Below are 72089 nucleotides of genomic sequence, written 5' to 3' on the forward strand. Positions count from 1 at the left end.
GCTCTTCTTTAACAAACAATGTCTTGTATGTACCTTCTTTTCTGTATCCATTATTGACAAGGAACTTAGTAAGCCTTTCATACCAGGCCATAGGTGCTTGCTTTAATCCAAAGAGAGCTTTCCTTAGTTTGTAAACATGATTTGGAAAGTCAGGATCTATGAATCTCTTGGGTTGTTCAACATAGACTTCTTCATTCAAGTAACCATTTAAGAAGACACTTTTCACATACATTTGAAATAACTTAAATTTAAGTAAAGAAGTCACTCCTAAAAGTAGTCTTATTGACTCAAGGCGAGCAACGGGAGCAAAAGGCTCATCAAAATCAACCCCCTTCAATTTGAGTGTATCCTTGAGCAACAAGTCTAGTCTTGTTTCTGGTCACAATTCCTTTTTCGTCAGATTTGTTCTTGTAGATCCATTTTGTCCCAATAACATTCATTCCTTTAGGCCTAGGAACTAAGTCTCATACTTCATTTCTTATAAACTATCCTAGTTCTTCTTGCATATCATTGATCCAAAATTCTTTATACTTTGTCGGTATTTGTTATTCTATATTCATTGATTAAACATTGTATTTAACCATATTTATTTATTATTCAATAAATTTAAAAAATAATTTTTTTCTTACCAAATGAAATATTATTTTATATCCCTGTACGAATTTGATTTTTTTTAAATAACATAAAGGAATGAAAGAGAACAAATAACATAGTCAATAAAAGTATCAAAAATTGTTAATATCAATAATATTAATGGTTTATATATATATATATATATATATATATATATATATATATATATATATATATATATATATATATATATATATATATATATATATATATATATATATATATATATATATATATATATATATATATATATATATATATATATATATATATATATATATATATATAGATGTATACATATTCAAAATAAATAAATGATATTAGTAACTTTTTTTTCATTTTATATATTTTAATTGTATTTGAAAAAATAAAATTTTACCCAATTATTAAATTACATTTCCCTTATATAAATATTTTTAGATTTATTTTTAAAAATATTTTAAAATTATAATTTTGTTTCCACTTATTGAAAGTTCTAGATACTTAATTTTTAAATTCAAATAAAATTCTACATTAAAACATATTTGATCATATGTATCAAATGTTAATATATATAGAACATTTTAATACATAAACAATTTAATTTTCCTTATTATATATATTAGTGTTATTATATTCTATGTATTTTTTCTATAAGAAAAACCTATTGTAACTCAATAGTAACAAGGGTTAAATATGTCTAGGGTCCTTATAAATATAATATAATATTAATTATTCCAAAAAAATTCATCAAATAATAGTCCTTCCAATATTTTTCATCCACACTTTTGATCCTTCCTGCCATCGTCTATTAACCTAAACTGATGTGGCGTGGCACGTGGAAATATTTTGATGACTGTGCGTACATATAGCAATGCTAGTGTCGCAAAGATGTTGATGTTATATGCTACATGGTTAAGGTCAATATAATACTTGAACCCATAAAAACTTGTAGTTAATATGTAGTTAAAATCGTAGTTAATCTCTAGCAAATTCAATCTCAAAATTCAAACACACCATTCTTGTCCATTTGAGCTCTTTCGTCCAAAATAAGTTTACTTCATGTGTTGTTAAAGTAATACATAAGTTTCTACGGCTAAAGCAACGACTTTTGCTCCATTTCCAACTCGTAGATAAACTTCACCTTTTTCCAATTCTCTATCCTTTTTTTGCCCAAACACATTAGTACAAATGTGATAACCATATCCAGTATCTAATACACATGATACAGAAGTAGATAAATTTATTCATATAACAAAAATACCTGAAGTTAGAGTCTTTACTCAATTCTTCTTATCTTCCACGTGCTTTGGACAATTTCTCTTCTAGTGTCCATTCTTACTGCAGTAAAAGCAAGTTCTCTCCTTAGCTATACCTTTACTAGGCTTCAAAGCACGAGCAACAAGTTTAGGTCTGGAAACTTTCTTGATTCATATTAAAATTAAGGAGAAACCGACTAAAGCTCTCTGGAAACGGTTGGAAGATCAAATTAGTCGTAAGCTCTTATCCTAGGGGAAATCCAACCTTTTAAGGTTTTCCACATACCTAATCATCTTGAGTACATAGGGATCTACAAGGGTTCCCCCATACATCTTGCCTCGAAAAAAGGGATTTGGAAACATCAAACCTCTCATGCCCATCCTTCTCTTAATAGATAATCTTTAGTTGTTCACTCATATCGAACAATGCCATGTTCTCATGTTGTTTTTGCAATTCAGAATTCACGATAGCTAGTGTAAGGTAGGTGGTTTCATTGGTATCATCAACATGCTTCTTATAAGGATCTCTTTTAGCCTTCTGAGCATAACTAAGAAACCATTCTTCAGGAATAAATGTCTCTAAGACATAAACTTTTTCTCATGTTTGAGGAAAATCCTCATGTTTCGGTGTCAATCTAGAAAATTTGTCCCAAACAAATTTTCATTGTCAAGGATTGATCGTAAAATATTGTTAGAGGTGTTTGTTGACATGGTAATTTACATAAAAATGTGTATATATAAATATCATTAAAACATATTCCACCAGACCTTTAATTAAATATGATTCCACTATTTTACTCAAACCAATGACTCTCACCATTTGATTCAGAAAATCATGTTTGAAGATTCTCTAGTGGCTCAAGATCCATATTCCACTATGTTTTAAGTCAGTATTAGAATAATTACACAAGACTCAGTTATTTAGGTAGGAGCTTCTTCCAAATGTATCTAATAAAACTCTCGATATGATTTTAGTTGGGTGAATAACTTCTTATTCTAATCTATCACATGAATTTTTCCCAACTCTTCCTTCTAAACATATATAATCTTATTATAAATAGTTTAGTTAAGTTAGATCTAATGTTTTAGCATTTTAGATATTACATTTATCCCATCGCACCTTACTAATATAGAACATGCACCTCGTATTAGGTGAAATGTGTATAAATGTCAAGGTTACTTTGATTAAGATGGGTTAGATCATCCAAAATATTTGAAATCTTGAATATGTCTCGATGTGAGAATCAATTTTCTAGATTATTGTAAGACCCCGGTTTTGACCCTAAGATCCCTCATGCCATCTCATCATTTGCCTTAGCTTTAAGATTACACCTTGGTATCCTCCTCACCCCTCATTCATTAGGTTTGTATTGGGAGAGATCAGCAAGCACATTTGTGATTGTATCATACTTTTTTTCTTTAGTTACTAACTAAAATACCAAAAATATGTCTAGTGTAGCTTCATTTTTTTTGTAGGTAGTGTGTGCATCCACTTGTGCCTCATCAAGCTCACATCAAGGGTTTGAGACCCTTAGTGAAAAGGATCAAGTTATCAAAGGTTTACATTGGTTCTTAGAATTATATATGGATCCCCATGTTCTTTATTTGACATTTTGATCAAGAATTCATCAAGAGTTTGAAGCTTGTTTGTTTTGGAAGTTAATTCATCTGAGTATCTTGTGTGCCTTCCTTAGCAAGTTTCTTCAACCAATTGGTCAAATACATAAAGGGTTATTCTATTTTAATTAATCATAAGCATATATTATCCTCCATGATCCCCAAAGAGAAAAAGAACTTCAAGTTTGCAAGTCGGTTCAAAGAGGTTGACCAGAGAAGTCAACTAGTCAAATCTAGGGTTCCTTAGACCCTATCTCCTACAATTTTTATCATATGAAAATAATTCCAAGATCAAAGTTACTCTTCATGACATTACAAATAACTTTCATGTTGGCATCAAGAACTAATTTTTCTTCGAAAGTCTACTTTTATGGTTAAAGATTATATGTCATTTTGTTTGTGCCCTAGATAGAAGGTCAACTTCTAAGAACCATAACTTGATCAATTTTTGCGATATGAAGATCATACAAGTTTCATGATCAATTTAAAGATGCCTTATCCAATTTTTCTTCTTTGATAACTGTCAAATTCCACTTGAAAATGCATGTACTAAGAGGAAACATTATAGGTCATTTGAGGTCATCATCATTGAACAAGAAATTTCCTCAACTTCTAAAATCTATAACTCCTTCATGAAAGACTCAAATGGTGTCAAATTTGTTACCAAATTGAAGAGGATTAAAAGAGATACATCTTTTAAGAAGGAACCAAAGTATTTGAAGCTCATAGCAAACTTTATTCAAGATGGAAAAAGGGGTCATTTGACTTCTAACTTAGAAACTTTTCAAGTATGTTTGATTCCTCCAACTTCCACACCAAAATTCATCATGATCTAAGCTCCAAATGGAAAACATTTCAATAGAAAATTGTTCCCCTTCATGCTAGTTTCCAAAGAGTCCAAGATCATGGCATTTGAATCAAAATTGAGGGACTTGCACATGGTTATTTTGAATATCCCTATTTGGAAACTTTTGAACTCAAATTTCAACCAACATTGCATGGCTTCATGAACTGATCTCAGCATCAATTGTGCACGAATTTATACCTGTTGCAATAATTATTTAGGCTTAAATGCATGCCCATGCACCCATGCACATGAGTTGCTATTTTTGGATTCAATTTCAAATGGTGTGAATATCACTTTGCATTGTCTATATAATGAACTCATTGGCCTCAAAATTGAGGAGGAACCTTGCCTAAGCTTTGATCATCAATCCCAAACTGACATTGAAAGAATACCTTGAAGGTTTCAATTGAAATCGAGTTTTAGTTCTCTTTTTGTTTTTGAGCTAAAACTCCAAGGATTCAAAGCCATTTGTGCTCAAATCATCTCTTGCAAGCTAAAGGAAGCAAAGCCAAAGAGAATTGTATTAAGATCAAGCCAAATCACTACAACCCAAAGGTAGAATTTTAGAATCTTTCCTTCTTCGATTCCCTCTTATTTATCCATAATTTTGCTTGATTTGTGGTTGGCTGAAGTCCTACCAATGTAGGCAACAAGATTGAGTTGCTTTGAGGTTAAATTGAAGCAACTCAGTTTGCATACCTCATTTTTCAATTCCACGTATCTTTTTATATAGTGAGAATTGGAAGAAATGGAGGTCAGATTCGTGTTCCTCGTGATTTTCTCTTTAAAACCATGTGTGGATCTTTCATTTTTATGAAGCTTTTGGTTGGACCAGTCTGGTGAGGGTCACCGGAGAAGATGATCAGAGTTAGAGCTTTGATGGTGCCCTAGAATGACCCAGGCCATCTGATCTGGTACATAGCTTCTAATCTTAGCCCTTGGTTTTGATTACCCTGTTTGCCATGCATTGACTTTGGTCCACCATAAGCCTCATGTGTGTGGCCATCAGATCTGCCACCTCAACTAAAGAGGGAGATCTGATGGCCCTCATTTTTTCTGATTAATTGATTTTCCATTTTAATATTTTAAATAGCCTTTTCTTTTTAAATTCATAATAATTTCAATTTTAATCCAAAAATATGAGACTTTCACCAAAAATCTTTAAATAATTTCCTCTTCCATATTTTGAATTAGATTTGATATTTTTTGTGAGTTTAATGTTTTTTGACTTGTTTTTAATTAATTTTAAATACTTCTAACTTTCCAAAAATTCCCAATTTTTTGTATAAGGTCCTTTGACCTTGTTTGACCTAGGATAAATCCCTTGGCCATTTATTTGGTGATTTGAAGGGATTTGGGGTTTTCCCCTTTTAAAATGCATTTTCATTCATTTTTAAATTGTTTTTAATTGGTTAATTATTTAAAAATAATGTGGAGCTATTTGGTTGACCTTATGTTGTTTCATATTTTGTTTGGCCTTAATCATGGTTAATTTGAACTTTCATTTGATCAATACTATTGAATTTAGGGGGTTGATGAAGTGTAAACTTCATCCCTCAAAATGAATAGATAGTATTGATCAGATGAAATTCTTCCCTTGATCAATTTTGGATTTAATTTTCTACTTCACTTAATCTCTTCATCTTTATCCATCTTCTTCCCTAATCCCTCATTGACCAATGACTTCTCAAATATTCAAATGTCAGTTGATTCATCAATGACCTTGTGTCAGATGAATCAACATGAGCTTGATTGAGATAGGTCAATCCCACTTTATTTTTGTGTTTGGTATGCTTTATGAGTTTGGATGTCTCTAGCATACATTAACACCAATATTTTTATTGCCCGACCTCAGATAATTGTGAATTCTACATAAGTCCAATTACGATTGCCTAACATAGAGCTAAATATTGCCCTTCTCATGAATCATGTCTTGGTTCATGTCTTCAGGCTTGTGAGTGGATGGTTGAGTGTTCTCCAAAGAATAAATTAAATAATTGTTTCCTCCACTAACATTTGACTAACATCTCTTTTGTATTGCTTTACTTTCAATATCATTTACTTAATGCAATTTAAATTTTAGTACCTTTATCATTCATTGCCATTTACATTTCGTGCAATTTGTTTATGTTTCAGTCATCTTCACTTTGCTCACTTGAGCCATATCTTGTGCTTGTATATATTGTGTGCTTGTGATTTTGTTTTATTTATGGTCTTAGGACCTTAAAATACCTAATAACAACAAAACCCTAAAAAATATGTTGGTGGGATGTTGGACCTCTTCCCTTGACTTGATCTGAACTTTTGGACCTAGAGTAGGCAACATCCCTATGCTTTGAAGAACTTGGTCAATGCAGGTTGGCTCTCAAACCCATCTGAACTTTCCCATATCTGCATAATATTTGTGTGCACTTCATTTTGCTAAAATCAAAATATCAAATCATTATGCAGGTTGGCTCTCAAACCCATTGAACATAATGATCCTACTCCCCCTCCAAACTTCAATTTCCCTGTGTTTGAAGCTGAGGAAGAGAACGATGATGAATAAGTGCCTGATAAGTTACCCTATTTGCTTGAGCATGAGGAAAGAGTCATTCATCCATTTTAAGAGCAAATTGAATTAGTCAACTTGGGTTCCGAAGATGATGTCAAGGAAGTCAAGATAGGGTCGCAGCTTTGTCCAGAGGTTAAGAAGGGGTTGGTTGATCTTCTCTGAGAATACTCTGATGTGTTTGCTTGGTCTTATCAAGACATGCCAGGTCTTAATACCGATATTGTGGAGCATAGATTTCCTTTGAAGTCTAAATGTCCGCTAGTTAAGCAGAAGTTGAGAAGAACTCATCCTGATATGGCAGTGAAGATTAAGGAGGAAGTGCAGAAGCAAACTGGTGTTGGTTTCCTTGTGACCTCCAAGTATCCGCAATGGATGGACAATATTGTGCTTGTTCCTGAGAAGGATGGAAAAGTCTGTATGTGTGTTAATGTCATACCCCAAAATTTGCCCGTTAATCTTTCAAGACATTCTTCAAGGCACTCCAACTCATTGTTCAAGACATTGATCTTAAAGGAACAAAGACCCAGCTCACAGGTGGCCAAATCCAGGAAATGACTCAAACTGGCATGCTCGCTAGGCGAGCAAATCCTTCGCCTAGCGAACCCCTCGCTACACCACTCGCCTAGCGAAGCTTGCGAACACCAGAAATTCTGGGCTTCATTCTGAGCCCATTAGGTCACAAAAATCATTATAAATACCAAGACCTCATTCAGAAAAAGGGGAAGGAAAAGAGGACGGAAAAACAGACAGAAAGGAGGAACAGCAAGACCTTCCCTTTGTATAATGTACCTCCCGAACCCAAAATCTAATCAAGGTCTTTCCTGTTCTTTTCCACCTTTCCTTATTGGATAAAAGAAAAGTCGGTGGCGACTCTTGCATACCCATGAGCAGAGTCGCCAGTTCTGTCATACGGTGAACTGACTTTGTGTGTTTTTGCTTTGGAAAGCAAATGTCGCGGAAGCAAATGTTCGGGAGGTACATTATACAAAGGGAAGGTGTTAGCACCCTTTGTATCCATGGTTATCCATGGGCTCTTAATTGCTTAATCACTTATGTTTTTCTTGTTTGAAAAAGTGTTTGAGAAATGTTTAGAAAATGTTTTGAAAGGAGAATTTAACTTTGTAATGATTCTTGTATGAATGTATACAAAGTGGTTACCTCGTTTAGTTTTGAAAGTTGTTTAGAAAAATATAACTCGGTAATGATTCTAGTATGAATGTATACCAAGTGGTGATTTTCTAAAAGATGTTTTGAAAGGTGTGAGGTGTGAAAAGTATTTTAAGTTGTGAGTAAGCATTTAAGAGTTATACCTACCCAAGGTCTTTAGGGGCATTTCCTATCCTTAGGAGGGTAAAACTGTCCTTACTATTGAGAAGTAAGTAGTCTTATCCTTTGGATGAAAAGGGACATCGTAGGGTCATCGATTGGGCATTGAAGGCAAGATTTGTAAGGATACCTTAGCATTCGAAGGGACGATCATCATTTAACCGTAGGCTACAACGAAGGGCCATCGAGGGACAAAATCATATATTCGAAGGCAACATCCGAGGGACTATGATTTATCTTGTAGGGACATGATGATTTAACCGAATGGTCTTTGCTAAGTGTATCCCCACATTCGCGGGACATGACCGTAATACCGTAATACCATAAGGCAACAAAGAGAGGGCCAAGATCACATATTCAAAGGCAATATTTTACAATCAGTTAGGTAATTAGGATGAATCTCCAAAAGGGTATCCCACAAATAAAGTGGGATACCTAGCAAGCTACCTTTTCCGGGAGTATGTGAACCCTTACAAAATTCAGCAAACAGGTCAGAATACCAAATCAGGGTGCAATCGAGAATTGCACCACAAAAGAAACACAGCGGTAGGAATGTCAGGCAAAATAACACATGGTTAGAATAAAACAGATCAGATAAGCATAGAACAGAACAGAAAAATCAGCGACTGTCACGTTCGCTCCTACCTCGCCTAGCGAAGGCTTAGCGAATGCTCGCTACATGCTCGCTTAGCGATGTGCTAGCGAGCGGCTGCGGGTTCTGGTTTTGATAACAGTACAATTCCAGAAAGCTCCAAACCCTATGGCATCCATTACAGAAATTACATGGTTAAACATTCACGATATCCATGCATACTTAAATCCACATGCAAAATCTAAGACATATTTATAAATTCAATCATAATATCACATGTAAATTGAGAGCATAAAGCGGTAATGGTAGTGCAAACCTGTTTGCAATTGAATTGCAACGTTGAATTGGCAGATCACTCTTAGGGTTGGTGTCGGATTGAGTTGGGCGGAGGTAACCTTTGTGCAGATGAGTTTCCTTCAGGGTTTCCTTTAGGGTTGCCTTTAGGGTTGCTCTGAATTCTCTTGGTTAGCCTCCAAGGTTTGCTGTTCCTCCTTTCTGTCTGTTTTTCCGTCCTCTTTTCCTTCTCCTTTTTCTGAATGAGGTCTTGGTATTTATAATGATTTTTGTGACCTAATGGGCTCAGAATGAAGCCCAGAATTTCTGGTGTTCGCAAGCTTCGCTAGGCGAGTGGTGTAGCGAGGGGTTCGCTAGGCGAAGGATTTGCTCGCCTAGCGAGCATGCCAGTTTGAGTCATTTCCTGGATTTGGCCACCTGTGAGCTGGGTCTTTGTTCCTTTAAGATCAATGTCTTGAACAATGAGTTGGAGTGCCTTGAAGAATGTCTTGAAAGATTAACGGGTAAATTTTGGGGTATGACAGCGTCATTCGTGGTCTGGAGGTGGAAGATTATTGAACAGTTAATTATAGAGATTTGAATATAGCCAATCTGAAAGATGATTTTCCTCTGCCACACATTGATATGTTGGTAGACAATACAACTAAATTCAAACTCTTCTAATTTTTGGACTAATTTTCCGGTTATAATCAAATCAAAATGGCACCTGAAGATATGGAGAAAAACATATTCATTACGCCCTGGGGAACATTTTATTATCGAGTGATTCCTTTCGATTTAAAGAATGATGGTGCGATGTACCAGAGAGCTATGACCACCTTTTTCCATGATATGATGCATAAAGAGATTGAGGTCTAAGTTAATGATATGATTGATAAATCAAGGACTGAAGAAGAGCATGTTGAGCATTTATTGAAGTTATTCCAGCGTTTGAGGAAATATAAACTCCGCTTGAATCCAAATAAGTGTATATTTGGTGTTCACACTGGTAACTTGTTGGGCTTTATTGTCAGTGAGAAGGGTATTGAGGTTGATTCTGCCAAGGTCAAAGCAATACAAGAGAAGCTTGGGCCTAAAACTAAGAAGCAAGTCAGAGGTTTCTCGGTCGCTTGAACTATATCTCAAGATTTATATTGCATATGAATAGCACATGCGCGCCTATAGTCAAGCTCCTTCGGAAATATCAGTCTTTTTATTGGACCGAGGATTGCCAGAAAGCTTTTGACAGTATCAAAGAATATCTGCTTGAGTCTCTGATTCTGTCTCCACCTGTTGAAGGAAGACCATTGGTCATGTATTTGGTTGTGCTTGAAGAGAGTATGGAATGTGTTATTGGTTAGCAAGAATGAATCTGGTAAGAAAGAGTATGCAATTTACTACCTCAGTAAGAAGTTCACCGATTGTGAGACTCGGTATTCTATGCTTGAGAAGACATGTTATGCATTGGCTTGGGCTGCTAAGCATCTGCGCCAGTATGTGTTGAATCATACTACATGGTTGATATCCAAGATGGATCCAATCAAGTACATTTTTGAGAAGCCTACTTTAATTGGGAGGATTGCCCGTTGGCAGATATTGTTATCTGAGTATGATATTGAATACGGAGCTCAAAAAGCTATTAAAGGTAGTGTCTTGATGTGTGAAGCATTGTTGTATTCCAAGCAGTTGTTGGAGATTTTTATCTCCTCAACAGTTTGTCGTTCATCGCCAGCATGGTTGACAAGTTGCTCCCCAAGCAGTTTATCATTTATTCCCGGTAGAGCTGATGTGTTGTTCTCTTTGTAGTTTATCCTTCCCCAGCTGAGGCTTTCATGATTTTCGCCCTCAGTTTGCATTGGTGAATGAACCTTGGATCTTCAATAAAACCTTTATTAGGTTGTTGCATAGCCGTGACAGTGTTTCCCATGTTTGACTCTGCAGATCCGGTTAATATTTGGTACCTTGGAATTGGTTTATTTCTCAATATCCAAGAAGAGTCTTGTGACTGTTGTTTTCTCCCTTTGAGGAATTTATTGTTGATTTACATCCTCGTGGGGCCTTTGATTTATCTTGGTGGATTTTGAACCCTTAGTGAGATCCCTCACAGAGTTGATTTTTGTTGGAATCCCCGGTAGATTTGTCTAGTTCCCCACTCAGAGTTTTATCTCTTGTTGTGACTTGGATTCCCCGCGGAGTTTCCTATTTTGATGAAAGATCTCCTCATTTTAGATAATGTTTGATTCTGAGTAGTATTTGATGTAGTTGTCCCCTGTAGGGTTGTCTCCCATTTGATATGGTGTTTACCTAAAATTTCCCACATCGTTGACTTGTTGCTTTGAAGTATATATATATATATATATATATATATATATATATATATATATATATATATATATATATATATATATATATATATATATATATATATATATATATATATATATATATATATATATATATATATATATATATATATATATATATATATATATATATATATATATATATCCCTCAGCTTGAAGATATGGATCCTCAGCAAATCACTCTTATCCTCAGCATGTTGATTGATTTCCTCAACAGTACCTTCGTCCCTGACAAAGTTGCCAAGCCGTATTTTCTCCTCTCCTAGAGAGTTTGAGCTTTATGTAAGATCTATGTCAATATTGGCTTATCCCCTAGCAGATGTTCCTCCTCTTTTGAGAATTGAGTTTTGAGTTGGATTTGTTTCAATCCCTTTGATTGTTATGGATATATATATATATATGTATTCTTCTTTTCTTCTGAGCGCTGAGTCTTCAGCAGTTTTTGATCAGACGCATGTTCCCCATGCCCTTCCCTAACCAGAGTTGAGCATTGAATTTGGATTGTGATCTCCCCAATCTTCCTTGAGCACTTGGTTGTGTTCCATCCCTAGGGAATTGAATATATTTGAGTCAGGATTTATATCCTCGATAATTTATTTTCATCCCTAGCAGGTTCTCTAGTTGGTGTTCCCATCCTGTTGGGATTAGCCGAGTATCTAGTTGTGATGATTCAAATCTTCATGTTTGTATTCTCTGTGCTCATTAGTCAGCATAATTATATACATACTCATGCAAATACATGCATAAACATAACATCATATATTTCATTGTGCATTTTACACATTCGACCAATTTTTATGATCCTCTGCTTTGGTAACATCATTTTCCCTTGAAGGTTTGGTGTGTCTGTCCTCCTTCAATGTAGAGTGTGAGCCCCTTAAGCAGAAAGAGTTTATCCTTTCTTCTTCCCCACTGAGTTATTTCCTCATGGATGATTGTTATTTATGTTTCCTCCCTAGTTCATTATCTGGATGGAACCACTCCCATTGAGTTATGTCCTCATTTGGTTGAGTCTTGTTTGACCGTTTCTTCCCATTTCTTACCTAGATAGATATTTTGGTCTCCAAGAGTTTATTATCTAGTAACTGGTAATATCCTTCTTAATGTTGAGTACTTTACCTGTGTTAATTTACCCAGTAATCGGTAAAAGGTAATTTACTTCTCTGCTTTTTTTCAGCGGATTCGTTTTTTCTTTCCCCCAGGCAGTCTATCCTTAATATGTTCATCTTAACCGATGACAGATATTCTTCCTTTTGATTTTATCCTTGATATGTTCACTTTAACGGTGACGAATATTCTCTCTTTGGTCTCCTACCCAGTAATTGGTAGTTGTAAATCCTTCTTTCCCAGTAAGTCTATCCTTGATATGTTCACTTAGCCGGTGACGAATATTCTTCATGTTCAGTATTCTACCTAGTAAATGATAGATATAAATCCTATATGTTTTAAGGATGATCACCTTTGTTAAGCTGCCCTAATCGGTAGTTGGTGACTCTTCCTTTGAGTTTATCCTTGATGTTCACTTTAACTGGTTACAGATATTCTCTCCTTGGTCTTCTACCTAGTAACCGGTAGTTGTAATTCCTATTTTTCCTGGAAATCTATCCTTGATATGTTCACCTTAACCAATGACAGATATTCTTCCCTTTGAGTCTATCCTTGATATGTTCATTTTAACCAATGACAAATATTCTCTCTTTGGTCTTCTATCCAATAACCGGTAGTTGTAAATCCTATTGTTTCTCTTTCCCCAGTAGGTTATTCTTACCCAGTAACTGGTAATGAATATTCCTCATTTTCCTCAGCGAGTCATCCTTGATATGTTTACCCTAACCGGTAACGGATGTCCCTCTGCCCGAGTGTATTATCTTCCTACCCAACAACAGGTGGTAGATAATATATCTCTTTTACTCCTCTGTTGAAGCTTTTTCTTCTTCTCCAGTTGAGTTTGGATTCATATTTCTTTGTGAAATCAAATTTCCTTTTGGTGTGTGGGTATTTCATCTTTGTTCTAATTTACGCATTTCCCCAGCAGTTGTTCCTTGTTGTGTTGGTGTTATCCCGATACATGCAGATTTTCCTCTAGTCCAATTTTTTCCTTTGATTTATTTTCATGCAAATCCCTTTGTGTCTCCAGCAGTTTTAAGTCGTAGCCTGGCATACGCATGGGGTTGACTATGGTGAAGCCTTTTCACCAGTTGCAATGCTTAAATCTGTTTGGATTTTACTTGCTATCGCTGCATATCATGATTATGAAATATGGCAGATGGATATCAAAATTGCTTTCCTTAATGGGAATCTTCTTGAGGATGAGTACATGACACAACCTGAAGGATTTGACATACCAGAAGAAGCCCAAAAGATATATAAGTTACAAAGATCAATCTATGGATTGAAACAAGCTTCCAAAAGCTGGAATCTTCGTTTTGATGAAATAGTAAAACGATATGGATTCATCAAGAATGAATATGAGCCTTGTGTCTACAAGAAGGTTAGTGGGAGCATGATCATTTTCCTGGTATTATATGTAGATGACATATTACTCATTGGAAACGATGTCCTACCCTGCAACAAGTAAAGTCTTGGTTGGGGAAATGCTTTTCTATGAAGGACCTAGGTGAAGCAGACTATATATTAGGAATCAGAATCTATAGAGATAGATCATTAAAACTGCTTGGCCTAAGTCAGAGTACATACATAGACAAAGTGTTGAGACGCTTTAATATGCATGATTCCAAGAAAGGATTCATACCTATGCAACATGGCCTGTGTCTATCAAAAACACAATCCCCTTCAACTAAGGAAAAAAGGGATCACATGAATAAGATTCCATATGCATCTGCAATAGGATCTATCATGTATGCCATGTTATGTACTCGACCAGATGACTCGTATGCTTTAAGTGTAACGAGTAGGTACCAATCTGATCCTGGTGATGCTAATTGGGTAGCTGTCAAGAATATCCTTAAGTATTTGAGAAGGACTAAGGACTCATTCTTGATATATGGAGGTCAGGAAGAGCTTGCTGTAATTGGATACACCAATGCTAGCTTCCATACAGATAAGGATGACTTTAGATCACAATCTGGTTATGTGTTTTGCTTAAACGGTGGCATTGTGAGATGGAAAAGTTCAAAGCAAGATACAGTTGCTGATTCTACAACTGAGGCCGAGTATATTGCTGCCTCAAGTGCAGCAAAGGAAGTTGTTTGGATCAAAAAGTTCATTAGTGAACTTGGAATAACTCCTAGTATTGTGGATCCCATTGATCTCTATTGTGATAACAATGGTGCTATCGCACAAGCTAAGGAGCCTAGATCTCACCAACGATCCAAACACATACTTAGGCGTTATCACCTCATTCGAGAGATAATAGATAGAGGAGATGTGAAAATATGTAGAATGCCTACACTTGACAATATTGTTGACCCATTGACAAAGCCTCTTGCGCAACAGAAGCATGATGGTCATACTAGATCTATGGGCATTAGGGGTATGGCTGATTAGCTCTAGTGCTAGTGGAAGATTGTTGGTGTAAGTCCTAAAGGCCAATAATTTTGGTACTTGTGTCGAATTATTTATTAATAATAAAAGGATTTTTCTTTATTATGTATGTTTAATAAAGTCCCTAGAATAGCTAGTATGTTTAATGTATCAAGTGTGACTTAATCACGAGATTCCATTAAGCATAAGGACATTATTCTTAAAGTATATGTAGCTAAGCTTTGTTGTAAAGTGGGATAACCTTAAAGCATTAAGACTATTATGTATATAGACTGATGATCACATCTCATGGATCATGGATAAGGAGTTGTCAAGTCTTAAACATAGGTATGAATATTAAGAGTAATATTTATACTGGATTGACCTGCTATGAGAATACTATATAGAATGTTATGCAAAGTGTCATAAGTTATTCTCATGGTGGTAGTGATGTATACCACCCTTTGACCTGAAACCACTATGGACCCTAGATGTAGAGTCAAGTGCCTTATTGCTGATCAAACATTGTCCGTAACTGGATGACCATAAAGACAGTTATGGGTACTCCACGAAGCATGCTGAGGGACATGAGTGACCTAGATGGAATTGCCCATCCTGCGTAAAAGGATAAATGTCTAAGGGCCCAATATTAAACTGGACAAGGATCACACGGTCTATGCCTTGTGTTCAATATAGACATAAGGGAAAAAGGGTGATTGTACACATAAGTATTATTACAAAATGATTTGTCATATCATATGACATTTTCGTGTCTTGGGTAGCAGTGATGTATTGCTAGATACCGCTCACTGTTTATTATGTTAAATACGTGATTTAATATAATTACCAATGTCGCGAGAACCTATAGGGTCACACACAAAATGAAGGATTGATGAGAGATAGAGTAAATAAGGAACACCGTAAGGTACGGTGCACTTAAGTGAATTGTAAAACATCATAAGATACGGTGCACTCAAGTAGAATATGAAATATGGTAAGATACCACGTGCTTAAGTGATTTTGGTATATCATAAGATATGAGCCACATACACTTAAGTGGACTTTTTAGCTTAGAGACCACACAAGTGGTTCTATAAATAGAACCCTTGTGCATAAGCATTTATGCAGATGAAATTTCGTTTCTCTCTCTCTCTCACACTCAAATCCTTCATTCGTAGCAGCTAACACTGAGATTGAAGGAATCCATTGGTGTGGACTGAGTAGAGGCGTTGTCATCATTCAACGTTCATGACCACTCCTTAGATCTGCATCAAAGGTTTCAATCGCCACAAGAGGTAACAATTCTATCACCGATCATGCTCATTCGTAAGGATCACTAAAGGAGAAATTTTTAATTTCCGTTGTGTTTTGGATCGCTATTCTCCTTCATGAAGGCCTACCAATGTAGGCAACAAGATTGAGTTGCTTTGAGGTTAAATCGAAGCAACTCAGTTCATACTCCTCAATTTTCAATTCCACATATCATTCAATATAGTGAGAATTGGAGAATTTTGAGGGCATATTTGAACTCCTGACATTTTTCTCTTCAAAATAGTATATGCACTTTTAATTTTGGTGAAGGTTGATGGTGGACTAGTCCAATGAGGTCCACCTAAGAAGATGACCGGAGCCCTAACTCCGGTGGTATGTTGGCACCCTCACATCCCTTTGATCACGCTTCAATGTTATAATTCTGGCCCTTGGTTTGAATGACTCACTTTGCAGCGGGTTGACCAGAGTCCACCATGGACTGCACACGTGTGGCCATCAGATCTTCCACCTCAATTAATGAGGGAAATCTGATGGCCCTTGTTTTTTCTTATTTTTATTTTATTTCTGATTTTATGTTTAATCCATTTATTTTGTTTAATTCATACTAAATTCATTTTTAATCCAAAAAATATGGGACTTCACCAAAAATCTTTAAATATTTTCCTCTTCCATATTTTGAATTAAAATCATTTTTGGATTAATTTTGATATCTTTTGTGAATTAAATGATTTTTGACTTGTTTTTAAATATTTTAAAATACTTATGACTTTCCAAAAATTCTCAAATTTTTTGTCTAAGGTCCTTTGACCTTGTTTGATCTAGGATAAATCCCTTGGCCATTTATTTGGTGATTTGAGGTTTTGTCTATTTAAAAATGAATTTTAGTTCATTTTAAATTTGATTTTTAATTGTTTAAAAAAATTTGTTGAGCCATTTGGTTGACTTTGTGATATTTGACTTTCTATTTGGCCTTAGTAATGGTTGATTTGAACTTTTATTTGATCAATACTATTGGATTTAGAGGGTTGATGAAATGTACATTTCATCCCTCAAAATAAATGAATAATATTGATCAGATGAAATTCCTCCTGTGATCAATTTTGTTTCTATTTCCCTTTCCCTCTTCATCTTCATCCCTATTCTTCCCCAATCCATTCATTGACCAATGACTTCTCACATGTCTAAATGTTAGTTGATTCATCGATGAATCAACATGAGCTTGACTAAGATAGGTCCTTCCATTTTTATTTTTGTGTGTGGTATGTTTTAGGAGCTTGGTTCTTTGTACCATGTCTCTAACATGCATTAACACCCATATTATTATTGCCCGATATCAGATAGTTATGACTTCTACATACGTCAAATTATGATTGCTTAACATGGAGTTAAATATGTCCCAAAAGGCATAACATTCTTGTAAGTCTCCCGTTCTTCATGGCATTGTATGAAGACTTTACCTTTTTTCCATTTGTGAGAGCTAGTGACATACTTGTTGATTTATCCAAGTTGGAGCCATTCTCATAGACGATGTCTTGGTTCATGTCTTCATACTTGTGAATGGATGGTTGAGTGTTCTCCAAAGAATGACTTAAACAGTTAAACTGTTAACTAACATCTGACTAACATTTCATAAATATTGCTTTACTTTCAAGTCATTTACTTAATGCCATTTAAATTCATGTACCTTTATCATTCATTGCCATTTATATTTCATGCAAGATGTTTATGCTTCAGTCATTTTTACTTTGCTCGCTTGAGCCATATCATTAGTGCTTGTATATATTGTGTGTTTGTGATTTTGTTCTGTTTGTGGTCTCAGGACTTTAAAATACTTAGTAACGACAAAAACCCTAAAAAAATATGTTGGTGACTGTTGGACCTCTACCCCGAGCTTGATCTGGACTCTTGGACTTAGAAGTAGGCAAAATTCCCTATGCTTTGAGGACTTGACCAATGCCATTATTTTGAGATTTGAGCTATCTTTGACAATGCTAATTCATCTGAGCCCAGCCTTGAGATTTCCCTTGGTTTATATATCACATTTTTCTATGTGCTTAATTGTTATGATGTTATTCTGATTGATGTCTGATGATTGTTTCTGTGATTTTTCCAAGGAAATATTTCATCTGATACATTTGAAGACATTCAAGACTGCTTGCTATTGGAGTGCTTGCTTGGATATAATGTCTATCTTTATTTGATGCCTTGATCTTCATTATTATTTGTTTGGATGTTTCTTATGCTTATTGCTTGCTCAAAAGTCCAAAGGAAATGGATTTCTATATGACATGCTTGTCTTGTGGATTGCTTCCCATTGGTCAGACCTTTTCAACTCTTAACTTTTAATTTTTGTTTAGTGTAATCCTTTCATCTCCTCCCACTTCTTAAATTTCAAAAATATCTCCCTCTTTTTCAAAACATTCTTTGATTGTGTTTTCAACTTAGACATGTTTAAATGAGTAGAAACTTTGGCCTTGTGCCAATGAATTTTCAAACCTTTTCTTAATCAAACTTGTGAATAAACTTAACCATATTGACTTTAATTTCAAAAGATAAAAAAATTTAACAACTTCATTAAAATCTTTTGTCCATTTTTGTTCCTTTTTTCCTTTTAAACCTTTGTTAAAATCAATCCACCAATTTCTTTGAAATTTTTACCCCGAACTACAGGGTTTTGATCCCTTATTTTTATGTTGGTACATAGACATAAGACCAAAGGTCTTGTCAAACACAAAAGTATAATAAATGAATTCTTTTCTTATCCCCCCCATTCCATTTTTATCAAACATCTTTGCAACTAAAAAACTTGCACACAAAAAAGGGCTCCCTAGGAGTACCTAGGACACTTTGGGTGCTAATACCTTCCCTTTATCTAACTAACCCCCTTACTTGTAATCTCTGGCATTTTATTAGTTTTGATTTGAAAACTTCTTATCTTTGGGTTTTGTTCGTACTTTTCCCTTTTCCTTTGGAAACAAATAAGGCGTGGTGGTGACTCTGATTTTTCAACTGATGTCGGGTTTATCCATAGTTCGATGGTCATGAATGCACCGTTACACCAGTTGATTCATCAATGACCTTTTGTCAGATGAATCAACACGAGCTTGATTGAGATAGGTATATCCCATTTTATTTTTGTGTGTGGTATGTTTTAGGAGTTTGGTTCATTGTACCATGTCTTTAGCATGCATTAACACCAATATTTTTATTGCCCGACCTCAGATAGTTGTGACTTTTACATAAGTCCAATTACGATTGCTTAACGTGGAGCTAAATTTTGTCCCAAAGGCATAACATTTTTGTAAGTTAGATTGTAAGTCTCTCATTCCTCATGGTATTGTGTGAAGACTCACTACGCCAAAAAGGTTTTTTAACAGCGCATCTTAGACAGCGCTTTTAAAAGAAAGCGCTGTCTAAGGTTAAAATAAAAATAAAACACGGAAAATGTTCTAAAAAAATAATGAAAACGCTGTCTAAGGGGGGTCTTAGACAGCGCTTTTAGAAAGCGCTGTCTAAGACCCCCCCTTAGACAACGCTTTTAGAAAGCGCTTTTAAATATAGACCTTAGTCAGCGCTTTTGAGAAAGCGTTGTTTAAAGTCTTTCAATTAAAAAACAAATTAAAACCAAAAGCGCTGTCTAAGGTGGGGGTTTAGACAGCGCTTTTGGAAAGCGCTGTCTAAGGCTTATCTTAGAAAGCGCTTTCCACAAAAGCGTTGTCTAAGGTCTAATTAAAATTAAATTTCAGACTTCTATTTTCGTTCTCAATTCTTTTTGTTTTCCCTCCTGCGATTAAACCCCTCCAGCGAACCCTAACAGCGAACGATTTGTCCTTACCGATTGTATATCCTATGTAAGCTTTTTACCGATTCTTCCAACCCTAACTGAATGAGAAATAAAAATTCACACTGAAATTTTACCGATTCTCTCTAGTTTGTACGATTTGTCCTTACCGATTGTATATCCTATGTAAGCTTTTTCACACTGGTCACTCGAGAACGAAGGTTAACAAAGAACATGACGGTCACTCATGAACGGGGGTTATTGAAGCTCGCACTGGTAACTTACTCTTGGCTCCTCTGTTGTACCCTTTTCTCATCTCTCTTGACTGCTTTCTTGCTAGGGTTTAATTTTTTATTGTATTTTTCTCACTAATGATTGTTGGAATCACATCATAAATTGAAACTATGTTACTTTGAATTTTTTATTTTTTAGGGTTTAAGATTTCTAGTAGTTGGTGTTGTGGGAGTCACAGTTGGGCTTGTTGACTCAACTTTAGGGTTTATTGTTTAACATATAGAGATGCATGAAATCTGAATCACAACTACTTTATTGTTTGTGTAAATCATGAAGGAAATATATTTTTTCTATTACGTTATGTGAACTTGGGATAACAGGGGAGCAATACTTAGGCTTTTGAATAACCAATAAGCTCAACTAATGATTTGGATAATAATCTCTTCAAGTCTGCAATGTTGTATTTTAGTTAATGTTGCTAAGTTGTAGTCAAATGCTTCCCCTATGGTTTCAGCTGTTACGATGATGTCAGGCTGTTGTCTTTTGATTGATTATGTCATTCTGGTTTGTATTTCTGGGTCTGTGTGTTCTGCAGAAAGTTTAGTTTTGGAGGTGTATAACCGACTTGTATTAGGGTCCTGTTGGCTTTTGCTGTCATTAGTGTAGCTCTAACCTGTCAGTGCAGCGAGGCGTGATATTCGACCGTTTATGAGTTGACAACTTGTAGAGGGTTTGCAGGGTTGTTATGTTGGCGCTCCGGTTTTGGGACCGTGTTTTTGAGTCTAGCTCTGAGGCACATTTTATTATTGGCTTGGCACTTGGTTCATTGAAAAATTGTTGGTTGGTCTAAGGCGTTTAGAGTGTATCTTTTCTCATCTTTGCTGCGTCGGCAGAGGTGAATGAATACTGAATGCTGGCTTATTTTCCTCAAGTTTGTAATAGGAGGTGGTAGATGAGTTATATTTATGGTAGTGTGTTATTTTGTTAATTTGGTTGTATCTGGTATAGAAGCATATTTGTTGGTTCTTGTACTAGTTTCTTTGTGATGTCTGTGGTGTCCTGGTTGCACATCTTGTGCCTTAATTAATAAATTGCTTTTTGGATTTTTCAATAAATAAAAAGTTAATTTGAAAGATGTAAGAATGATTGATAGATTGCATGTTTCGGTTGGTGTTGGAAGAGACCAGGTGTAAGTTTGTTTGTTAAGTATGTTTATTGTGTTGGCATTTAACGTGCTATGGCACTTTAAGATATTGATTCATAATTTGTATACATTCCCCAAATAATATTATAATGAAATGAATGAGATAACTTCTTATTTGAATGAGATCAACATGACTTTCACCTATTAATATATAATTTATTGAAAAGATTGAGTTGTCTAAATTTCTCCAAGTGCAATGTAACAACTTAATTCTAACAGTTATCTTACTTATCTAGCTTGAAGAGTTAAGTAGAATTAATAGAAAGATATTTTGCTTTTAGGTGCAGTTTGATATATTAGATACTTTGGGATGTCTATTATACAGTTAGTATGTATTCAATTAAAATATGTGTATGTGTTTTTTAAGGAGTATACAACTTTTTTGCTATATGATTTTAGTATATAATGTTGCAAGATAACTTGTGTGTATAAATGAAGTGGTGACTTGTCTTGGTTAGAGAACTTGTTGAACAAGTTATAGGAGTAGATGAGTTTTTTTATCTAGTAACTGTTGTCACATATCATCTGAATTGGAATAGTTAGCTAGGCTACTTAATTACTACAAATTAACAATTTTAATCTTGTAACTGTTTTGCGTGTGCATTTGACACCTATCATTTCTTTAACACTAGTTTTCATTTTCAGCGCATACTCTCTCACCTCCGTTCATCTTTCTCTCCGGCTCCTGTCTTGCCGCCATTAGACATTCATATTGTAAGTTTAATCTTTTCGTTCCTTCCTCATTCTACAAATGTTTCACACTTATCATTTCTTTAACACTAGTTTTCATTTTCAGTCCATACTCTCTCATTGCCGTTCATCTTTGTCTCGTGCTCCTATCTCGCCATCATTATACATTCATATTGTAAGTTTAATCTATGTTATTTCCTCATATATGAGTAGATGCGTTTTGCAGTCCTCTCTAAATTGTCTAATTTATTCATATTTGTTATGTTTTGCCTTGTAAGTGAGTCACATTAGATTGAATAAATTGATATGAAATGAGTTCCTTGGAACTAAGTCCTTTCTCTTGACAAAAAATTGTAATTGTTATTACTGATGTATAATGTGAGGATTACTTTATGATAGCAGTATATTTTCCATGAATGAATTAGCTGGGAGAAACACAAAAGTTTTTGTTGTGCATGTAGTCTTAAATAGTATATAGGCACAAAGTTTAGACCACTAATTTCACAGGATATGTTATTATGATTGAGTGCGTTTTTGTCTAACAGTTCTGAAAATGTGTGCTATAATCAAACATGATATATAGTTTTCTGTATCGGACAGGTTTATGGTGTCAGATATGTGTTAGACACCGATACTTTGACTATTTTGGAGTATCGGGGTTTCCTAGAGTTCAAGAGATTTGGTAGATTGCTGATTATATCCTTAAGCTAACATTTCTCTAAAGCCTAAATATACAAATCAAATTGATTTTGTGTGGAATCCATTTATTTTGTGTGAAATGAAAAACACCAACATATAGCTAGTAGGTAGTCTGTTATATGAAAATTGTGAATTTGGTAATCAAGTCAGAGAGCTTTCTAGGAATTATTTTAGAAGTGAAATAGATGAGCTTTTGTTTTGGTTCTAACTTTTAATATATGGATTCTTGGTGAATGTTGATGAATACATATTTATGCCTTTTATGTTTTTAGGGATTATGACATAAATGAAACTTTGTTCAATATTTTCAGTAGCTGACACAATATTGAGCTAATTATATCCATATCTATGATAGACTCTATACACTTTATCTAATTTAATAATCTATTTTTCTATTCAACAACTGTCTACAATTATTTCCTATCATGTGTTACATTTTCTATTTTTTTAAAGCCGCATAATACTCTCTAACTATGTACAAAAACAAATTTCTCCATGGAATACAGACAAGCTATATGGAGCATTACCTTCTGCTAAGGTTCCTATTCTGTTGTGAATGATGCACATATTTTTTAGAAAGCGCTTTTTAGAAAAGCTTACATAGGATAAACTTTAATCTAAGGGGGGGGGGGGGGGGGGGGGGGGGGGGGCTTAGACAGCGCTTTTTGAAAAGCGCTGTCTAAGGTATACCTAAAAAAATTAAAATAGGAGGGTCTTAGAAAGCGCTTTTGGCCAAAGCGCTGTCTAAGGGGGTGGGGCTTAGACAGCGCTTTTCAAAAGCGTTGTCTAAGGTATACCTAAAAAATTTAAAATAAGAGGGTCTTATAAAGCGCTTTTGGCCAAAGCGCTGTCTAAGGGGGGGGGGCTTAGACAGCGCTTTGAAGATTTAAAAAAGCGCTGTCTAAACCTTTAGCAGCGGAGGTTTAGACAGCGCTTTAAAGCGCTGTCTAAGGCTAAAAAAAGCGTTGTCTAAGGTCTTGTTTGTTGTAGTGACTTAGCCTTTTTTCCATTTGTGAGAGCTAGTGGAATACTTGTTGATTTATCCAAGTTGAAGCCATTCTCATGGATGGTGTCTTCGTTCATGTCTTCATGCTTATGAGTGGATTGTTGAGTATTCTCCAAAGAATGACTTAAACAATTGTTTCCTCCACTAACATTTGACTAACATCTCTTTTGTATTTCTTTACTTTCAATACCATTTACTTAATGCAATTTAAATTTTAGTACCTTTATCATTCATTGCCATTTACATTTCATGCAACTTGTTTATGTTTCAGTCATCTTCACTTTGCCCACTTAAGCCATATCTTGTGCTTGTATATATTGTGTGCTTGTGATTTTGTTTTGTTTGTGGTCTTAGGACCTTAAAATATCTAATAACAAGAAAAACCCTAAAAAAATATGTTAGTAGACTGTTGGACCTCTGTCCTTCACTTGATCTGAAATTCTGGACCAAGAGTAGGCAACATCCCTATGCTTAGAAGGACTTGGCCAATGCCATTATTTAGGACTCAGTTATCTTGGCCAATGTCATTCATCTGATACAAGCTTTGAGAGTTCAATTGGTTTATCTGTTACTTTGTCTTTGTGCTTAAGTTGTTATCTTGATCCTATTGTTTATATCTGATGATTGTTTCTATGAGTTTTCCACAAGGAATATTTCATTTGATACATTAGAAGACACTGAACACTGCTTGCTTTTGGAGTGCTTGCTTGGATTCTGGCTATCTTGATTTGATGCCTTTGGTCCTCATATTAATTGCTTGATGCTTATGCTTATTGCTTGCTCAATAGTCCGAAGGAAATGGGTTTCTATCTGACATTGTTGTCTTGTGGATTGCATCCCATTGATTAGATCTTTTCAACCCTAAACTTTTAAATCTTGTTTAGGATAGTCCCTTCATCTCCTCCTTTCTTTCTTAAATTTCAAAATCTCTCCCTCATTTTAAAACTTTCTTTGTTTGTGTTTTCAACTAAGACTTGTTTTAATGAGTAGAAACTTTGGCCTTATGCCATTGATTTTCAAAATATTTTCTTAATCAAACTTGTGAATAAACTTAATCATATTCTCCCATTGATAATAAAATATTTTTTAAATTTTGTTAAAATAAATCCACCAACCTTTGAAATTTTTACCACGAACTACGAGATTTTGATCCCTCATTTTTATGTTAGTATGTAGGCATAAGACCGAAGGTCTTGTCAAATACAAAAATATAATAAATGAATTCTTTTTCTCATCCCCCATTCTAAATTTTAACAAACATCATTTTTAACTAAAACACTTGCACACAAAAAGGACTCCCTATGAGTACCTAGGATGTTTTAGGTGTTAATACATTCCCTCTGTGTAACCAACCCCTTATCTGTAATCTCTGAAATTTTATTAGTTTTGATTTGAAAACTTTTTATCTTTGGGTTTTGTTCGTACTTTTTTCTTTTCCTTTGGAAATAATAAAAGCGCGGCGACGACTCTGGTTTTATTGACGTTGAGTTAACCAATAGCTCAATGATCATGAATTTACCGCCACAATTATCCAAACATATATTGAAAAATGGTTATAAAAATAGAACATTGTGGCAAATAAAGTATCATGTTGTTGCATCGGATCCAAAGATCACATAAAGAATACGTCGGATATTGTTGAGGGAAGGTTTAATCGATGAAGTAGAGTTTATTATTCGATATGAGTGTGACTTTCATGACCCTTAACTAAGGAATAGGAATGTAGTTATGATTTTCAAGGAGTGGAATAACAAGGATAATAGGGGGTTTCATTAGGATCAACATAGGGATTTGAGAGATTGATAGAAAAATTAGTGTAGGTGTTTTCCGCTATTGATGAGTAGGAGAAAGAAAGAAGTTTGTTGAAAGGATTAGGAAGAATTTTATAGGAAGTCGTATGGAGAAGGAAGTTTTGAGATTAGAGTTGTGATGAAGAAGGAAAGAAAAGAAAGAAAGAAAGAAAAAGGGTAAAGAAGAAAATGTTAATTATGATAACATATTAAATATTAAAAACTAGAAGACATAAAGGAATAAATTGAATAATTTCTTACAAATATTCATTGAAAGTATATATTTAATCAAACACAATGTACATGTGTAATATTTATACACAATAAAAATTCAATGATAATTAAATAACAAACTGACAAACGACATAACTACCTAATTAACAAAACACAGATAGATTAACTATAAATAGAGTTTAATACATAGTAAGTATTCATAAGATTTTTTCTAACACGTCATTTTTGCAATTAGGTTTTAGATATAATTTAAATTGCAGTTTAATTTTAATATTTTTAATAAAATAATATATTTTGCTTTGATAAAATAAATTTATTTTACACGTTTATGAAATTAATTAATACAATACATATGTATAATGCTAATTCTTAAAACCCTGTCATCGATATTTAAATGATGAGAAGTAATAAAATGTAATTTGTAAAAAAAAATATTTTTATGAAACTAAAATTCTTTTCATTATGCATGTATATTGGTCGATAACAATTGAAAACTTTATTTTTTATTTTATTTTAAAAATTTGTTTGGTTCGTTTAATAACAATATTGGAATTTTCTACCCACTTTTTCAAGAAAATTCCTAAAATATCCCTGGTTTCAAAAGAATTCTCAAACTACCCCACTTTTAGGAGGAGTCACCAATTCAGCCAATTGAATTGGCGACTCCTCTTAAAAATTGAATGCAGACGCCAATTGGATTGGCTAGGACAGGTGTCCTAGTCAATTGGATTGGCGCCTCAGTGTAAAATACAATTTTTGTGTTATAAATAGATGCGTTGTGTGAGTCATTGTTCCGCATCTCAATTAATCATTTGGAAATCATGTTTGGTGTTCGTCGCCGATACGGAAAGGTGATTTATGCGAGAGACAAATCTCAGATGCTGATGTTGTTCTGAAACATCACTACGTTCGATCAACTGAAGAGGGAGTTGGTTCGTTGGTTAGATGGGAAAATACCAGAAGGGAACAAAATTAAAAGTATTGAGAGACTCGACAATATCTTTGGTTGGGTGCGAATGAAGACTGATAAGGATGCTAGGGAAATGATGTTCGGTCGAGATGACATCAATTTGATTGTTGTAATCAGTTAGAAATATTTCTGTTTTCAGATAGCTTATTTTGTACTGATGTTTGTTGTGAAACTCGTTGTAACAAAAACTTAATGATATATAATGATTGAAGGTTACATAAATACAATGTTACAAAAAGCTTAAGACCCAGATGATGCTCCTCGATTGGGACAGTTGTTCTTGTTGTGTCCTGGTTGACAACATATACTACATAATCTTATCATTTTATCCATGGAATCCATCTTTGTCCTGATACGTGTGCTGTTTGGCCTTCCTTTTTTCTTTCTACGCATCTCGTCGTTGTGCCAAACTATATAACCTTCATATGGAGGTCAGTATTCCTCCATTGGTAGTACCGAGAAGCTTTGAGTATATACATTCATGACGGTGATGGTCTTGTACACATCAGATAAATGGTTGTAAGCGTCTTGACGAGTATAAGTGCATGCTGCAATGACATGGGAGAAAGGAATGCGGAAGGCCTGGAATTTTCCACAATCGCACCAACTTCTGTTTAGTCTAACAACATAGGCTAAATTTGGTCTCCCCTCGTTGTGATCCATTGTTTTCTGGACGCTGAAATTTTGCCTATGACGGTCAAAGACTGTTACAGCGTGTGTGCTAGCTTTGATGCTCTCCTCTTTCATGACCTTCATGCAACACTCACTGAATACTTGCCCAAACATTAACACCGCACTCCATCTTTCACCTCTGGTTGCGAACGTAGAAGTCAACCTATAATAGGTCAATCTTACCAAGGCGGTTATCGGCAGATTTCGAATTCCTTTGAATACCCCATTTATGCATTCCACAAGGTTTGTTGTCATGTGGCCCCATTGACAACCTCCGTCAAATGCCCTTGTCCACTGCTCTACTGGTATGTTATTTAGCCACCTCCATGCGTCTTCATTAGAGAGTCTAATTTCATCATGATAATATTGAAAAGACGACTGAGTTAGAGCATACCCAACATTCACCACCTTCTTGCGAAGATTCTTATCTTTTATAGCACGCATGAAGTTTTGTGCAATGTGTCTGATGCAATAGACATGGGTAGAAGGAGGATCATGCCATCCATTGTCATGGTTGTTGTAGGCACTCTCAATGGCAGCATGTCTATCAGAAATCAAACAGAGATTGGCTTGTGGTGCCACATGCGTTCTGAGATGTCGAAGAAAGAAACCTCATCCACCAGCCGTTTCACCTTTAACAAGAGCAAAGGCAATGGGAAATACATTGTTGTTGTCGTCTTGTGCAACCGCCATGAGCAAAGTACCCTTGTATTTGTCGTATAACCAAGTGCCATCAATTTGAATAATAGGTTTGCAGAATGCGAAACCTTTGATGCATGGATCAAATGCCCAAAAGAGACAGTGAAAGATTATATTTCCTGTAGCACAGGGTCCGTCTGGCATCATCGCTGGCAATGTCTCCATAATTGCCACAATTCTTGGGACATATGTTTTTAGTGCCCATAAAAACCGTGGCAATTCCTTGTATGAATCCTCCCAGTTGCCGAAAACTTGTTCAACAGCCTTTGTCCTTGCAATCCAGGCTTTCTTGTAAGATGGAGTATAATTATATGTTGTTCTGATATGGGATATAATTATACTCACCTTCACGGATGGGTCTTTATTAACCAACGGCAGAATGTCTTGACATATCAACAATGCGCTTAGTTTGTGGTGATCTTGTTCAACGTTAGTTGCAATGCAACTGTGAGGTGGGTCTATTGAAGCGATCTCCCAAGAGTCGTTTTTCTTTTTGTAAGACGCAGCCAAACGAAACTCACAAAGCATGTTACGACATTCGATAACATACCTTCTAGAATCAGTGTGTTTCACTGTAAAATCAGCAGAGTTGTTCATGTGGAATTTTTTCATAGCCATAACACATTCTTCTTTGGTACGAAACATGTCTCCCACCTTTAATTCGCCTTCTGATCTCGGATAAGGATTATAGAAAACATTGTTGGATGTTTCATCGTCGTGCAGGTCCATATTTGTCATATGTTAAGGCGGATTGTAGACATGAGTAGGAGGTATTAGTGGTGGTTGATCATCATCTTCAATGTCGTTGTTCAGCATGTGATCAACCTGTATCTCAGTCTCCTCTTCTTCTTCATCAACGACTTCCACTTATGCTTCTGCTTTTGGGATGACGTCATCTGACCATTGTGGATCAAATTCACCAGATTCATCCTGACTGGTTATTTGAGACTGTTGAGATGATATACATGGTTGAAGAGTAATGTAAACTCAATATAGTTGCAGCCTGGATGTTCATGACTAACAAACATGTATTCAACATCTTCATCGTCTCGTACCTTAAGGGGGAAAAACTTGCATTGACTATTCTAAAAAAAATATTGGATTTTGATACGTGATCTTTGACACAATACCATTTCCTATACATGATTGTATTCTTTTTTTCAAATGCAAGAAGGTTGCATTTCTATTGATCGTGAGTCTAATGGTATCAGTGTTTCGAAAACAAAAACCATATAGCTCAGACTCGTATGTTTCACCGTTACAGTGAACGTTGACACTGTATAATGATGAAGATGACATTGTGCAGATGAAAACTATTTTCTTACTGCAGATGAATATGAGTGAAGTGTCTTGGATGTTGATAGTAAGACACTTAAATAGAGGAGTGAAGTGTCTCACATGCTAGCTAGTTCGAAGTGACGTGTCGCATATGCAAGCTACTCCGAAGTGACGTGTCGCACATGCGAGCTACTCCGAAATGATGTATCAACCATGCAAGCTACTAAGAAGTGACATGTTAATCATGCAAGAGAGAGGACAACCACGTGTCAGACATGCAGACACACACTCCAAATGAATTGGCGCCCCCACTCATTCCTTGCACATGGGCGCCAATTCAAGTGAAGACACCTTGTCAAAGCATGCATTCAGACCTCAAAATCAAGCAATCAGACCTAGGTCTTGCATGCATGTCCCTATGAAGGCGCCAATTGTAATGGAGACCCCTCTTAAAGGTTGTACATGGTCTCCAATTCAATTGGAGACACCATGCAAGCACAACTTTTCATACTCCCATCCATTTGCCTATAAGTACACCCACTCCATCAACACTTCTTCCATACCATCACTCTCACTACTTCTTCTACAATACTTCTTCTACAATTTCATCTGCAACAACTTCTTGTAGTTTCATCTACACCAACCCCCCGACAAAATGTCTATCCTCACAATGGGCGAATCACATAGTGGAACGGTTGCAAACATCGCAACATATGTAAGTTTTTTCTTTTGTTAACTTTTTATCTTTCATCTTCACCAACCCCCTTTTATTTTAACATACCAACTTAGTCAAGTTTTTTGTTATTTGTTTTATAGGATGTATCAAGGTTCCGGACTCGGGTCCACAAATATGTCCATATGGACCCGATGATTCAACCTTATGTTGAACTCCCCCAGCTAGCCTAGGAAAATGGCATCTGCGCAAAGTTAACGACAAATGGAACTTCAATCCATGGAAAAGCTTCGCAAGATCGGAGTGTCGTAAATGGAAGCACCGTCATGACCATGTGTTAACTGATGCAGTCATGCCAACTGAAGAAAAACCAAGTCGTACTTATATGGCTTGGTACAGATCGATTGGTTTTCAGTTCATCTCCGAGGATATGTACTTGTACGACCCACGCCATATGACTTACACACCTGACACCTCAACATCAAACCCCCAACAACAGTGTCAGACTAGATACATACAACCCCCTGTCCGTCAAACATTCCGTTCAACTAACATACAAACATACAACCAAAACATATCATACACCCAACCCCAATACCAAGAGAATACCCCATACCACCACCAACAAATTGAACATCAATCTGAGACTCAACATTATTTCGCACCTACCCCATCACCCTACCAAAGTCGGCTAATCCAGAGCACCCAACGATCATTCAACACCAACCGCCCCTCCTCCTACCATAGCCAAGAAGCCCAAACCTCACAAAACCAAAACATCCAACAACCCTATCTTTACCAAACACCCCAACAACCTTTCCAACATTTCCTCGACGCATCGTTCACACTCATGTCTCCCTTCAACCGTCCCGGTCGCCCATCAATGAGTCAACCACAACACAACTTCTCTAGCATGGGTCATGAGCTCAACTACGGCGATACACCATCGATGCATACTGAAGACTATGCTGACTTGTCTGACTACCTCAACAGGCATTCTCCTGTAGTTGGAAGTGACGCTCTTGGCCCCTCAGATGCTCAACCACTAGTACCGAATCATCAGCGTGGGTTAGGGCCACGGGTTAGGGTAGCTAGAGAATGTGGGACCGGAGGTCGGTTAGGTGATCCCGATCATCACCATTAGGTTTCTTTGTGTAAACGACAAATTTTATTAATATCAATTGGTCCTATATCAAATATATCTATCACGTATACCATTTACCAAAAAAATATCATTTTACACTGAGGCTCCAATTGAATTGGCGCCTCCTCTTAAGTACTACACAAAGGCGTCAATCCCAATTGGTTAGGGCACCTGCCCTAGCCAATCCAATTGGCGCCTCCATTCAAGTATTTAAGAGGAGGCGCCAATTGAATTGGTGACTCCTCCTAAAAGTGGGGTAGTTTGAGATTTTTTTTGAAATCAGGGGTATTTTAGAAATTTCCTTAAAAAAGTGGATTATTTTTGTAAAAAATACACAATATTGTATAAATACTTTACTCTTTGTCAAAATTTATTATTCTATATTCATTGGTTAAACATTGTATTTAATCATATTTATTGATTATTTAATAAATTTAAAAAGTAATTTTTTTCTTATTAAATGAAATATTATTTTATATCCCTGTACAAGATTTAATTTTAGTTATAAAAGATGGACACACAAACTTTAAGCTACATATAACATTTTATACCTGTTTAATATAAAATTTGAATTTTATACCTGTTTAATATAAAATTTGAATTTTTTAAATAATATAAAGGAATGAAAGAGAACAAATAACATAGTCAATAAAAGTATCAAAAATACTAAAAAATTGTTAATATCAATAATATTAACTGTTTTTATTTATCTATCTCTCTCTCTCTCTCTATATATATATATATATATATATATATATATATATATATTCAAAATAAATTAATATTAGTAAAATTCTTAATATATTTAATTATATTTGAAAATATAAAATTTTACTCAATATTCAAATTACATTTCCCTTATATAAATATTTTTACATTTATTTTTAAAAATATAATGAAATTATAATTTTGTTTCCACTTATTGAAAGTTCTAGATACTTAATTTTTAAATTCAAATAATATTCTACAGTAAAACATATTTGATCATATGTTCAAATGTTAACCTTATTATATATATCTTAGTGCTATTGTATTCTCTGTATTTTTTCCAATAAGAAAAAACTATTGTAACTCAATTGTATTAAGGGTTAAATATGTCTAGGATTCTTAAAAATATATTTTAATATAATATTAATTCTTTAAAAAAATTCATCTAATAATGGTCCTTCCAATGTTTTTCGCCCACATTTTTGGTCATTACTGTCCGCGTCTATTAACCTAAACTAATGTGGTGTGGTATTGGAAACATTTTGATGATTGTGTGTACACATAACAATGTCAGTGTGGAAAAGATGTTGATATGAGATGCTACATGATTAAGATCAATATCATACTTGAACTCATAAAAATCCGTAGTTAATATGTAGTTAAAATCGTAGTTAAACTTTAGCAAATTCAATCTCAAAATTCAAACACTTCATTCTTGTCCATCTGAGCTCTTTCGTCCAGAATAAGTTTACTTCATGTGTTGTTAAAGTAATACATAAGTTCCTACGGCTAAAGCAACGATCTTTGCTCCATTTCCTACTCGTAGATAAACTTCACCTTTTTCCAATTCTCTACCCCTTTTTTGCCCAAGCAAATTAGTACAAATGTGATAACCATGTTCGGTATCCAATATCCATGATGCAAAAGTAAATAAATTTATTTCTATAACAAAAATACATGAAGTGAGAGTCTCTACTCAGTTCTTCTTATCTTCAACGTACTTTGGGCAGTTTCTCTTCTTGTTTCCATTTTTACCGCAGTAAAAGCAAGTTCTCTCCATAGTTATACCTCTACTAGACTTCAAAGCATGAGCAACAAGTTTGGGTCTGGAAACTTCCTTGTCGTCCCCTTTACTACCATGCTTTTTAGGACTTTTATTTTGATTCTTTCCATTTTACCATGAGAGTGACCTTACCTTTTGATTTTAGATTTTCTGTCACCAGTTCTCTACATGCCTAGCAACTCTAGAAGAGTTTTGTCCATATTATTCATATTGAAACTAAGGAGTACCCGACTAAAACTCTCCTACAACGATTGCAAGATCAAATCAGTCGCAAGCTCTTTTCCCAGGGGAAAATCCAACATTTTAAGGTTTTCCACATACCTAATCATCTTGAGTACATAGGGATCTACAAGGGTTTTCCCATCCATCCAGCCTCAAAAAAGGGATTTAAAAACATCAAACCTCTCATGCTCATCCTTATCTTGATAGATAATCTTTAGGTATTCGCTCATATCAAACGATGCAATGTTCTTATGTTGTTTTTGCAATTCATAATTCACGATAGCTAGTGTCAGACAAACAATTTCATTGGCATCATCGTCGTGCTTCTTATAAGCATCTCTTTCAGCCTTCTGAGAGGAATTAAGAGACTATTTTTCAGGAACAGGTGTCTCTAAGACATGTAATTTTTTCTCATGTTTGAGGATAATCCTCAAGTTTCAGTGTCAATCTAGAAAATTTGTCCCAGACAAATTTTCCTTGTCAAGGATCGATCGAAAAATGTTGTTAGATGTGTTTGTTGACATGGTAATCTGCATAAAAATATGAAGATATAAATATCATTAAAATATATTCAACTAGACCTTTAATTAAATATGATCCCACTATTTTACTCAAACCAACTACTCTCACCATTTGATTTAGAAAATCCTATTTGAAGATTCTCTAATGGATCAAGATCTATATTTCGCTCTGCTTTAAGTCAGTATTAGAACAATTATACAAAACTCAGTGATTTAGGTAGGGATTTCTTCTAATTGTATCTAATGAAACTCTTGATATATTTTTAGTTGGGTGAATAATTTCTTATTCTAATCTTTCACATGAATGGTTCCCTCTTACTTCTAAACATATATAATCTTATTATAAATAGTTTAGTTAAGTAAGATCCAATGTTTTAGAATTTTGGATATTACATTTATCTCACCACACCTTACTAATATAGAACATGCATCTCACATTAGGTGAAATATACATTATTCGATACTAGTTTCGATGAGTGCTAAATTTTGGAAAGCATAAATTTATAATTTATTTTGAGGAAATTTGTAATTAATTTGATCTCACCGGCTTATTTGTCATATAAATCATCTCTTACATGCATCAACATACATTCACATGCATTAACATACATATAAAATTATACATTTATGAACTCTAACGTAATTGTTCCCTCAAGTCAACGAGAGAACATAAGCTAAACATAATACCGATCTATGTTTCTCCAATCTAGAACTCCATGGTTGTCCTCCTTTGATCTTGTCTTTTCCTCTTCATTACATTATATTACATCAAAGAATACTCGTTTTATATACAAGTGAGTGAGATGAGAAAAAAAGTTACATAAAGAGAGTATAGATAAACGCATGACACACATATCGTATTTAAAAATTCCAAAACAAAATAAAGGAAAACCAAGTCATAACCGCTCACCACAAAAAAACAATAATAAACATATTTTATTATTATCATTATTAAATTTTATTATTTAAATAAATCAAATTAAAATTCGGCGATTGACCATACTATGCTGCCAAAATTTAATTTCTTATTATTATTTAATATATTATGTATTTTAATCGAATTAAGACAGAAAGTACTAAAAAAAATAATTATCTGATATATGGTTCCGTAAGTTGCTCTAATATATTTGAAGGGAAATTGTAATATAAACACAGTGTAAAATAGAAATTTCCCTTAAGTTGATCCTTACGAATGATCATGATTAGTGATAGAAACAATTACCTCTTTTGCGATTAACATTATTTATGAAGAACCGGATGAACAACCACAAGCTCTAAATAAAGAACAACGCTTCTACTCAGTCCATACGAACGAAGTGCATTCAATATCAGTGCTAGATGATACAAATGAAGAGAGAGAGAGAGAGAGAGAGAGAGAGAGAGAGAGAGAGAGAGAGAGAGAGAGAGAGAGAGAGAGAGAGAGAGAGAGAGAGAGAGAGAGAGAGAGAGAGAGAGAGAGTATGGCTAGGATTAAAAAATGAATTTTTTCAAGTGTGTAAACTTTTTCATAGGGGTTATTGTAACATCCCGAAATTATATCCAATATATTATTAATATTTAGATTATAATTAAATATTACGGCTATTTTTTTTTGAATATTTATAAAAATAACTAGAGAAAGTGAACTTAATTAAAATTAAGAAGTCGTTCGAATATTCCTAGCAGAAAGATCCATGTCCGCATTTCTAAACGAGTTTAAAAGTGTCAAGACTTATTGAAACAAAATAGTTCACCGTCACATTTTATTTATTACATAAGGTACTTAAATTTCGGAAAACCTTGTTTTCCCCCGTGCACGATTCATACAACACATTCAATCATTCATTTTTCCTTGAGTACCTAACATGATAATTGTAAATGGTCAATTTCCTTATCCACATTGAATCATACCCACCATAAGAAAATATCATAAAATAATAATAAAATTTCACCAATTCAAAATATAAGTATTAGTCCTTTTATCTAGAAGATGATTTTTGTTTATATCATATGAAATGCAATATGACCCTAGCAACCACATGACACACACAAATGATTCGGATAAGTAAAGTCCATTCCAATGGGAAACTGTCACACAAGCTCCTGCCACAAAGGCCGAAAAACGTCAAACTTGTCACAAAGTCCGAAATCGTCAACTTGCCACAAAGACTACTTCCATAAAGGGCGAAAGCGTCAATTTTCCACAAAGGCATAAAACAATGACACATCTATACATCCTATATGATGCATGTCTCAATAATATAAGAAATCATTCTCTAAAAATGCATGTGATCGAGACTACCAAAAAATAATCCCTATCATTATCTATTTTTATTTTCCTTTGATTTTTATAAACTAGACATCCATAAAAAAATATAATCTTCACAAATTTTAGAACAACATGATTATATTTAATATCTATACATTTTGTGACAGTATAGTTATATTTATAATATCTATAAATTTTGTGATAATATTATTATATAAATATCAACTTAATAATATACCACATAACTTTTATAAAAAAATATATGGTGGACAAAATAAAGAATAAAGCATAATCTAAATTATTAATGCTTAAATACACAGTAATCAAACCAATTCAACTAAGGTCGAAATGGACTTTTGTATGTAAATAATTAGCTAAAATTTTAAAGGTAAATAATTAATAAAACTATCATCGGCCAACTAGTATGATTTTTTTTTTATTCATTTTAGTAGAAACTGAAAAATGAAATTTCTACTACCACCAATAATAATTTGAAACTTACCTTATCATAATCGAAAAGTAACAAAAATCTAATTGATAAAAGTTGACACGTAACCTATTTTTTTATGTTTATCTATCCTCTACTGTCTGTCTTAAATCAAAGATAGCCATCAACTTCTTCATAAGGAAAGGCACTCTTTAGTGTGGATTTGTATTATTAGGTGGAAATTGGCACAATTAAATGTCACACAAGTGATAGTGAAATTTTCTCTAACTTTACAGTAACATAAAAAATGTTGCATTTTACCTAGACTGGAAAAAGAAAAAATCCATCAACGAAGCATAATCTAAATTATTAATATTTCTTTTTAATATGAGTTAAGATTTTACATTACAAAGCACACACCAATTATACAAAGCTACTACTATTTCAAAAAATAATTCTAGTGTCACACTAATAAAATAATAGGAGTGTATTGGAACCGAAAACTCATGTCCCCCGATATGATTTGTGGATTACTCATCAATCATCTTTATGTTTATCTTATTACATATAATGTTTGATATTGGTAAAAAGTAATTGATTCCACATATAAGATACACAGTGGTTTCAGGTTGAAGGATGTTATACGCAACTATCACCTTAAGAATAAATTATGACACTTTCATAATATTTTATGTAGTATTCTCATGATGGATCAATACAGTATATATATATATTACTCATAATATTCATACCTATGTGAATAATTGTAACTCTTTATCCATTTTTCATGAGATGCGATCATCACCCTATCCACATAATAGTCTTAATGCTTTAATGTTATTCCACTTCACAATAAAGATTGATTATTGATACTTTAATAATATTATTCTTATGTGTAATGAGATCTCATGATTAAGTCACACTTAATGTTTCATTAAATGAACTAGTTATTCTATGAACTTTATTATTTTGGAAAAACAAACATAACGAATAAATTCCTTTTATTATTAATAAATAATTTGATACGTGTATCAAAAGTATTAGCCTCTAGGGCTTACACCAACATAAACAAGTGTTTTAACATTTTTCATTAATAAATTAGGAGATTTTGTATTGATTGCTTGTAAAATAAATCAACACGCGCATACGTATTTTAAATAATTTAGGAACATATCATTAAATAAAGCCTCATCCATAGAAGATTTAAGTTCAAGATGAAGTTCCAAGTTAATGATGAATAAAGCGGAGGAATTTGATGCTTCAAGGTTGTGAAAGAGAGGAAGTGTGAAAGTTCGTCTGACCATGTATCTCAGTGATCAGTGTATAGTAAAAGTATAAGAGTAATTCATAAGATACTAGAGAAACTCACACGCACATACTCAAATATTTTTGAAGCCTCTCTCATTTTATAAAATCACCTAAAAATGTTTTAGGCATGACATCTAGTTTGTTTAAATCTTTATCAATGATTTTTATACTAGATAATCAATTGACATATTAGGGTTAATCGATTAACTCTTTTGTAATGTCTCTAAATCGTTTAAATAAGCTTATAATCAATTAACATATTAGGGTTAATTGTTTGGTTTTCTTTTTGAGACATATTTTCTTTTAAAAATATAGGTCTTTTCTCATTTCAAAATACACCAGAATTCATCTTGGGGAGAGGAGTAGGCCAAGTGGTTAGGTCAAACATGTATAAATAATGGTACAATCTCTATATCCCTATATTTTTCCTTTTGTTATTTAATTTTCTTTCATCTCTACTTCTTTCTTTTCCTTTTTTCTTCTTGTTTATCTTTGTTTAACCGTTGAACTAACATACATCGTTTTAAAAAAAATCTTTTTAAATTAACATCGATTTCAAAAAATCATAATTCACCCCTTTCCTCTCTTGTGTTGGTGTCACTCGTTCAACAGTAAATTCTATGAATATTAGAGGAACGACGTGTGTTGAAGTTGTTGAGACCTCTACCAAGGATATTTGAGAAATTATTATCTTTACTTCTCTTTAAATTGTTGGAAAGGTTGAACTTGCAAAGCTAAATTTTTATTTTTAGTAGAATCATTAGAAGATTTTTGAGTGGTCAATAGTCGTTCTTGACCTAAAACCATAAAGGAGGTTTTGCCCATAGAAGGAAAGGATTAGATGAGCAAGATTTGTGAGCAGATGGTGGAAAATTTATTAATGGGCCTCTTGAGAAGCTTGATAGTAAGTTTATAATCTTTTGTAAACTTTTTTTAGTTTTTGTATAAATTTGTAGAAATTGATGATTAGGTATTAAAATACACACTTTATACATGTTTGATAGTTGATACATTATGAGAAATATGTTTGATAGTTAAAAGTAACGATTAATGTATTATTTTTGGGGGTTTGATGGTCTGCATTAGCGCCATTAACGAAAATGAAAGTTGCGGGAAATTTTGGAAATGCATCTCCATAATTTTTCAATGTATGGATTCCCAGAAATCGGAGATGCATCTCCATAATTTATTTGTCTGTTGTTTTTTGTTTTTCTTGTTCCTAAAGTTTCTTTGTAGTAATTGTTTGACACTTGTCTGGTTTACTTACAGACATTATGGTTGATTAAGACGACAAATTGAGGCACTGGAGGATTGCACAACATGCGGCTTTTGGGAGGGAAAAGAGTCGGGTTTTGGAGGCTCCTGTTCCCTCTAGCCTAGTTGATGCAGAGGTGTCAACTTCTAGGGCTTATATATCTCTACCTTTTTCTTCCCATATGAGACAAGTGTCACCTAAAGACGAATCTATGTCTCCATCTTCCGGTAGGCGACATGTTTCACCTATTCATGAGCTAGAGGTACCCGAGTCACCGAAGCTACCTGAGGCACCCCCAATGCTACCCCAGGCACCAGAGGGATCTCAAGTTGATGAACCAGTGCCACCTCAGGCTGATGAGGCTGATGAGCCAGTGTTACCTCAGGTGCTTGGAGGAGGCCCATTAGAGTTGTCATTGTTGCCTTTTTACCCATACCATACTGCTAGACATATTTGGGACGAAGAGGTAAAATTAGTTTGATTCATTATTTTTAGATTACGTTTATTATTATATTACAAGTTTCTAATGATCATTTATTTTTCTACAGGACCATGATCCGCTAAAATTCATTAACCATGGGCGAAAGTTTATTAGTTTGCTTCAGCCTAGTGACGAGTGGTTTCAGGCTACTTTGTCCCTATCTGGGATGCAGGACTTATGCAAGACTGCTATGTCGATCACCGTGAGACGCATCCATTTGATGAGATGGTGTTATACTCAGGATGGTTGGCTTATAGTTCACGCCTGACATTTCCTCATCTGTGTGAGCGCATCATGTGGCAGTTCGGCTACACCCAAACTATTCCCAGACACCCTATTGTGTATGCTCCTCCTGCTATAATGTGTTTCCTATATTTCGTTACATTATGGAGATTATGCAGGCATATGTTGACATAGGTATCTTTCCTGATGGTTCGGAGGCGAGGGAGATCCTAGGTTCCATTATGACGGAGGCACGATAGTCATTGATGCACCAAAAACAGTGTCGGAGGACAGGGGCAGAGGAGGTCGAGGAGCCCAAGGAGCTCTAGTCCAGCATACACAATATTTTATGGTATTTGTACTTTGAATTTATTATCGATTGTATTTTATTTTGACTTATTTCGACTTTTTGTGTATTTCAACTTTATTGTGTATTGGTTGATGACTTATTTTGACCATCTGGATTTATATGTCCTTTTTTTCATATCAATTGTATGGTTTAATGTTCATCACATAACAAGGGCCTTAACATTTATAAATCATCATTTTCATATGCGTAACTGTTAGGCCTGATAAGTTGTGATTGGCTGAACTTCGGAATAACAAGTATTATTGTCAGTTGTTGAACAAGATGTCCTGACATGTTGGTTCAACATTGGAGTGTGATCTATTTTAGTATCTTGTGAGATTTGGTTCCGTCTATGGTTTATCTGAAGATACTATGAAGATTTAGTTAACGAATTACGCAGAGTGTTCTCTAAAATAAAAAGACTATTTTGCCTTGACTTGTTTACGAAGTAAAAATGTCAAAACATTTTAGGAAACATCTGATCTGATTGAAATCAAATATGCAGAAGATTGTGCAGATTCATTGGATCTGTTGTGAATCAATCCCGAAGCCCATGTCTTTCCACTGCTATTTTTAGATCGTTTCTAAACCTAAGAAGGCATCGAGGCAATGTAGAATATTGTTTAAAATTAGGGTTTCGTGTCTTTGTATTTTGTGAGCCACTCTTATATCCCGTTGATATTAGAGTTGGATTGTGTTTTGAGTTGTAATTGTTAAATCATTCATAAGCTTTTAAGCAAGAGTGGATTATATGTTTTAGAAGAGTGTCTTCTATTATTTGATTAAAGTCATTATCATTGTGTGTGATTGAATGGGGGGTGGGATGGGTCTCATATCTAGGAGAGTCTTAGATAGAAATGTCCATGGGTAGAGATTAGGTGAGAAGTTTGTAAAACTTGAGATTGTTCAGAACTTCGAACTAATTCTGTGATATTGGACTTCCTTCCTGGCTTGGTATCCCCCAGATGTAGGCGATGTTGCACCGAACTGGGTTAACAACTACTTGCGTTATTTTCTTTCGTGCTTTTATTTAAATCATAATATTTTTTATGGTGTGGCAATGTGCTGACCTTGGTGTCGTGACATCATGTACGACATCCAGGATTTGCTTACCAGAATTTCAATTGGTATCAGAGCAGGCATCCTGCTCTATTTCTGGGTGAGACTCAGAGAAGATACTTTCTGGCTCCATGGACAAGGAAGGAGGACTTATCAATAGACTCCCCCATCTTTGATGAATCCAACTGTGACTATTAGAAGGCAAGGATGGTGGAATTCCTAAAATCTATGGATAGTAAGACCTAGAAAGTTGTCATCAAGGGATTGGAACATCATGTCGTAAATGACAAAGATGTGAAGGTTATTGCTGATCTAAAGCCTAAAGAGGACTGGTCGAAGGAAGAAGATGAATTGACTCTTGGAAACTCCAAAGATTTGAATGCTCTATTCAATGGTGTTTACAAAAACATATTCAGGTTGATAAACACATGTACTGTAGCTAAAGATGCATGGGAGATCCTAAGAACTACTCATGAAGGCACATCTAAAGTGAAGATGTCTAGACTTCAGCTCTTCACTACTAGATTTGAGGATCTAAAGATGAAAAGATATAGAGAATATTCATGAGTTTCACATGAGTATTCTTGAAATAGATAATTCATCTAGTGCCTTGGGATAAAAGATGTCATAAGAAAAACTAGTTAGAAAAATTCTCAGGTCCCTACCTAAGAAATTTGATATGAAGGTCACAACTATTGAAGAAGCTCAAAAAATCAGCACTATGAGAGTATATGAACTTATTGGGTCTCTCAAAACTTTTGAATTAGGTATCAGTGATAGATCTGAAAAGAAAAACAAGAGCATAACTTTTTATCCAACACTGAAGATGAAGAAGACCAATGTGACTTGGATACTGATGAAGGAATAACTAATGCTATTGTTCTACTTGGAAGACAGTTCAACAAGGTACTTAAGAAAATCGATAGTAAGTCAAGACCAAATGTCAAGAACATTCCATCTGACATCAGGAATAACAATGACTTTCAGAAAAGAACAAGAACTGAAGAGAGATTCAATCAAGATAAACACATTCAGTGTCATGGGTGTGAAGGATTTGGACACATTAGAGCAGAATGTCCTACATATCTCAAGAAACAAAAAAAGGGTTGTCTGTCTCTTGGTCTAATGATGATAACTCTAAAAGTGAACCTGAGGATGAAGCTTCTAAACATGTAATTGCTTTAACTAGAAGATATGAATATGATGAAGATTCATGTGATGAACAAGTTTCCTATGAGGAATTGGCTACCTCCTATAGAGAACCGTGCATCAGAAGTGAAGAAGTGTGTCAGTTGGGAGAAAAACATAAGAAAATTATATCTCAGTTGCAGGATGAAAAAGAAAGACATCAATCTCCCATCTCTGATCTTCAAGATGAGGTGATACCGTTGACTTCCAAACTTGATAATATGACAAAGGATGTAAGAATGCTGAACAAGGGATCTAATATGTTAGATGAAGTCTTGCAAGTTGGAAAAGTGGTTGGAGATCTGAGGGGGATTGGCTTTAATTATCAATCTCTAGATAAATAAGGAGAAATCTCTATGACCAACTTTGTTCTTTATAAAAGGGAGTATGAGCCTATAATATCTAAACATCTGACTCAACATCGTGTCAGACATCAGAATACTCAACCTGGAGGCAAGTTATTACGCTGGAGATGTCATTACTGTGGAAAATATGGTCATATAAAGGCTTTTTGCTTCAAACTGTATGGCTACCCCTGGTATCCATCACAACCCATGGCTAATCAAATGGTAACTAACACGATAAGGGAGTGGATACCTAATCCTATCAACACTAGTGTTATATCTCACACCTCTCTTATAGCTTCAACTCGAGAAGACTGGTATTTTGACAGTGGATGTTCTAGATACATGACATGTGTCAAGAAGTTCTTGGAGAACATCAAGTCCTACTCAACCAGTTATGTCACTTTTGAAGATGGGGCTAAAGATGAAATTAAAAGAGTTAGAAGACTATCATGTACAGGACTTCTGAGTCTTGATATTGTCATGTTGGTAAAAGGTCTGGCTGCTAATTTGATTAGTATCAGTCAACTATGTGATGAGGGTCTTAAAGTTAATTTCACAAAATCAAAGTGTTTGGTCACTAATGAGAAAAATGAAGTTCTGATGAGGGGAGTCAGGTCTAAGGACAACTGTTATTTATGGACATCTCAAGAAATTAACTGCTCTTCCACATGCTTGATATCCAAAGAAGATGAAGTCAACCCGTGGCAACAAAAACTTGGAGATCTACATCTGAATGGCATGAAAAATACTACTTCAAAAGAAGCCATCATAGGTATTCCTAAGCTCAAGATGGAAGGGGGTAAAGTCCGTGGTGAGTGTTAAATTGGGAAGCAAACCAAGATGTCATATCCTAAGCTACAACATCAGACCACTTTAAAAGTTCTGGAACTTCTTCATATGGACTTAATGGGGACTATGCAGGTCAAGAGCCTTGGTGGGAAAAGGTATGTTTATGTAGTTGTTGATGATTTTTCAAGATTCACTTGGGTGAACTTCATCAAGGAAAAATCAGATTTCTTTAAGGTTTTCAAAGATTTATGTCAAAGGGTTCAAAGAGTTGGAATATGGAATTATCAGGATTAGAAGCGACCATGGGAAAGAATTTGAAAATAGAACACTTATTGAATTATGCTCCTCTAAAGGTATTATTCATGAGTTCTCTTCTCCCATCACCCCTCAGCAAAACGGAGTTCTTGAATGCAAGAACATGACTCTACAAGAATCAACTAGAGTCATGTTTCATGCCAAGCAACTTCCTTACCATTTTTGGGCTGAAGCAATGAATACTGCTAGTTATATTCATAATAGAGTCACTCTAAGAACTGGTACTTCAACTACTCTTTATGAACTATGGAAAGGAAGGAAGCCTATTTTCAAATACTTTCATGTATTTGGAAACAAATGCTACATTTTGGTTGATCGTGGGCAAAAAAGAAAGATGGATCCCAAGAGTGATGAGAGAATATTTCTAGGGTACTCTACAAACAACATAGACTATAGAGTTTTTAATTCCAGAACCAAACTCATGATGGAATCCATCAATGTTGTAGTGGATGATAATATCACCGAAAAAGGGGCTGATGTTGATGAAGATATTGGGACATCATTTCAGCAGATTGACACTTCTGAAAATGATCGAGTTATTGAGTCAGATAGTGAACCAGGAGGCACTGAACCAGACAACCGTCAAGTCAACAAAGGTCACTCTATCAGAATTCAAAAAGATCATCCAACAAAACTCATTATTGGAAATATTAATGAATGGGTCACCACTAGATCTAGAGATGTGATATCAAATGATTTCTTTGTCTCAAAGTTTGAACCTAAAAATGTGAAGGAAGCCTTGACTGATGACTCTCAAAATGAAAAGGGATTTCTACGATCTAAAACAAGCTCCCAGAGCTTATTTTGATACTTTAAACAATTTTCTACTTGAAAACAAGTGTCTAAGTAGGAAGAATGATATAACATTTTTCAAACCAAACATTTCTTTCTTGTGCATGTTCTTTTAGTTGATCTAGTGCTACTAACCAATCCTTATGCAAGGATCTTTCTGATATGATACAAATTAAAAATCAAAAGATGGGAGAGCTTTTTGTACTATCTTAAGGGTTACCTGATGGGGTTTGTCAATGATAATGTTTTTTATCGGGACACTAATGGTGTTTTTCAACAGACGTGATCAAGGTGTTGGCGTTTATGGTATCAGTTAAAGATTGTGATCATGGAACGTCTTAGAAGGTTAAGGTGATAAACTTGTAATAGATTTATCAACCCTTTATTTGGACCAACTCTCGTATAAAATGATTCGCATAGAAGTAACATTAATTGTTGTTTGTCGTTCCCTCAAAATGGGAGGTTTTCTCAAGTTATCTTGAGGTTTTGAGATAGTACACTTAATAGAGAATGAAAAATAAGATAACTCTGATAGATTCTCTAGTAAGCGATTTATTAATTGCTTAGTCAATTAAATTGATTTCTACTAACCTTTGATTAAGTTTTAAGTGTTTGTGGAGCAAAGGGGTGCCAAATGCAGCACGCCTAAAGCCAAATATCAACCTAAGGCCTAAGGAGGTTGAAAAAAAGATATCCAATGATTTCCTAAGGGAAAATGATTGGAATCTAAGCAATAAAGAAGTAGACACCAAAATTTCCTCTTGGTTTAGAAAATTCAAAGACTTTTGAGTTTCGTTCGAGAAAGAATCAAGGGGGAGAAATTCTCTAAAGCTTACCTACCAATTGATCTTAAAGTTGTATGCTACCATTTGTGATGAGAAGTAAGATCTTAGATCTTGGTTTTTATGCCTTACTTTGGACTACTCATGTCTATCTCTTTATAAGGTAACTTAATCCTTTTACACAAGATATATGTGATTTATTTGTTTTCATGTCTTTTTAATTATGCCAAAGCAAGAGAAGTATACTCTCAGAGGGAGTATATTATACTCTCTACTCATTTGAGGGGAAGTTTAACCACTACAATTATATATCTACATGTTTTAATTACTTAAGTCAATCGATTGCAAAAAGCCTAACTGATTGCTTAATTTATTACGACATTATCTTAATTACTGGTAACATCTCTCTATACAATCTTTCCATATTGGGCCAAGGTAGTTGACTAAATTTGGTCATCCAATCGATTGGAACACGAAGCCAATCTGTTTGGACATTAAAATATCCCATAGATTTTTTCCTTTTCTGTTGTTTTCATCTCTTATATAAAGGACAATCATCCCTTATTTATTACACACCATTTTCCAAAGCTCTTTATTTTCTTTGGAATTTATCTCTCTCTTTCTCTCTTGAAAACTATTTTTCTCACTTATATTGACTTAGTGCTTTTATAGTGAAAAGCTACTTATGAGGAATTTTATATGTGTTGTAGTATTGCTATAACTCTCAAGGGTGCAATAATCTTGAGGAATCATGTTTGGTTATTGAGATAAACCAGACATAAAATCTATGTTTTGGTTCTTGAGCTTTGTTGGAAAAAGTTTAATATGGTTCTTGATATAAGCTTGGAAAATATCTAATTGGTTCATTACCTTATCCTGGGTAAAAGTTTCCATTGTTGGTTGGGGATAAGCCTTTGTAAAATCTCAAGATCAGATTGTATCAAGGTTTGTGGACATATCATGTAAACGCTCAAGTTCATAGTCAAAATCTCAAGAAGATCTCTTGGGTACAGGATTAGGACAACATTCGGACAAACCTAGATAAATCATTGTTACCATCTCGCTAAACCCTTATCTTTTAATTTTTGTATTTTACTTAACTGCTTTTATTTTCCGTTGTTCAATTTACTCACATCTTAAAGAATACAGACACAATTAGTTTCTTAAGTAACAATAACTTTAAATTAGTCACGGATTTTGAATACCATAATCCACCCCCTTTTGTGTTTGAAGTCACGTGTCCTACATAGTTATTATTTTAGACACAATCTGTGAGCCAAAGACTTAGTCATATATAAAGATTCAAGTTTTGCCCACATCGAAGTCACATGCTTCTCCTCGGCGACTTTCATTAGAAATTTATCCCCGAGGCACATGATAATGACACTTCTGGCCTTATCCACCATCTTGATCTTCTCTTCTTGTGTTAGGCGTACTTGCATTGTTATCTCACCCTTCAATTCTCCAATACACTTCTCTTGATTTAAAATTTCTTGCATTTTCACTTTCCACAACCCCAAATTTTGTCTCTAGAAAATTTCTTGATCTTCCTTTTAGAACGCATTTGTGCTCACATGCAAACAAAACCCCTTTATCCCATGGTGGACACAATTTGTTGTAAAATTAGTAGAATAATTAAAAGTACTTCAGAATAATTATTCAGAGTTCCACCAAACCAAAAAATTTAGTGTGTGAGTACAAAGAATAATGAAAACTAAAATAAATGGTCTTCAGCAATAATAACTTTGTAAGCAATAAAACATCAATTTAAGGTGGTAGAAAAAGATAAAGTAAAAATAATAAATACAATAATTCATTTACCCAATTCGATCAAAAAATATACTATATAGGAGAGAACATCTCTCAGGCTCATTATACTTCCAAGAGTTGTTATAAAATATTACAGACGAGTTACAAGAAAATAGTCACCCAAGTTTCCAAGAACAAATCCTATTTTCTACCTAGGTGTTTCTCAATCTCTCCAATTCTCAATATATGATCACGCAAGTCCAAAGTGTTTAGAAGTGTTTCCTAATCTTCTTGAGATATCACTCTTAGAAACTTACCCTTGTCTCTCTAATATTACCAATATGATTTCCAAATCATTGTCTCTGTCTTTAGCTATAAACTTCTTAAGGTTGTGATAACAAGTATTCAAGATATACATATTTATAACTACTAAAACCCAACAGATCTATAACAATCCCAAAACATAACCCATAAATGAACAAATCCACAAACTAAAAAATGGAGCCTAATAGATGTAAAACGAGAAAACTTAACCCTAGCTCCGACAAACTGAACCGTCTGTTGGACCCGAACCCACTGTCTAACTGCCGCCAACATCTCACCATGTTGGACCCACTGCAAGCCTCACTCTGTGTTATGGCATCTTCGTCGAATTCGAAAATGAATTCTGATTTCTACAATCTCAAAATATATTTTATTCATCTTCATCACTTAATGTTATAAGGCATACTTCAACTAGGGCTGGAAATGAGTCGAGTCAAGTCGAACTCACTCAACTCGAATCGACTTGATAAGAATTGGTTCAGGTTAAAACTCAACTCGAGTTGAATCCAAACTTTTTTTAAGCTCAAGCTCGACTCATTCTAAGTTCACGAATAATTTGGTTCAACTCGTTAGATTCATATTGTTTGCTTCACAAACTTAAAATCCATTTTTAAAGTCTCTCTCTCTCTCTCTCTCTCTCTCTCTCTCTCTCTCTCTCTCTCTCTCTCTCTCTCTCTCTCTCTCTCCTCTCTCTCTCTCTCTCTCTCTCTCTCTCTCTCTCTCTCTCTCTCTCTCTCTCTCTCTCTCTCTCTCTCTCTCTCTCTCTCTCTCTCTCTCTCTCTCTCTCTCTCTCTCTCTCTCTCTCTCTCTCTCTCTCTATATATATATATATATATATATATATATATATATATATATATATATATATATATATATATATATATATATGTTTGACATTTTAAAAGAAAAACATTTAAATAAAATAAAAGTTTTAAAATTGAAATTTAATTTTTTTCAAAAATCCTTGATATTTTTATTTGATATAAGAACTTTATTAAATAAAAAAGTTTAATCTTTAATCACTTTATATTTTTTTTATATGACATAGATTTTTTTTATAATTATTTTAAAATATATTATACTTATTTGAGAGTATAAAATGATCAATTAAATCCGTTAGATTAAATAATAAAAAATAAAAAATTGAAGTAAATTAGGCCTAAGTTTGCTAAGATCTATTCAAAATGATCTCATAAAGAATAGTATCATTCATCTAACTTTTATGTATTTACTTTAATAATGTAAAATGTTAATAATATTTATCAGAAATTTATAATTTCAAAAACAAGTTTTCTTTAATAAAAAATTTAAACAAATATCAACTTGTTTGAACTAAACCAAACCATTTCATTTCTCATGGATTTTGTTTAGTTCAAATTTCATATAAAAGCATTGTAAAAATCAAATAAAAACAAATTGGTTGATTTTTTTTAATTGAACTTTTGTAAAAAAAATCTAAATTGAATTAATTTAACGTGTTATTCTCCTAAATTAAAAACAAAGTTTCTTAGTGAGAGAAAGGAAAGATTAGTAAAAAACACTTTTACTTAAAGAACGGATTTTAAAGTTGGATGTTGTCATTCTTGGGAGAAGTATGGTTTTATGTTCTATTAATTGTGCTTATCTCTGTGTATACTTTCCACCTCTTTATAAACTAAACTCATTCTTTTTTAATTTTGTCTATATGCTTGTATTATTTATTTATTTATTCCCACCTTTTTGATATAGCAAAAGAAGGAGAAGTATATTCCGAGAAGGATATGGGGTCATACTCACGATATTTCATCTGTGAAGAAGAAGTAATGATCAAAGATTTTTTATCAGGACTAATACGTTTTTGTGAGATCAAAACATTAAGTTAAGGACAAAACTTAAGATCAAATGACATTTAAGGAAGTCTTTGATGGTCTCTTCTCCAACAACTTCTAATGATAGTATATATCAAATAAATTATCTCAAACCTCTAACGATGATTAAGTCTTTTGCTAAACCATCTTTACTACCTTGGAAGATAAGAAATATGTAACAATATTGTCTCTTTGGTCTTAACTCTATCTATTTTTTTGGCTATCCATATTTATAAGGAGGATAATCATTGTGCATACATCTTAGCAGATTTCAATAAAAACTTGCAAGGTATTCTTTAACTTTAGAATTTGCTAATCCTTGAGATTTTACACCTACTTTCCATTTATATATCCATGACACTTTGCCCATTTTATTTAAAAAAATAATCCTAAAACACTAACAAGTATCACAAGAGTCCATTTTATTGATAAAAATCGAAACAACAAAACATTATTCTTAAACAAGAAATGTCAAAACTTTAATAGCAGCTCCATTGAATTGTTACATCATCATGAGTGCATCTCTCACTTTGAGAAGGGTAGTAGTCAAAAGGTTGTTGACGTTTGATACAGTTTGTGCACTCAACATCATAGCTCCATCTGAACTAGAAGCCAGAATTTGATAAGATAGAGTCAACAAAGAACCAACTTTGGAGTTTCCATCTTCTTTTTCGCTTGAGCACACAACAAATCCAGAAGAGAGAATTTGCATTCCTCTTGTGTCTTCACCCTTAATGGCAGCTTGTAAAGATGCAACATCAGTAGGAGTAAATATAACATATGAACCCACTGATGATTTGAAGTTTTCTTGAAGAATCATTGTCTCGTTCTCAATACCCGGAATCGAAGGCTGGTCCATAAAATAAAAAATAACTCAAGTTCTAACCCTAATTTATAATCAATTCTAGAGACAAAATAAATCATACTTGAAAATACAATATAGTAATAATTTCTATAAAATTATTTCGAGACTTTAACAAAAAAAAATATATTTTTTGCTATTTAAAAATATAAATATAAATTTTAAATAAGTGATAAGTACCTTGATAATTGAAATGAAATTTCTCGGATGTCCATTAGAGATATGCGCAATTTCTTGCACTTGATTTTCATATGCAAGTACATCCCACTATAAAAGTAAATATAATTAAACATGTTATCTAACAATTATTTGATTAAAAGTTAAAATCTTATCTACCAAATGAAAGATTCATAGTGTAATATAAAACAATAATTATGATAAAAACAAAAGAATGGTAAATTAGATATCAAACCTTAAATCTTTGTGTATGATCAATGAGGAACTCAAAAACTTTTTCAGCTGGTAGAGGAATGAGAAGTGTTGAAGTAGCACAAATAATTGTGCCATTTGGTTTTCCTTTTCTAGGAGATGTATCAACAGATATGTTAATTCCTCCAACACTTTCTTCGATTAAACTTTGAAAGTTCAGTTTATTTTTTAGGGCTAAACTTTCACAAAACATCTTAACCATTCGGTGTGAAAGCTTCATCACACTCTTTCTCCCTTCAATTGTTTGAATCACTGAGTAATAAGCAACGTATAGATTAATTTATTGGTATTAGTGTCCAACCTAACAATATCGATTTTTTTCAGTTGAACTAGTATTTGTAGACATTTATAATATTTTACATTAAATATATATCAAAATTAAACATGGATTAAAATTTGGGTTTAGTTGTAGAGTAAAGTTGAGAAAGTGTAACCTCCTTCAGATTCTCGATCAGGTATTTTTTGAACATGGAAACTGGTTGATTTGTCACACATTCTTTGAAACTCTTTAATCCAACTTTTTGCTCCATATAAATTATTGATATCAATAAGATATTTGTATAGGTCATGTGTATGTGTATGGATCTTATCATCCAATTCCACATGTTCAACCCAAGTAACCTAAAACATAAAATATGTAATTAATGATAAGATATTTGAATATTAGTCATTCATGTAGTTTGTGAATTAATTTTTTTTTATAATCAAACAACTTGATTTGTCCGGCCAAGATCAAACAGTTCGTATTTGAAATCTGTATTTTGACTAATTATACAATGTCGAAATATGAGTTGTGTGGTCTAGATTAGAAAATCTAGGTCATTTGAATTTATCAAATTTTTTGTTATACTATATTTCACAAATATGTAATCATACTAACCGAACAAAAATCGAGAGACATTTCTTGAATCAAGCATCCAGACGGATGTTTCCAAGAGCGAGCAAGAGGACTAATTTCTCGTAGAGAGGAATCATATGACACATTTGTTATCACCCATACTCCAACATCAATTTGTTTACAATAGCGAATGATGAAAAATTCACGAGGTCGTACAAGAGGTGATAGAATATGCATTTGTTCATACATCTGCAAAAAAAAACCACATTAAAAGAAATTCATGAGTGTTATAGTCAACACACTTTTAACATAAACTAACATTCACATAAAAATTAAGTTACCAATTGCAATGCTCCATCTCGATTTCCCATCGATCCATTTTCAAACACTTTAATTATTTCGGACTTTGAAACAATTGTTGGGAACAACTTCGCCCATTTGACCTATCTCAATTAAAAAATATTATAAAGATGATCTATATCTATAAGAATTAACTTTTAATTTAACATGAATTTCATAAAACATTTATTCAAAAAAATATTGAACTAGATAACATACAAATGAGTCAAAAGTGCATTCTTACCGGATCCAAGAACATGTCAATCAATTCCATGCTACTGATGTTGACAACAGAAGTATACTTTGATGATTCTTTAACTACATTTTCACTTTTTAAGTGATTTGGTTTTGGGAAAGCTTGCTCATAAATTCCATAAGAAAGAGTTAATATCTCATCTTTCACACTAGAAGAGTCCGTCCAAAAAGGTTCATTGACACGCACAAGTGTCACTAATTCGTTCATTGCAATAGCTACAATTTGAGATACTATTGATTTTTCTACATCACCAATTGATTTTGGTTCATTCGCTAGTATACCATGATTGTGATTATGACTTGAACTTCCACCAATTTCTTGTTTTAGTGGAATTTCAACTTCCAAGTTTCTAGCAAATTCTTTTGTTTGAGCAAGAGATTGCTTAAACTCATGTAGTGATATCTCTTTCTTTGAATACCTTGCTAAGAGAGTAGAAGCTTTGTCAACCTAAAAACGTAAAATTTGATTCATCAATAAACGTAATATTTAATTTAAATAATTTATATTATATTCCATCCGTTTTAAAATGACTGTCGTTTTAACAAATAAAATTTATTTCAAAATGATTGTTATTCCCACTTTTCAATGTAAAAATATAAATAAAAACGGTGGGTCAGATCCCAATTTTCTATCTCTACGACAAACTGCAATATAATTGGGATCAAATCAACCGATAGTTGGTTAGTTTCTAGCCAAGACGTTTGATTTATTCAAAATTTAAAACATGTTTTATTTTAAATAAATAAAAAATGTGTTAACAATATTCAGTTTAAATTAAAATATAATCAATGAAAAAATTCACTAGCCTCTTCTTTAAGTCTGGTGTTTTGCTCTGCCATCTTTTGCATTGAAAGTTCATTCTCTTTAGAAGGAACTGGAGGACCCCCACAGGTAGTGCAAAGTTTGGCCTTCAATGTCTCTTTCATATGAATATTTTGATGAAGAAGATCCTCATTCTCAGCACGAAGAGCACTATTATTTTCTCTACTATTTTGTTTCTAAATGTACCAAATATAAAAAATGATTAGTACTAAATATATGAGAAGCATGTGAAATAAATTTGAAATGAAATTAAGAAATTAGTGAAAATAAAATACCTTTAATAGAGTTCTTCTATTTTGAAACCAATATTTTACTTGTATGGGCTCAAGCCCAATCTCTTCAGCTAATTGACTTCTTTGCTCCTTACTTGGATGACAATCTTGTTCTATGAATCTTCATTAAAAAAAGTATTCTAAATTAATTGAGGTGGTGTTGAGAAATGAGTTAAATAATTAAATAATTAAAAAAATAATGTTTAGTCAAAGAAAAATATACTATTTTATGACCAAGAATAAAAAAATATAAATATAATCATAAAACTCATATTTGCTCATTATCCCTTTAAAGTCCCAATTTTCTATATATAAAATGTATACAAAAATTATTTATCATTCACATTAATTTATTATAAACACTAAAATAAAATATAAAATTTCTAACAAAATTTCACATCGGTGTAATATTTTAATCGAGGTGAAAATAAAATACGGTGGCATTTTTGAAATTTTGGTCGATGGGTATTATCTATTTTCTCAGTTAGAAGTTGAATCAATAGAAAAAATTATAAACAATTCGTTCAATCATAAATCTAATCAATAGGAAAATCCTGCGGTGAGGAGTCAACTCATGAATTAGTTTTATATTGGATCAAAATTTAAACCATGAGAAGGTCTTAAGACTCTATTAAAAATCAAAAACCTGTGCACATATAAACCATATATGACAGTAATATTTACTTATATATTTTTAATAATTTATTAATATAAATAAATTATTGAAAGTGGTGTATACCCCAATACAATCAATAAATTAATAATATATATAAATAAATTAATAATGAAATAATATTAATAGAAATCATCTTACTTTTTAAGTACGGATATCTGATAGGGTGTAAAACGCATGTTGGATGATCTATTTGAATTATCAATGTCATCTTCATCAAATTCACCAGCAACTCTCATTGAGTAATCCATTTGTAACTTATTTAGATAATAAAATATACTCACAAAAAATTGAAATTCGTTTTTATCGATATTTATGTCCGAGATATGTAAATTGCAGGGTATTTATATACACGGAATAGACGTTCTCGAAACTTCAAAATAATTTTTGAATAAAAAAAAGGGGCAAAAATTATTTAATGAAAAAGAAAAAGGCAATAATAAGTCATAGATTTTCCTCTAGATTTGTAAATATTGACAAATGGAAGGTTTATAGATTATTTTATAAATAATTTTTTTATTAAATTTAAAAAAGGAAAAGAGAATATGAATATTGTATCATATCATGTCACAATTTTATGTTTGGTAATACAATAAAAAAACACAAATTTAACATATGTATTAAGTGTATATCAAATTATATTTATATTTTAATATAAAAAAATTATTGATATTTATAAATAATAACTTATATATAAAAGAATTTATGCATACTGCTAGAACCTTAGATTTATTCAAATTTCAATGTACATAGTTAAAAAGAATTTAAAAAATGGTTGTAAAATTTCATGTTAATTAATAAAATTTCCTCTATCCCCAATTAAAAAAGATAATGATCATTTTTTATTGTAGAGATTTGAATATGTTTGACATAAAATTCTACTAAAAAAAGTAAAATAATCTGTTTAAACATGTATCCTAGAATAATTGTGAGTTTTTTCTAGCCAATACAAATTGTAAATTATAATTTCTGTTAAAGAACCCATTTAAAATACTAATTTTACTATATTATAATGCATTGTATTAGGAGTGAATTCAAATAATATATATGGTAGATCAATAATGCTTAATGTTATTAAGAATTAATATTCTAAATAATTATATAATAAATAATAACCTATATTTTGAAAGGATAATTTATTTGTGAAAAATAATACTGTTCATTGGGAGCTGCAGAAACATTTGATTATATAGTGTAAGTTTGAACTTTTACATCATATTTTGCGTTTGTCTGTTTGATAAGATTCAAAGAGTTTTTAATTTTTATTAATAAAAAATATTTGTTTGATAATTATGTTTTACCTTTTTGTTTGTAGCGTTTTTATTAATTTTTATTTTTTTTCTAAAAGTTATTTGAAATAGTTTTTGAGTTTTTAGATTTTAACTTGTGACTTTTTCTTTTATTTATATTCTTATTATTCTAACAAAAATCTATTCTTATACTTCAATATACTACCTTATATAATAAGATAATAAACCACTATTTTTTTATTAAAAATATCATTTTATGTCATTTTGTATCTAGCAGCTAATGTAATAACTAATTTATTAAACACTCAAATTAATTAAATTATCGGTTATCATTCATTAGCTATAAACTATCAACCATCAGCTATTAACTACTAACTATTAGTCATCAACTACCAACTATCAAATATATGCTAGTTTTACCAAACAGAACATTATTTCTTTTTAAGTATGGGTATTCGCGAATTGGTTTGATTTGATTTCGAGAGAATCCCATGTCTAAATCGATAAAAAAAATATACATATTGGTTTGTATTTTATTTGTATATTTTTGCAACCGAACAAACCAAACAATAACGAATTTGTTTAGGTTGGATTGATCGAATACATTAAAAACAAATGTGCAAAAATATTTTCAAAAAAATATTAATTTTAGTCAATTAATTTTCTATAATAATATAAAATTTCTTATTTTTTTGTTTCTCCATATGTCACAAATGACATTTTATTTGTTTTAAAAGTTGAATATCTAAAATTAATTTCAACGATAACAATGATATAAATTATATAAATTAATATGGATGTTTTAGATAGATAAATTTGCAACTAAAATTTTAGAAATTTGATACTCAAACCAATTAACAACAAATTTCATTAGTTTAATTTGATTTTTTACGAACTAAAAAAAGTCCAACTCAAAAAGAATCTCAAGTAGAAACCTAAATCACCATATTTTTATTTTTTACCAATATTTATTTGAGCATGTGTTGGTTATTAATCTAATAGGGAAATAACAGAAATAGTAAAAATAGTAGAAGAATGATATCATAATACGATGTACTTAAATATTCAAAGAATTTATACATATTATTTGAACGGGTGTACAATTTTATTAAAATTTCAATAAAAAATAAAATATATAAAATAATTTTCATTATTTATTTCAAATATTTAATTTTATTATAAATTTTGTTATAATATAATATGAGAATTCATGTATTTTTATGGATACATGTATATAGTTGAAGAAGTGAAAAGTTTATTAGTGATGGTAAGTGTTTCATCCTGAAATCATAAATAGTTGAAGTATGTGGTGAAAAATCCTGAATTGTTGGTACTGATCTTCGATACGGTGGCACAGGGGTGGACATATAAGGTTATTACTCAAACGCTCAAGTCAGAGTAAGATCCAAGATGAGTGTAGTGAAAACTGAAGATCAGAAAGTGTACCTTACATTCCGTGTCAGATGACTTTTAAACCTTGGGTCAAGTTGACTCGACTTACATTGATTTAGCCATAAGCCAGTTATGCCTTTGTGTAGCACCTCAAATTTGCACCTATCATTGTACATACATTTTCATATTAGGTCATAGCATATCATGGTCCATTGCATAGCATTGCATTGCCTCTTTTGCCTCAAGTGCAAGCCAATCAAGGAATTAGGTCAAACTGATCAGGAGATCAGTCAACCAAGCAAGCAAGTGCATTTCTCAAGGAGCCAAGGCCCTAGGGTTTGTCCAAAAAGTTCACATGACTTGGAGGTCTATTTGAAGTGTTCAAGTCAAGGGTTGAAGGCTTGGAGATCATCAGTTCATACACAGACAGTCAATAGTCAGTCAAAGCAGTGGATGGTGGCCATTCTTGTGGAATTTGGGCACCATGATCAATAATCAAGAGTTCATACAACTTGGGACATCATTTGAAGTCAAGTTCTCAAGGAATTAGGGTTTGGAATTCATCAGAAGAGGCTCAGTCAGGCAGAAACCCTAAAAGTCAACTGTTGGTCAACTGTCCATTTAATCAGTGATTTGATGATTGGATTTGGTTTGAAAGAGCTCATTCATGTCCAAATAGGCCTCATATATCATGTCAAACACCATCATGGAAGAATTTGAAGCCAGAGCAAAAATTTCCAAAAATGGAAACTGGACCTGTAACTGAAACTTACCAAAAATGGAAAGTCTTGATCCTCAAACTTACATCATGATACAAGCTTCAAATGAATTTTTGCCCAACATGAAAGTTGAAGATATTGTTCTCCCATTTCCAAAAAGTCCAAGAACTCTCAATTCCCATGTGTGGTTGGCAAGTTATGATCGAATCGATTTCAGAAATTCTTGAACTTCAAGAGGCCATATCTCTCAAACCGTTTGGCCAATTTTGGTGGGGTTTTTTCCTACAAGTCACATTTGATCCCCTCTTTCCAAAAATATAAATTTCATGAGCCAAAACTTCACCAATCAAAATGGCATTTTTTGACTTATCTCATTTAAATGCAAGTTTGACCAATGTTTGACTTTTTGATATAAACATTTTTCTACCATTTGGCCAATTGGAATAGCTCAGAAATATCATTTAAAGTTTGTTTGCAAGCTCAAATTATGCAGTACTTGCACCCATCATGAATCCATGCTTAGTTGCTTGAATTGGAAGAAAAGTACAAATTCAACCATGCTACTCCATGCTTCCACCATACCTTGCTTAGTACTCTCAAATAGCAGACCTTATGCATCATTTCTCTGTCAATTAGAACCTCATTTAGCAGCCAAAAAACCAGCAAAACAAAGGCCATACTAACTTGCTTGGAATTGGGAAGAAAGTACATGTTTGCAACAACTCCATCCCACAAAACCATGGACCATGCTTGGCACTCAAGGACAGCAGAGTATTATTTCATTTTTTCTGTCAATTGAGGACTGATAGCAGCAGCAGCCCATACTGCATACAACTCTCACTCATTGGGCATTTTTTCTCAAAATTGCAAATGCTGTCAAAAAGGACCAGCAACACAAGACAGCAGGGGTGATGGTTATTTCCTGTCATGTTACACACTACTAGCAGCCAAGCCTTGAGATTGCAAACAGAACTGATTCATTCTCTCACACTTCACTCTTGCATTTTTAGAAAAAGCTGTCAAAAACTTCAAAAGAACTTGAGCTTGGCCATGCCTTGTACCACAGAAACAGCAGACATATACCCTCATTTTCTGTCAAATGAAACTGCTAACTAGCATCCATCAAACAGATTTTCAAGACAGAACTTCACATTCACTAAAAACTCCATTTTTGCATTTTTCAAACCTGTCCAAGAACTTCCAAAAGAACCTAGCCTTGCATTGTATTTTCACCATCCATTCATCATTTGGAGAACCCTAGTAGCAGCATCAGCCATCATTTTGCACAAGAATTCACTCTCTCTAAAAGATTCATCTTGCTTTGCATTTTCCATTTTTCTGTCAAAAACTCAAAGAACTCGAGCTGGTTTATGTTTTTCCATCATCTACCATCACTCCTGAGCAGCTGTCCAGCTTAATAACACAACTGTGAAGCAATTTCACCAACTGCTATTGCTTAATTTCTCCCATGGCAGTTCGTGGTCTGAGCCTTGCCAAGCTTTGATGAGCAAAAATCTCTTAACCATTCATCATTTGGGGATACGTGGAGCATCTGTTTCATCCATTTGAAACCAAACATTTCCAAATCAACTCAGTTCTTCAATTTTGGTAAGAAACTCGACTCTCTCCATTTCCAAAGTTATGAGATGTTTCTTGTAGACTTCGTTATGCTGAGAACAATGAAATTTGAATCGTGTGAAATGGCCTTGTATTGAGTGAGAGCTTTGATTCTTAAGTTTCATGTTCAAGTATGTTCTTGGTCATTTCTTGTTGTGTAGCTCAAATTAATGAAAACTAAGCCTGGATTTGGATCATATGTTGTTTGCTGGTTTGATTGCTATACTCATTTCCCATTTCTGGGAATTTTGTTCTTCATGATGAAGAACACGTACTGTTCATTCAAACCCTAGATGCATGAAATCCAGAATTTTTCACGTTTGGCTGTTGTCGTTTGCTTCTGCGCACGGATTCACTGTTCCAGCCTTCATGAGCCAATCACGTTATTTCCTCCCTTGCCCCAAAACGCAGCGCTTAAGTTAGTGGCAAGGGTATTTACAAAAATGCCACCCCCGGGCCCCATGTCACATTGAATCATGTTATTTCTTTCACAATTATTTCCTTTAATCACTCAAACTCCCAAAAATCATAACTTGTCCAATTGTGATCCAAATTTAATGGGATTTTTTGTGTTGTGTTCATCATGGTCTCTAGTTTTTTATCATCATTTTTCCAGATTTTTATGATCAATGAATTTTAAATGGCAATAGGGTTTTGTTCATGTATGCAAATATTGTACACTTAGCCAAAACATTTGTGAAATGATGAGAATGCATCCAATGGCTCCCAAATTTTTTGTGCTTAAACTAGACACACTCATGGTGATTTTGGTGTAGAGTTTGTGAATTTATCATTTGTGGTTTGTGAGTTATGATTTTTTGAATTAGGGTGTGACAATTTGTGTCACACCATTGATGTCCAACTTCATGATTTTCATTACCATGCTTCTTGACCTCCAATTGATCCAATTTTTTGCATGAACCTACTCTTGTATGTCTAGTTTACATGTGAATTTTCTTGGAATTATTTGTGGCATTTCCTAATTGTTTGGGATTTTCTCCCCTGCTTGGTCATATGTTGACTTTGTGTGACACATGTTCCCATTTCATTTGTGAAATTCTCATACTTTATTAGATGGACATGAAATTTTACATGAGATAACTAGACACCCTCATCTTTGCCATGGTTTTAGTCCCATTCATTTATCATACACCATCTCTGACTTATGATTTTTCTAAGTTGATGCATGTTTGGTTGACTTCTTTGAGCATGTTCAAAATGGCTTTGACTTTCTGATTTTCATTGACTGCCTTCCACTTGTCCAAATGAGATGAAATTTGACATGCTTACCATGCTATGGATTGTGATTGACCATGATTTATTTGGTGATTTTTGGAAATGTTTGAGATTGCTTTTGATGCAAGTCTTGCTGTTGACTTCTATGAGCTTCTAAATGCCATGTTTTGACCTAATTTGTTCATGAAATGGTGATGATGATTGATATGAATGTGAACCCAATTGGTCTTGTTTCTTAATTGTTTGAACATGATTTTGATTGGGCATTGCTTGCTGTTTTGACTTTCTCATTCATGTTTGACCCTAGGCTTGCCCTAGTGGTCCTGGTACTCACTTTTGAGCTTATGTTTTCAGGTTAAGCTACAAATGCTTCAAAGAGATCATTACAATTTGATTGAGCTTTCTTGAATATCATTGTCTAACTTGTTTGTTTTGTAGGTGGCTTGGCTCACATGCCTTAAGCCTTGTGCCTTGCACATTCACTTGCTTGTGTTGACTGGTTGATGTCTGTTTCATTTTGATTTAACTCTGACTTGCATACTAACATCTGTTTGACTGTTTCAGGTGCTTTTAGTAGCTTAGTTCCTTGTGAACTTTTTGCTTTGCTTTGTTTGTATAAGCAATTTGCATCGAGGTATGTCTCTTTTACTTCATGTAGTCTGGAAGACCTGGCCTGTTACTTGGCCAGGCAACTGTCTGAAGTCCTCCTTAAGAGGCAATGTTTGTGATTGTTTAATTTTGTCCTTGCATAGAGTCAAAGTCCTCCTAAGTGAAGAGGCGATTGGTGGAAGGTAGGGATATGCAATCTATCCCCCACTATTCAGTGTGTCATCTGCTTTGCTCACACCACTGTGTTGATGCATTACAGATAAAAACCCAAGATCTTGTGCAATTGCACAGTTGAGTCAGTCTTAAATGTGTAGAAGGGTTCCCACTTTCTGAACCCACACATTCTTGTCTTGAGCTCTCCCAGGCCAGGGATAAGAGCTGTGAAGTCTCATCTTCACTCACCTTTCATCTGCTTCACCTTAGCCCCTCAATGGCAAGGTTAAGAGCACATTCACCCAGTTCCAGAGGTTTGTTTGTTGAGGTTGATATGACCCCTCGACTAAAACCTAACCCTTGTTTGAGCCACTTGCTTGTGTATAGTGTGTGCTATCTGTGCTTGTAGGATTGTTTGACTTGCTTCCTGTGCAAGTTAGGATTGCTTGACTTGCTTCCTGTGCAAGTTAGGATTGTTTGACTTGCTTCCTGTGCAAGTTAGGATTGTTTGACTTGCTTCCTGTGCAAGTTAGGATTGTTTGACTTGCTTCCTGTGCAAGTTAGGATTAGTTTAGACTTGCTTCCTGTGCAAGTAGGTTTTGCTTGGCTTGCTTCCTGTGCAAGTTAAGTGTGTGTGTGGCTTGCTTCCTGTGCAAGTCATGACTAGGATAGTTTGGCTCCCTGTGCCAGTTAGCTAGAAACCTTAACTTAGGGATGATTTTGCATGATAACATCTAGGCTCGAGTTGTAGTCTCCCTAGTTGTGTCTCCCTCTGTTATCTGGTTAGGCTAGTCCTTTATCCCTCTGTAGGGGAACTACATCGCCCTGATCTTCATACCAGATGAAGTATGTAGGCAGGAGATTGAGCTGATCTCTCCGGGCGCCCTTTTTTCTTTTTGAGTGTGTGCTTGACAGTTATAGGCTCGAGTCCCCGACTCCCTATTAACTTGTTATGTTGTCGTGTGCTTGGAAGCTGATGTAAGTCCATCGAGTGGCATTTGGGTTCCAGTGTGCGTGTGTTTGGTTCGGATGCTGATGTAAGCCCAGTGATTGGCATTCAGGCTCCATGTTTGCCTTCTTGTGTGTGTTTTGGTTCGGATGCTGACATAAGTCCAGTGATTGGCAGTCGGGCTCCACGTTTTCCTTTGTCTGTTTGTGTGTGTGTCAGCCGAGCTACGAATGCTCTGATTCTTCTCTCGTCCGAGAAGATACGTATGCATAAGATGCGATATCTTAGCGAGCATGTGTCGTTTCCCCAGTCCGAACTACTTGGACTCTGATGTCTATGCCTGATAGACTAAGTAGGCCCAGGATGCGACATCCTGCCGAGTTCAGTTTCAGTCAGTCTCTTTTGTCCCTTTCAGCCAGTATGTGTGAGTATTTGAGCAGTGCTTAGCAACCAATTTTCTTTCCTTTTGTGCGTGGATCCCGTAGAGTACTACGGATGCGTAGGGGTGCTAATACCTTCCCTTCGCATAACCGACTCCCGAACCCATCCTCTTTGGTCGCGAGACCACGTCTTTTCCAGGTTTACTCTGAGCGTTTCCTTTCCCTCTTCTGGGATAAATAACGCACGGTGGCGGCTCTGTTGTTCTTGTTTTCCCGCCGGTTTTTCGCGCGATGCGACACTTTGGTCGACCCAAGACAGGCGCCTCCAAGGCTTGTTACGGGGAAGTCTTTAGCAGTCGTGGTCGGCCTCAAAGGATGTCGTCTGATGTGAACTAGAATCGAAACATGAGGAACAAGCTCATTAAATGCATCCCCATCATTAAAATGTTTCGCTGCTTCCTTGTGCACGTGGGCTGAAGTGACTAGTTAGGGCACGACACTCTTTATAGTTCACTTGAGTGCGCTTGAGTTGTTTGTTTTTCCTAGGAGAAAATCCAACTGTTGATTTTGTATTTTCTATTTACTACTAAGCCTATATATAGATGTGGTTGAGCATCGAAGAAACCTTTCACAATCCTTGAAGTTTAGTTTTCAATTTACAAGTCTTTCTCATTAACTAATTCCTTCTTCTCATCCTTTGTGAAAGCACTTATTATAGCAGTTGGAGTTCTTAGCTCAAATATTCTTCCTTTCTTCATTCCTTTGCTTCCTAAATCTCGCCTCTCTAGGTACCCTTCTCCCTCACGCTTTTACCTTCAACATTTTATGTTTTCTCTAAGTCAAGATGAATGATATCCTTATTCGCCTAGATAATGATCATGAGAGTGACATTTCTTTTACTACAAAAATGGGGGTATCTCCTGATTCACAATCTCCTCCCCTTTCTCATGATCACATAGGCCATAAATTTGTATCACTAACCAATGATTTTGTTCCAGAAAGGGTATCTGGGAACTCATTCAATGAAATAGCTTTTTCCTTGAACTCTTTTGAGGACCACTTGTAAGATGATGGTGTTAAGGAGGATCACATGAGGTCCATATACCCTCTCCCGTTTTGTCTGATGTGGAAATACAAGCTACCAAGTTGATGAGAGAACACGCTGATGATTTCTTCCAGACTTATTGGAGAGCCCATAATCGTGAACCCAATGATGCTAAAATAATGATTCACATGGAGTATCTGGGTAGGTCGGACGTAGTTTCATGGATTAAGCTCGATGAGCATTTTAAAGTGGATGAGCTATCCTAGAGGAGCGTGACTTTGGTGGAGCGGGTAGATACGAGCAAGTTCGGATATATGGTTTCATAAGTGGTGGAATCCCCTTCTATTATGAATACCAAAGTGGATATATATGTTGTTGACATTACACTCAGTGACCTTTTGGATTGGCCAGCGTCTCCTATAGGCCGAGAAAAAAGGATATGTAGTTCTTTTGATGAATACTTGGTCCTATAGTTGTATGTCCCTAGTTCATTCAGGGGGAACACCTATATTTGGTTATTTTGTTGTTTGTCTCATCACTATCATCTTTAATTTAATTTTGATTTGTCGAGTCTCCTTCATAATTGCATCAGAATCAAGTTTGAAAAGATTCGTCTTTAGCATGCATAAACCATTGGTTAGGTTTGATCTTGATCATGATTTTTTTTTATCAATTGCACGAGTAAGTGGAATGAAAAACTTTTATATTTTGTATTTGATTTTGATTTAAAGTAAAATCTCAAAGTGCTTTTAAAACTATGAAAAATTGAGATTTTATGTATTTGATTCTATTCATGGAAATCAAACACACTTTCTGATTCAAATCAATTTGGACAGAGGAAAACTGGAAATTTCAAACCATTTGGTTCGAATCATTTTTTACACATGATTCGAATCAATTTCCTTGTGTTCACCTCTGGATGATTTGATTTGAATCAAATTTCTAACATGATTAGAATCACACACTCTTTCATCATTTTCCAGTCAGACATGTTTTCAAAATTCTGTTTTCTTTTATTCCACTTCACTTGGTCATTTGATTCAAATCATGAATTATTCTTTATTCGAATCTAACTGACTTTTTCAACCATTTTCTGTGCTTAACCTCAAGCACATATAAAACCATTTTGCATCATTTCTCACATAACATATTATCATCATGTTCATAATTTTCAATGTGATTTAATGGAAAAAAAAATCAATTTCCTATATTTTGAAAGTTTAAAGTCTTGCAATAAAATTCTTGCATCTTCAACTTGAATTTAGTTTAAATCTTGATAATGAGAGATTTTTAATTGATTGAAGGAGGCGCATCCTTGAAAATTATCATTCTTGGAGATCAGGATGAGTTTTTCATGTTGTTAGCAAGATTAAGGTGATTGTCAATGGTGGTGACAAATTCCATTAAAAAGAAGTAGGTTCTTCTCTCCAGAATTTCCTTAGTAGTGATTGTTTGGAAGGCTATGGATAAGGCAGAGTTCTTCTCAGATCTTCGGATAAATCATTCTTAGTTGTATTATTGATTAATGATTGTATGAACTCTTGCTAATACTTTTCAAATAATAAGGAACTATGCAAGTTCCATTGGAAAACCATTGAAGAGTGCACGTAGAAAAAGATAAGACGAATGCCGAAGCATTATAAATCCCGGTGCTATCTCTGTCTATTACTCTTGCATTTAATTCCATAGTATTTTCATGCTTAGGCATTTCAATTCCATCGTAGTATATCGTTCACTCATTGATAGCGATTTATTACATAAGCATTAGGTTTTGTTGGGATTTTATAACTTGTTAAGCTAGATTGGTGATTGATATTCTGTGAAACAAATTGAAATTAGAATTTCATTCATTGAATCATTGTGTAAACACTTCTTGTGATACATAATAGAATCAATCAATGCCTAGTGTTTCATCATATTCATATTTGGTGTTTGTGAAACAATTCTGTGTTAACTTGATCAATATTTGAATAGTATAATGTTCACATTTTTGCATCAAACCTTCTGCTCGCAACTATTTTTTAAAACACTCTTATTTTATAAATGGAGGTTGAATTTTAAATTGGGTCTTTTCACCCCCCTCTAGACCGTTGTTCTACTTCTATATTCACACCCAACATGTCCTATTTTATGAGTGCTTATTCAGCAAGATAGAACTGTGGTTACCCTTTTTGGATTTTGAGACAATCACCCTAAAACACTTGAAGGCTACCCCTTCCCAACTTCATATCGGGGCATGTGCTTACACGAGGGTATTCTAGTTTTGGAATGAGCACAATTCTTGTAAACCTTCCCTCCGACAATCCATCTGAAGGTTGAGAAAAACAAGAAAGGGGGGGTTTGAATTATTTTGGAAATAAAAGCTTTTTCAGAAATAAGAACACATAGAATTTTATACTGGTTCACTTGAAAATCAAAGCTACTCCAGTCCACCCTACCAAGGTGATTTCGCCTTCAAAAAGGACTTAATCCACTAATCTTGAAAGATTACATAACCAATCGTCTAAGAGAATAATCTCTTAGCCCTCTCAAGTATACAGACTACACAGAGTCACTTGAGGAAATAGTTTAAGCAAAAATAAGTTGTAATGTAAAGTGCTTCTAACAACAAGCAAGTATTACAGAAAAGTATTGGAGCAAAAGATTTTCACGTAAGAGCAGCAGCTCGTGAAAAATAAGAGAGAATGTGAATGATGTTTCTGTGTGTCTCAGATGTATCTCTCTAGAGAAGTAATCCGTCCTTTATATAGTAGTTGTGAAGGACCGTTGGAGTGATGACAGAATCATGGTCATTGAAGAATCATTAATGTCATTACTTCTGTTGTTTGTTTCTAAAACCATTTTGTCCTCCTCTTTAATTCTTTCTTAAAATACTTCCTTTCCATAGTGAGATTTCTTTCCGTTACGCGTTCTGGACTTGTGAATCTTCATCAGAGTCTTGATGTACCAGAGTCAGTCTTCAGAGGATGATTACGTCTGACTTCATCAGAGCTTCTCAGAGTTCTAGTCTTCTTAAGTATCAGAGTCTAAAACCAGTAGTCTGTTGGAGCTTATGATTTTTTGTTGTCTCTCTTTGATCAGAATCAGAACGTTCTGGACGTATTCCTTTCTGAGTGGCGTCTGATCATCTAATACTTTATATCTGACATGAGTTTGTATCTGATGTATGGTCAGAGTCCTGCGTAAGTGTTCAGAGTCCTGCATAAATGTTCAGAGTCCTGCATAAATGTTCAGAGTCCTGCACACTAAGAAAAGATCTCGTTAGGGTGCCATTTTTGGTTTCATCCTTTGTTATCATCAAAATCTTAGAGATTTATTGTAGAACCAACTTTGTTCTTACAATCTCCCCCTTTTTGATGATGACAAAAGATTTTAGAATAAAGATGAAAAATTTATAGAAAAGTCTTAGATCAGATATTGTAGTGATCTCCCCCTGAGTTAGATCTTGGATAGTTAAGAAGTTCTTACCGGACCTTCCATGGTTTGGTGTTTTTAGCTACTTTCCTGCATATCTTAAGTCATGTTTAGAGACAATGTTTGTAGTGTTTGAAGGGAATTAGATATATTTTCATCAGAGCTGTTTTTAGTTCTCCCCCTTTTTGTCAAAATAAAAAAGACTTAGCAAGAAACTTAGCAAAAAGTTGATATAAGCAGATAAGCATTTACATAAGCCAAAAGCGCAAAAAGCAGATATTGAAACAAAGAGCAATAAGCAAAGCAACAAGCAAATCAGAAAGTAACAAGTAGAAAATATCCTAGGTGCCTAAGGGTTTGGAGGTGGATGCATCCTCTGGAGCAGCTGGGACAACATGTTCTGAATGTTGACATTAACTGAATCCTGTTGATCCTGTCTGGCTCGAACTACCTGTTGTTCTTTCTGCAGCTCTTCAAGGGTCTTCAGGACCAGAGGGACGAATCCAGATTTGGAGGACTCCCACTGAGTCAGTGCATCATTTTTGGCTTTGGTAGCAGACTCTTCAGCAAGGCGAGCTGCTTCTTCAGCGTCAGCATTGGCTTTTGCCTCAGCTTCAGCAGCAGCAACATCAACAAGAGCTTTGGTTTCAGCTTTTCTGATTCTCTGAAGTTCTTCTTGTCTTGCTTTCTCTTCAGCTTCCTATCTTGCCCGCTCCTCAGCTTCTCTGGCTAGACGCTCTTGGAGTCTGATCTCAACGTCTCTGATGAAGTCATTGCGGACTTGTTCAGAGAGGCCTTTCAGCTTGAAGGCTTCAGAGGTCATCCAACTTATCACTCTGTTCCAGTGAGTCCTTACAGCGGAGGGATCATCACTGATGCCAGATTTTATGGTTAGAGACTTGACTTTGTCAACTGAAGACTCTGCAAAAATCGTAATTGCTTCCTCAAGGGTCAGAAGGGTGGTTTCTGGTTCAGAGGCTTGGGAGGGAGAGGTGGGGGCTTAGGTTAAGTGTGGGAGTTTTTGGGTCAGTGGAGGTAGTGGGTTGGGGTATTTCATAGTATAGTGGTTCGGATGGTTGTGATTCATAGTGGATTGGTTCTGATGGTGGAGGTTCAGAGGTGGTTGTGTTTGGGTTTTCTGGGAGTGGGGAAGTGACTTCAGGTTCAGGGTTAGAGTGTGGTGGCTTATGAGAGGCCAGAGCACGGTTTTGGATCTGAGCCAGAGTTGGGGAGTGAGGATCAGAGGGTTCAGGGTCAGATGAGAGGTCATAGTAAGGTGGGGATTATGGAGATGGTGATGAAGATGGTGAAGTGGTTTCATTTAGCATTTCTGCTTCTGAAACAGGTAGAGTTGTGGTGGCAAGGTTGAATTTTTGGGATGATAGGTTAGAGGGTCTGGTGGTTGATGGAGGAGTATCAAAGGTTGTATATATAGGTTTTGGTTGAGGAAGTGAGGAAGCAACAGGTTTAATTTTTACAGAGGGAGGGAGAGATACAGACTTACCAGGTGATCCAACCAGAGGCACTGGAGGTCTTGATCCAGATGGTTCTCCCAGCTTCGCTCTCTTTGCTTGCTTGGTCTTATCAGAGGGTTCTCGTGTCCTCTTCTGGAAGTCTGGAGGAAATTCGGGCAACCAGTCTAATGAGAAATCTGAGATATCCACTCCTTGATTGTGCATATCCTCTAGATAGTATGCGACTACCTCTGAAGGATCGATCTTGGAGAAAAGGTAGAGTCTATTTGGAATCTCCCTCTGATCTTTAAGTGCTTCCCAGGAGGTGTCCAGTGTTGGTTTGGCCCTCACTTGATTAATAATTCCCATGCTCTTCAGATTGTGAGCGTTTAGAGGTCTGCCAGTATCTATCATCACGTCTCCCATGAGTCTGAGCTGAATCAGATGGTCCACGAGGCCACTTTCAATCAGCACATCAGATATAAGTCTCCCCAGAGGAATGTAGTTTCTTGTCTTCATGTTGTTTCTGGTATCTTTCACAGAGTCTCTGAGATATTTGAAGAGAAGTGCAGGCAGACAGAGCTTTAGACCCTTGTGAATGCAGTAGAGGATGCATTTCTAGTCTGTGTTGATGTAATCTGAGGAGTTAGAGGATGGACGGTGATGGATGGTGCCTAGGATGATCTTCATCCATACCCAGAGGTTCTTATGCAGTTCCTTGTTCTTGGAATGCTTGCCTTCAGCATTCTGTTGGAATATTGTAGGGTTTATCTCATGGGACAGATACTTTTCCCTAGGGTTGATGTTGTATATGTGTCTTCCTCCAGTCTTCTCCATGTTCAGAAGAGAAGCAATTGATTTCTCTGTGATAACTATCTTGACTCCCAGAACATAGGAGACAATGTAGTGATCATTAGAGTCAGCGAACCGCCAAAACTCCTTTACCAGATTTGTGTATGTTGGGCCGTAGAGGCATTTAAAGTAGTTTTCTCACCCTTGCTTCTTCAGTTAATCAGTGAGGTCGACACCATTTCTTTTCATGTTGTCAAAATCCACTAAGGTTTCACACAACACTTCCAGTTTCTCAAACGGAGTTGCAAGATGAATGTGAGGCTCACGATCAAGAATGTGGGGTTCTTTGTAGATGGGAGTGGAGACGACACCGGTGACTGCATGGTTTTGATGACTGGAACTTGGAGCTTGCTCAATTGAGTTCATCTGTTGAGAGAAGTTGTATACGGACTGTTGCTGAGAATCCATGAAGAATGTTGAAGAACTTGAGATGAAGGTTGAAGAACTTGAGTAAAAACTGCAGAAAGGCCTTTGAGAGAGGAGAAAACTGAGAGGGAGAGTTAGGTGTGTCCGTGAGTGAAAAATGTGCAATTGTGAAATGTGAAAAGTATAAATACCCAAATTAGGGCGTATGCAAAACGACATAGAAGTGGGAGTTTAACAGATACCACATAAACCAAGTACGCACGCTAGAGAGGAGAATGATTACAGTTCATAAATGATGTCTAATCCCAAAATCAGCACACTGCTCGAGGAGATATCAAGAGACTGTTTCTCGATTACTGCTAGACAGCTGTCTAGAAGTTCCAAGGTCAGACGCATGATGTTCCACGTGTTACTTTATCTGATCTTCAGGAATACCAAAGGGTTGGTTCCTAGAGATTTCTAACTCAGATGACTTCTAACTGGTAGTAGCATCAGAGTCAGATACAGAATCCAGCTGTTTACTTCAGAGTCTTATTTTTCTAACTTAGAGGCATATTTCATTCAGGACAATTTTGAATGTTTAGATTTTTTAAGATAAAAGAGAATCTATCTTCAGCAAGGGGTTTGGTAAAAATGTCAGCCCATTAATGGTCTGTATCAATAAATTTTAATGTTACTGCCCCTTTCTGAACATAGTCTTTAATGAAATGATGTTTTATTTCTATGTGCTTAGCTCTGGAGTGCAAAATAGGATTCTTACTTAAACAAATGGCAGCAGTATTGTCACAAAAGATAGGAATGTTACTCTCAAAGATTTGAAGATCTTCTAGTTGATTCTTCAACCAGAGCATCTGAGTAGTGCATAATGATGCTGAAATATATTTTGCTTCTGCAGTGGACAAAGCTATGGTTGATTGTCTTTTGCTGGCCCAGGATATCAGATTCTTTCCCAAAAGCTGATAATTCCCAGATGTACTTTTACGTTCCATTCTGTCCCCTACGTAATCTGCATCACAATAACCAGAAAGTCGATACTCTGATGTTTTCTCATACATGAGGCCCATGTTAGGGGTTCCTTTCAGATACCTGAGTATTCTTTTAACAGTTGTTAAATGAGATTCTCTAGGATCTGATTGGAATTTGGCACAGAGACGTACACTAAACAGAATATCAGGACGTGTAGCAGTTAGATAGAGAAGAGAGCCTATCATACCACGATAGAGCTTCTGGCAAATCTTTTGGCTATCTTCTTCTTTTTCTAGAATGCAAGTTGGATGCATAGGTGTCTTAGCAGGTTTGCAATTCGCCATTTCGTATTTCTTCAGAATGTCTTTAATGTATTTACTTTGATGAACATAGGTGGCTTCTGAAGCTTGATTGATTGGAATTCCTAGAAAGAACTTTAGTTCTTGCATTAAGCTCATTTCAAATTCTACCTGCATTAGCTCAGAGAATTCTTGACATACAAAAGGGTTAGCTGAACCAAAAATAATGTCATCGACATATATCTGGCATATCATGAGGTCATTATTAATGTTTTTACAAAAGAGTGTAGAGTCAACTTTCCCTCTAATAAAGTCATGTTCCAGAAGAAAATTGCTTAACCTTTCATACCAAGCTCTGGGAGCTTGTTTTAATCCGTATAAAGATTTCTTAAGTTTAAAAACATGTTTTGGACAATTTGAGTTTTCAAAACCTGGAGGTTGATTGACATACACTTCTTCTGATATATAACCATTAAGAAATGCGCTCTTGACATCCATTTGATATAGTTTGATAGAATGATTTACAGCGAATGAAACAAGTAAGCGAATAGATTCTAACCTGGTGACTAGGGCAAAGTTTTCATTGTAGTCAATGCCTTTTTGTTGACTGTACCCTTGTGCCACCAGTCGAGCTTTATTTCTGACAACTTCGCCTTTTTCATTTAGCTTGTTTCTGAACACCCATCTGGTTCCAATAATGTGAGTGCCTTTGGGCTTGGGAATAAGATCCCAAACGTTATTCTTTAAGAATTGATCTAGCTCTTCTTGCATGGCTAGAACCCAGTCATCATCTTGAAGTGCCTCATCACCGGAAGTAGGCTCAATCAAAGATACTAGTCCCAGAGGAATTTCTTCAGATACCTTGAATGTTGACCTAGTTCGGATAGGTTCATCCTTGTTTCCCAGAATCAAATCTTCAGAGATGTTGGGGCGACTTTTTGATTTCTTTTGGATCGATGGGGCTTTAGTTCCTTCTGAACTTTGTATATCAGATACTTCTGGTGCTTTGATCTTTTCGTCAGAACCTGCAAGAGTAATCTCCAAATCTGTAAGTTTCTCAACTAGCTTTGACTTTTTAGGGTCAAGCTTATCATCAAATATGACATGAATTGATTCTTCCACAATTTTGGTTTCTGTGTTGTATACTTTGTAGCCTTTAGAGCATTCTGAGTATCCTAACATAATACCTTTTTGTGCTTTTGAATCAAACTTGTTCAGATGTTATTTAGTGTTCAGAATAAAGCAAGAGCATCCAAAAGGATAAAAATAAGAAATGTTGGGTTTTCTTCCTTTACACAGTTCATAGGGAGTCTTCTCCAGAATAGGTCTTATGGAGATTCTATTCTGAATATAACATGCTGTATTTACTGCTTCAGCCCAGAAGTGCTTAGCCACATTTGTTTCATTGATCATGGTTCTGGCCATCTCTTGGAGTGTCCTATTATTCCTTTCTACAACTCCATTTTGTTGTGGAGTTCTAGGACTGGAGAAATCATGGGATATTCCATTAGAATCAAATAGCTCTTCAAAAGATTTATTTTCAAATTCTCCACCATGATCACTTATGACTCTGATGATTTTAGAGTCAAATTCGTTTTGCACTTTGGAACAGAAGCTAGTGAATACATA

At 34.5% G+C, this 72089-nt stretch overlaps 1 protein-coding gene across 1 annotated transcript; it reads right to left on the reverse strand.

Moving 5' to 3' along the window:
* Positions 1–49524: 49524 nt before the first annotated feature.
* LOC127097565 (homeobox-leucine zipper protein HDG11) lies at positions 49525–54053 on the reverse strand. The gene is made up of 10 exons (XM_051036060.1): positions 53901–54053; positions 53090–53207; positions 52799–52990; positions 51981–52439; positions 51739–51840; positions 51440–51646; positions 50994–51180; positions 50543–50811; positions 50311–50397; positions 49525–50118 (listed from the first exon to the last, which is right to left on the reverse strand). The coding sequence occupies exons 1-10, from the start codon at positions 54008–54010 to the stop codon at positions 49771–49773; spliced, it is 2079 nt and encodes a 692-aa protein (XP_050892017.1). The 5' UTR covers positions 54011–54053; the 3' UTR covers positions 49525–49770.
* Between the last annotated feature and the right edge of the window lie 18036 nt (positions 54054–72089).

The sequence above is a fragment of the Lathyrus oleraceus genome, chromosome 1, assembly GCF_024323335.1.
Source record: "Lathyrus oleraceus cultivar Zhongwan6 chromosome 1, CAAS_Psat_ZW6_1.0, whole genome shotgun sequence".
NCBI classification, from domain to species: domain Eukaryota; kingdom Viridiplantae; phylum Streptophyta; class Magnoliopsida; order Fabales; family Fabaceae; genus Lathyrus; species Lathyrus oleraceus.

Bases quoted from the DNA above. Each gene is read 5' to 3' on its own strand.
- LOC127097565 (XM_051036060.1), bottom strand. From the start codon at position 54,010: ATGGATTACTCAATGAGAGTTGCTGGTGAATTTGATGAAGATGACATT. The intron at 51,841-51,980 runs GTAAGAATGCAC...TAATTGAGATAG, and splicing joins TTGACATGTTCTTGGATCCG to GTCAAATGGGCGAAGTTGTT. The intron at 50,398-50,542 runs GTTTGATATCTA...TTACTTTTATAG, and splicing joins ATCATACACAAAGATTTAAG to TGGGATGTACTTGCATATGA.